The 69,703-nt window shown below is 54.5% G+C and overlaps 1 protein-coding gene across 1 annotated transcript; it reads left to right on the forward strand.

The window, feature by feature from the left end:
• The first annotated feature begins 14,193 nt into the window (after window positions 1–14,193).
• Window positions 14,194–59,119, forward strand: ACSS1 (acyl-CoA synthetase short chain family member 1). The gene is made up of 14 exons (XM_004593370.3): window positions 14,194–14,530; window positions 24,357–24,453; window positions 41,230–41,429; window positions 45,099–45,274; window positions 45,644–45,796; window positions 48,654–48,801; window positions 50,078–50,215; window positions 52,002–52,094; window positions 52,916–53,028; window positions 53,233–53,359; window positions 53,721–53,848; window positions 53,975–54,038; window positions 57,397–57,515; window positions 58,405–59,119. Exons 1-14 carry the CDS (start codon window positions 14,236–14,238, stop codon window positions 58,585–58,587), a joined length of 2,034 nt encoding a protein of 677 aa, XP_004593427.2. The 5' UTR covers window positions 14,194–14,235; the 3' UTR covers window positions 58,588–59,119.
• Window positions 59,120–69,703: the final 10,584 nt, after the last annotated feature.

The following is a 69,703-nucleotide window of genomic DNA, read 5'->3' on the forward strand; positions in this document are numbered from 1 at the left end:
ACTCCCCTCTCCCTCCACATCGCAGGAATCAATACTAGAAGAGCTGATGGGCATCTGGAAGCAATGGCCTCTTAAAATGTATGTTTGAAAGCACTTTGGTGACTTGGGGTTCATATATATTTCTGTTTGTGTATTTCCGTTGCTGATTACTTATTATTTAAAAATAAGCTTTCTATGGGGTGTCTCTCCCCAGCCACACCTCTGTCATGCTCTGCTCAACCCCACTGTTGCTGGCCCATTGGCAGCCTCTCTTTTCCTATCCGCTTTTTCTTCTTAAATTTTATGGCAGAGAGAGTTAGACTAAGTTCCCGTCCCTGCTGGTCAGGAACTGAGCACTCCATTCGGGTGTCCCACATGGGGTGTACAGATAAGACAGCCATCACCTGCCACTGCCCAGGGGATGCATTTAACAGGAAGCTGACATCGGAGCCGGGCCAGGACTCAAACCCAGGCACTCTGGAAGCTGGCATCAGAGCCGGGCCAGGACTCAAGCCCAGGCACCCTGGGCTATGGTGTCTCAACCAGCAGCTGAGCTGCCCTGCCCCATGCTTGGCCCACTCAGTGTTTTTCCACCGAAGCCATCATTCTTTAGCCTGTGGCATGTACCAGGTGATCCTTCACAAGCTCCTATGGACCACGAGCTGAATCCATGTCTGGTTCACCTTCGGGAGTTCAGAGCCCGGGGGCGGGGGGGGGGGGGGGAGGAAGAGGCAGAGAGAGAGAGAGAGAGAAGCCCTGTCACCTTTTCTCTAAGGATCTTGGATGACACATGAAACCCCTCTCATCTTAGATTTCCACAGTAACACGGGGATAATAATTCAACTCGTTTTTCTGAAGATTAAGCAGCATGACAAGAATTTTGCATTTGGCTCAGTTTCTGACATCACAGGCAAACAGCAAACCTAACTTGGTTTTTATTTTTATTTATTTTTTAGATTTTATTTTTGATGATGTTTACACAGTTGAGAAGGGTGCGTGCCCATGTGGACCACTCATTAACTTCAGAAGGATCCAGGAACAGCAGAACATGGATGAGAACAGTTTCCAATTTTCTTTTTTTTCTTGCTGTATCTGAAGCAAGGGGGGACTGAGGGGGAGAAGCTGCACCCAGCTGGCTAACTGCATCAGTACCCGGGGATGGGAAACAGCCATGCCACGTCATCCCAGGGTCCCTGGATGTGAAGCATGTTCCGAGGGTTCTGCTCAAGTGCTTTTGATAGTTCTGAGATGCTGTCCATCTCACTGATCCAAGGATGAGGCAATCCTGCCAAGTCCATTGGCTGACATAGTCCATCCGAGTCTCCATTCACCCAGATACCTGCTGTCAAAGCTTGCTTGGGAGAGTTGTATAATTTGTTCTGCCCTCCACCCTCTGCTGTGGTACAAGATGTCCTCTGCAGACCCAATGGACTTCCACACCCTCCCACATGTGTCTGGGCATGCTGCCCACTGCACTGTCTTCAGCAACTGAGGCGGCCCAGTTCTGACACATGCACTACGTGGTCAGAGCACCGATCCTGCGATTCTCATGGTTGGAGTTCTGAGTCCAGGGGTCCCCAAAGAAGACCCCAGAATTGACTCTGTGTGCCAGCCAGTGTGGGGTCTGGTTTAGTTCATCACCCACATCAGGTGGTTGAAGTTGCTGGGTCAGTTCTATCTCCAGCCCCATCTCTCATGCAAACCAGTGGCTGCTGCACCACAGCCTAACCCTGCCCACCACACACACAGCCCTCATTCACACCAGTGGGAACTGCAACATAGTGGGAGCAACCCCCAGTAATCCCCACCAGGCCCACCCCCAGCCCTGCTATGTGGTGTGTGCAGCAAACTGGTCCAGTCTCACTTGCCATTTGGATTTTTTTTTTTTGAAAAGATTTATTTATTTTTATTGGAAAGGCAGAGTTTACGGGGAGGAGAGGCAAAGATCTTCCATTTGCTGATTCAGTCCTCAAGTGGCCGCAATGGCTGGAGCTGAGCTGATCCAATGCCAGGAGCCAGGAATTTCTTTCAGGTCTCCCACACATATACAGAGTCCCAAAGCTTTGGGCCATCCTCTACTGGCTTTCCCAGGCCACGAGCAAGAAGCTGGATGGGAAGTGGGGCAGCTGGGACATGAACCGGTGCCCATATGGGATCCTGGCGCCTGCAAGGCGAGGACTTTAGCCACTATGTTACCATGTCAGGCCCCTCATTTGGGTTTTTTATACATCAATGGGTGCTGCAGCTTAGCTCAGCCTATCTGACCCCACCATCCAGCCCACACTCATGCTGGCAGGTGCTACTGCCTGTCCAACCAGGTTCATCCCAGTCCTGGTTCTCATGCACTAGTGGGAGCTGCTGCCCATCAGAGGGGTGCCACAGTTTCCCTACTAGACCCATTCTCAGCCCCAGATCTTGCACTTTTCAGGTGGCTCTGCAGTCAAGCTTGACAGGACTATTCCCCAAGTCCAACACTTGCCAGTTGATGCTGTGGCAAAGCCAGACCAGAGTGCACTCACTCTGGCTCATGCCTGCACCAATGGATTCAGTCTTAGCGCAGCCTGGCTCTCTCCCCAAACCAGCTCACATGCAGGCCTTGTAGCCTTGCCCAGCCTGGTCTGCCCTTTGTCCCATTCTCACACTCACCAGCGGGAGCAGTGGCCCAGCATGGGATTCCTGCCTTTCTCTCTATTCAGCCCAGTCTGCCACCCTCATTCTGTCCCTCACGCTCACCAGTGGGAACAACAACCCAGCCAGGCTATCCCCTTAGCTCTCCAACCAGGCCTGTTCCCAGCCACAGATCTTGCACGTGCCAGTGGTTGCTCTGACCCAGCCCAGCATAGCCCATCCCCTGTCTTGGCCTTTGCCGTTGGATGCTGCAGCCTGGCCTGGCCCAGTCTGCTTCCGCTCTCACTGGTGGGTGTTACAGCCTAGTCCTGCCCAGTCTGCCTCCATTTCTGGTTTTTATGCAAACAGGGAGGTCTGATAACCTAGCCCAGCATAGCCCGCACTCCATCTTGGCTCCTGCACATGCCAGGGTCCTAAGGTTTGGCCCAGCCCTTCCCGGCCTTGCCCCACCAGAACCGACCCACACACTTGCTGACAAGAGGAGCTGCCTTGCCCGGCCTGACAACACCCTGCCCTGAATCCACACTCACCAGTGGGAGCTACAGCCCACTAGAGGAGCCCACTCCCAGACCCAGATGTCACATGTTCAAGTGGGTTCCAGGCCCTTCTCCAGCACAGTTTGCCCCCTCTGTCTTGGCTTTTGTGTGAGTTGGTAGATGTTGCAGCCTGGCCTGCCCCACACCCTATTCTTGGGTATGCCTATAGGTGCTACAGCCTGGACCAGCCTGTTTCCAACCCCAGTACCCATGAGTTTTGGAGGGGTTTCATGGTCAAGCCTAGCTCAGCCTGTCTCTACCCCCAGCTCTTGAGCAAACCAGAAAATATGGTAGTTCTTTTGGGGTGAACCCACATATCCACCACAGAATCTGCCTGCACACCTGGTTCTGTCATGTATGGTTAGTAGTGTCATGGTCCAGTCTGACATTACCCGTCCGCTGTTCCAGCCCTGCCAGATAGGCCACACTGGTGGGTGGTGGTTGATGTTAACTAACCTGGTCCTGGTCTCCCGTGTGGGCAAGTGCATTGGTCTGACCCAGAAAGGTCCTCCAGCTTCCCTCCTCCAAACCATTTGGCCTCAGGCCCTTTGCTTACCTGCAAGTTCAGTGGCCTAGTTGGTGGAAACCCCCCAGAAGTCATTCCTCACCTGCAACATACTCCCTCGGTGGTTCTCCCTCCTCCACATCCTGTACCCCTTCCCTCAGTACTCCCTAGTCCCTACACCTGGGAGCACATGGTTTGCCAGCCTGGTCTTCCCAAGCCGATCTTCCAGCAGGCTGGCATGCTGGCCCGGAGCTCTGCGCACCCACCACAGACCCAAGCTCCTGCATGTATGCTGGCCTGGGACCCCACCCCTCAGCCCACTCAAGTTCTAAGCATGTTCACAGTTCTCCAAGCCCGGTCCACCAGCACACCATGCCAGCATGCTAACCTAACGCTCTCCTCCCACCCCACCCTCTATCAAGCAGGTGCAGAAATTCCCAGACTTGCTCTGCCTACATGGGCACAAGCCCCCAGGTCTCCGCACACCCCCCAGCACCATCCCCTAGGCCCCTTACAAGCTTACACGTCCAGGCTCTCATGAGCCCGCCCATGCCAGTGGACAAACATAAGTATTAATTTAGTATTCCAGCTACCATTGGCTTGTGTGTTACTGTCAAAACTCAAGGGAGTTGCTTGTTATCTTCACTATCCGACAGTTTGGGATCAGCTTTATGCAATGGCAGAATGACAATTTTTTGGCAAGTTCTATAAGCACATTCCAAAGGAACACACGGAGACAGCAAAGTGGCATTTTTATGCCAGTGTCGGGGCAGGCGTGAAACCGTGTAGCTAAGGTGCTGGTTCAGACAGCTGCATCCCAGCTCGGATCACGTGGATTTGAAGCCCAGCTCCTTCCCAGACTCCAGCTGTCTGCTAACACATACCCTGGGAGGCAGGCGATGAAGATTGAAGGACCTGAGGCCCTGTACCATGCAGAAGCCCGAAAGAAGCTCCTGGCTCCTGGCTCCAGCCTTGCCCTGCCCTGCCCTGGCCTGCCCTGCCCTGCCCTGGCCCTCCCCTGCCCTGCCCTGCCCTGGCCCTCCCCTGCCCTGCCCTGCCCTGCCCTCCCCTCCCTTCCTCTCCCCTCCCTTGTCCTGCCCTGCCCTGCCCTGCCCTGCCCTCCCCTCCCTTCCTCTCCCCTCCCTTGTCCTGCCCTGCCCTGCCCTGCCCCTCCCCTCCCCTCCCTTCCTCTCCCCTCCCCTCCCCTCCCCTCCCCTGCCCTGCCCTGCCCTGCCCTGCCCTCCCCTCCCTTCCTCTCCCCTCCCCTCCCCTGCCCTGCCCTGCCCTGGCTCTTGCAGCCATTTGGGAGGTGAACCAGTGATGGATGCGCTCTCTCTCTCTCTCTCTCTCTCTCTCCAGCCCCCTCCTCCTCTTCTCCATCCTCCTTCCCTTTAGCCATGGTCTGTCTCTCTGTTACTCTTTCATACACACACAATCTTAAATAAGTCTGCCAATATCACTAGAAAAAGATAAAGATCCCTTAAAATAGTCGTTGCATCTATGCCCTGGCTACTTTTTCTCTTTTATATTTTCTAGGTTTCTGAAAATGGTATCTCAAATTTGATACTGTTTTCTCCATTCGAGGGACAAACCACTTAAAAAGAGATTTATTTCTTTTTATTGGAAAAGCAGATTTATGCAAAGAAAGAGAAACAAGAGATTTTTTCATCTGCTGGTTCATTCCTCGAGTGACCACAATGGCCAGAGCTGAGCTGATCCAAAGCTAGGAGCCAGGAGCTTCTTCCGGGTGCAGGGTCCCAAGGCCTTGGGTCATCCTCGACTGCTTTCCCAGGCCACAAGCAGGGAGCTGGAGGGGCAATGGAGCAGCTGGCACATGAACCTGAACCCATATGGGATGCTGGCACCAAATGGGTGGAGGTTTAGCCTACTATGCTGCGGCACCAGGCGCTACCCCTTTATATCTTAATAAAGTACGTATTTCCTGAGAATTAAGATGTTTTTCTTAAATAACCTGAAGAGTTATCAAGTTCATAAAATACGTGTAGTATTTTGAATTTGAAAACAGCGTTGCAGATATAAGCAGAACACATATTCTCAACCTAAACAGCGTTCCTTTCTATAATGCACTTCCAAGTACAATATCTAACACTGCCTTCGAAGTGGTGTTCTGGTCCCAGTGCAATGCTGCATTAATTACAGCATCCGAAATCTGACACCCATGTCCAGGTTTGGCCAGCTGACTTGTCCCCAGCTTTGTTTTCGCCGCGTAGGCTCCCGTCTGGAGCCAGGCATTCCGTTCAAGGCCCTGTTCTTCAGTCTGGACCAGTTCTCTGCGAGTAAAGCCCAGGTTAGCACAGCTGCAGAAAGCGACTGACTCCGAAGCACCTGTCCTTCCACCGCGCCGTGGGGGACCCACGACTTCGGCTACCCGGCCATACAAGGTCACCTGCTGCCGCCGGCCCCCACTGCTTCCCATCGCGGATAACCGGCGCGCTGGCGCTCCCTGCTGGCATCCGCGGCTGTTAGCCAAGGCACCTGCAGCAACACCCCTGCAGATCCAGTCTATTACAGGCGCCTCCTGCCCGCCCGCAAATGATGTTATAAATATCTGTATGGCCCTGGGTGCCGCAAGGTTTCTCCACCCCTGAAACTTCCAGTGTAACATCTGTGTGGAGACGAATTTCTATTCTGTTCCTTCCGCGAGGCTCTAGCTCCCTCCTGAAACCAGCAGCTGTGGCCACCTCCTGCAAGCCCCAGCACAGCCAAGGTGTTTGTGCGTCTTGGTTCGCGTGGCAGCGTTGTGCCCCATCCTCTGCGCCGCTGCGGGGTCGCTCAGGCTCACCCGGGGACTTTCCGCCAAGATCTTTTGAAACTCCCCACACCTGTTTGTTTCCACGTTTCGTGAGTGTCCCACATTCCACATTTTGCTTCTCCCTTTGCCAGAATTTCTATACCTCTGACTCTGGTAATTTCTACCTGGTGGGGGATTTAACCCACAGTTGGCACAGAGGGGACTTGGCCGTGCGTTTCCTGGTTCACGCTGTCTACTTGTCCCTCCCCCGCACACTCCAGTCGCTGTTGCTCCCCCCCCTTTTTTTTGAACATGTTAAAAAATTGTTCACAAATTGTATTTGAAATCAGAGAGACAGAGAGGAGGACACACATCTTCCATCTGCTTGTTCCCCAAATGTCCCCAACACTTACAGCTGAGCCAGGTCAAAACCAAGAGCCAGGGACTCCGTCCGGGTCTCCCGTCTGAAGTGCAGGGGCCCAACACCCTGCCTTCCCGGGTGCATCAGCAGGGAGCTGGAAGGGAAGAGGAGCAGCCAGGATGTCAACTGGTGCTCTGACATGGGACGCCAGCACTGCAGGAGGCAACTTGGCTCATCACATCACAAGGATAGGCTTTGGTCGCAATTCTCCCAGTAGTGGCTCGGAGCGCTTTCTAGTTTGTGAAGAATCACGCACCAACTTTAACCCTGTGTGAGCCCACGTCTCTCTCTGCGTCTGGACTTCGTGCCGTGTTTTCACCTTGCTCCGTACAGAACGGAGCTTCCACACAGCTTCACTTCCCTCCGTCTGCTGCCCCCAGCCCCAGACCAGGGGCTCCCGGTATCGGGGATTGTTCTAGATGGCTTTAGTCATAGGTGCGACCAATTCATTAGAGTCATCACATTTTTAAGGAAATACTCCTGGGTTTCCTTTGACAAGATTTCAAGTGTGAGTTCTAGTTGACCTGTCCTGTGGAAGATTTGCAACCATAGGATTGCTCAGGCAGGCAGCAGGCAACGTTGTGTGTTTATTTACGTGAAAGGTAGAGAGGGCATTTGGATCAGTGTGTTCACTCTCTTACTCTCCTGCAAAGCCCAGGCTCCAGCTGCTCTCCCACATGGGTAACAGGAGCCCACGTGCTAGGGAGCCCTCCCTGCCTCCCAGGGTCTGCATGAACAGGGAGCTGGAGTCTGGAGCCCGGAAAGGAACTCAGATTACTTGCACGTGGAGACCTCCAGTCAGCTCCAGGACTGCTTTCAAGGTGAAGGCAGACTGCCACCACCAGGTGGCAGTGTTGGACATTTGTGCAATATTTGATGGTCGCTGTTGGTTTCAGATTCATCTCTCTCTCTCTCTCTCTCTCTCTCTCTCTCTCTCTCTCTTCTCTCTTCTCTCTTCTCTCTTCTCTCTTCTCTCTCTGTCTCTCCTTTCTTGCTCTCCCCTCTGGCCCAGATGAAGTTTTTCAGTGTGGACACCATCTTTTCTCTGCCCTTGGACCCTGGTGCATGTAGTACAAGTCTAGTGCCTGGGCTTGCAGCTGAGCCTCTGGGACACCTGAAGGAGAAGTCCCCAGGGCTGTGGGCAGAGATGGGCAGCAGGTGCAGCTGCTTTTGCCATCTCGGGCAGGGCTAAGGGGCTGATGGCTCAGATCCACCCCAAGGCTGTTCCTGACCCTCTATCCCTCGATCTCATTGCCCCCATATCATGAAGGAACCCCGGGGCAGCAGGGTGCCTGCAGCAAAAACAAGTGTGTGAGTGACAGAGGAAACTTGAAGAAGGTCAGGAAAATGCATATTGCGAAAAAGCTATGCGTGAATGTCAACCTGTTGTGCAACCAGAAAGGGATTCAAGTCCAGATAAGACTAAGGCCCCTCAAACCCCCCTAACCCAGTGAGAACGGGCCCTGAGGCATGTGAGGCCCTGGCGAGTGGGCTCATCTGTGCTGCTCAGTCAATGCTGCTTAACAGCAAACCAGCCAAGGAAAGGACACTGCCGTCCACGTCCCCGTTGTGACAGCTCGGGTCTGTCGGGCTGCCAGCAGCAGGAGCAGCCCTGGGTCTCCGATGGAGCCTGCACATTCAGGGCAGGTCCCCTGTCCTGCTTCCCTTGTCTGTCCAGCTGTCCAGGTGCCTGAAAAGCAGAGCAGGCATTTCCTGGAGGCCAATCTCCCTGGGCTCCCAACATACGTCTTCATTTTTCACATCCTTGCTGTCGCGACTGATGCAGAAAAACAAATGGAAGCCACACTTCTCCCCTCCCTGAGCTTTTCGTAGGACTTACGCTCATGCCGCTCTGTGGGAACAAGGCAGACTGTGTTAACTGGATTGCTGGGGTGTGTGGGCACTGTGGTGCAGCCAGCCAAACCAAAGTTCGGGACACTGGCGTCCTTTAACCCTGGTGTCTGTCTTGAGTCTAGCTTCCGGCTAACATGCCTGGGAGGCGGTGGCTGGTGGCCGAGTGCTCCCCAGATGGAGCTCCCGACTTGAGCCTGGCACAGCTCTCACTGTTGCAGGCATTTGGGAAGGGAACCAGCTGACAGCTGCCCTTCAAAGAAACACATCTTAGAAAGAGAGGGCCCAGCGGCATAGCCTAGCAGTTAAAGTCCTTGCCTTGAATGCGCCCTGGGATCCCATATGGGCGCCGGTTCTAATCCCGGCAGCTCCACTTCCCATCCAGCTCCCTGTTTGTGGCCTGGGAAAGCAGTCGAGGACGGCCAATGCCTTGGGACCCTGCACCCATGTGGGAGATCTGGAAGAGGTTCCTGGTTCCCGGCTTCGGATCGGCGCAGCACCGGCCGTTGTGGTCACTTGGGGAGTGAATCATCGAACGGAAGATCTTCCTCTCTGTCTCTCCTCCTCTCTGTATATCTGACTTTGTAATAAAAATAAATGAATCTTGAAAAAAAAAAAAAAAGAAAGAGAAACCATGAAGTGGATTGTAGAAGTCATGTCCTTTAAACTTAGGGGTATCCCAGCCTCCCGAAAGCTTGAGCGATGTGGAGGGTGAGGGACCACCAGAGGAGGACCGTGGCCTCAAAGCCACCGAGCCAAATGGCAGACAGGCATGGTTCCGTTTTCCTCCAATTGGCTGTCTTCCATGCTTGTCCTCAAACATGAACGTGACTGTGCAGGTAGCCGGCAGGGCAGCCATGGCCATTTACCACACGTGCCAGCAGAGATGGTCCTGAGAGGGAAATAAGCCAGTCCGCCCCTGCCTCCTCATGCACCTGCCCACCCACGCTGGGTCTGCTGACCTTCTGGAAGTCCCCCAAGGCCCAGCCCTCAGCACCGGAGGGTCCAGGCTTCACTCCCTGCTAACTGTTCAGATGGCCTATAGCTCTCTAAGAAGTGCCCCACCTCCCAGGAAGCAGCTGTGTGGGCACGCGACTGGGGAAGAGGAGGGTTGGGTTCAACCTTCCTGTTCTGGGAGAGCTGAGGGCAGGCTGCCAGTCGCAGCTGCAGGGACAGCCTTGGCCTTGGGCTGTGACACTGGCAGGAGAGTCACCCCACAGCCTCTCTAAGTCGGGCAGTGGGAAGCACAGTCCTTTCCCGAATGGCTGGCTCGGAGACGTTCTGTGTCAATGTCATCACTTAAAAAGGGGCACGGCCACTTGGCCGGACAACAGGATGGAGCCTGTGTACGTGGTCCCAGCCATGGTATGGACGCTTAAAAGTTGAAAGTCGTGGGAGCGCTTCATCCTTGCAGCCACCACCCCCCATGCCGCTGAGCATGGCTCTGCAGAGCAGGCGGAGGGGGCTGGGGACAGAACCACAAGTGGTCTGCCCCGAGTAACCTGCCCTACAGAGCTCCATGCTTACAGGAGGAGAGGCAAGATGGACTCAGCTAATACGGAATGTGGGATCTCTGTAATGGAAACAATGTCAGATCTGGGGGTATCTGCACTAGATAAGGAGGGGTTGAGTAACTTCACGTGAGTGACAGAGAACTCCGGGAGAGGAAGAGGGCCATCTCATGGGGTCATCTCCAGGGAACTCCGGGAGGGGAAGACAGCCATCTCATGGGGTCATCTCCAGGGAACTCCGGGAGGGGAAGAGAGCCATCTCATGGGGTCATCTCTGGCCAGGCCCTCCAGGCTGATGGCATGTGCCAAGGTCTCGTGGCAGCAATGTGATGGCTGCAGGGCCAGGAGGCCGGTGCGGCTGGAACCTGAGGGCAGGGGAAAGGCCCGCCCAGCGAGGGCAGTACTTGTCACACTTGCAGTGTTGGGTATAGTTGGTTAAGACGTGACCTGCAACGCTGGCATCACACGGCAGCACAGGCTCCAGTCCTGGCGACTGTAGTTCCAATCCAGCTCCTTGCTAATGTGCACGGGAAGTCCTGAAGAGAGGCCCAAGTGCTTGGAACCTGCAGCTGTATGGGAGAGCCAGATGGAGTTGCAGATTCCTGGCCCAGCCACGGCCATCACTGCCATGTGGGGAGTGAGCTAGAAGGTGGAAGATCTCCTTATCTCCCCCCTCTTCTCTTTGTCTTTCAAATAAATACAGTAAATCTTTGTTTGTTTTTAACTAACTGCATCTGACTTTCATTTTAAAGGAATTCTGGCTGCTGATAAGGCCGTCCTGGGTGTGGTTCCCACTGGGGAGATGGGAGGGGGGTAGGGCTGTGAGCTGCACGCTGGCCTGGCCAGCAGGTACAAAATGTGGGCAACTCCAGGGAACCTGTCCAGACTGCGAGGCCCGAGACAGGAACCGCAGAGCCCCACCAACACACGCACCTGCCCCCACTTTGCTGACCGCTTGGCAAACCCATCTGGTGCCACCATGAAGATTGTGACTTTTCATTTAAGGAGATGTTTAGTAGCTGTGTAATGGAGATGCTCATATCTAGTAACATGTTATTTCACTTCATGCCATTGTAAAATTCTATTTTCCTTCCTCTTGTTGATTTTGTATTGTGGCTTTTTCATTTATGAGGATGTACAGTAACTGTGTCATGGAGACTGTCAGATCCAGATGTGAGGATACAATGCAGTGTGTATCTCTACTTTCAGATCAAAGATGGACTGGCAATGAAACTGTTCACTATATCTTGACAATAGGATTCTGGACTCTGCCATTGTCCATGCCCGCAATGATGGACATATGACTGTGTACGAAGAACTGTACTATAGTAATGATATAGGGGAACACAGTGGAGGGAAGGGAATTTAGGGAGGGGGTAAGAGAAATCCCAGGGCCTATGGAACTGTATCATAAAATGATAATAATAATAATAAAAATCCAAACTCCCAGGTTTTCTGATAAGGTTGGTGAGAATGGCGAGCAGGGTGCCTGAGGGATGAAAGCCTTGGATCTTTAGGTAAAGCTGTTGCAACACCAGCTTATCCCCCTTTCCCGCCCCCTCCTCACTTACCCTAATTGGGGAGAGACCCTGGCTGCAGCTCCCAGCCAGGGCACCACCCGCCAGGGCTGTAGCCTTGGGCAAGCTTCCCCCACATGCTCAGTGCTTCATCCATGAGGTTCCTCCTGCGGTAGTTGGGGTTCCTTCTTGTTTCGGGGAGCCCACTGTGCTTGTTCGGCCAGAAAGATCTCACTTCCGGTCACCGATAGCAGTGAGCCACCAACCCCTGCCTGTTCAAGAAGTTAATCAGACATGGGAAGACAAGACTGAAAGCTCTGGGCTAGAGACTCGTGGCAGCAGCAATCTGGCCGCTCCAAAGGAGAGCTTTGAGGGCAGGCTGGGGGAAGAAAGAGAGTTGGCGGCACACTCAAACCATCCCTCAAGGCAGGGGCGTAACCCAACAATGTCAGCTCTCAATGCCACTGCGGTGTGTGAGGCCAACAAGTGGGGTGGCCTCTGGGAGGGGGACTGGGGCAGCCACGTCCCCTCGGTGCCAGGAAGCAGGAGCCACAGGCTGTCAGGGCCCGTACTGGGAGCTCTGAGCATCGCTCCTGCCACGCCGCTGGGTCCAAAGCAGAGAGGGTGGCCCTGCAAGCTCCCCGTGCCCTCCTCACCAGAGAGGGCTGCCAGCTCTGGGGATCCGCTACCGCAGCTGGGGGACTCTCTCTCTTGCTACGAGGGTTAAAAAAAAAAAAAAAAAGACTTGTGGAAAAGGGAGTGAAAGCTTCAAGTTGATTTTAGTATATAAATAAAAATCGAAATCCATTCATATGAATCCATTCACATAAATCCATTCATATGAAGGAGTCAAGAAAAGTTCAGGAACAAAAGTGGACCTTCTGAAAAGGCTGTTGGAGGTCAACCATTTGGGCACCAACATAAGCCTTTCTCCTTCCCAGGAACTTTCGGAACCACCCTTGTAGATTCAATGTCAAAAGAAGGGAGGGGGATTTCGGGCCGTGTGGGAGCAGCTGGGGCGCCCACTGGCTGCTCCTCTTCCTTGTCTGAGTGCTCTGTTTGGCTGGTTCTTTATTTGTGGTGCTAGGGAGCTGGCGGGGGGTGGAGCTGCCAACTCCAGATAACTCTGAGGCTCACGGAAAATTCAGGGCAGGTGCCTGGCAGGGAGCAGGTGCATGCATGGTGCCAGCAGCTGCCACCCCTGTTCCCAGCACACACCCCCTTTTTCCTGGCCAGGCTGCCTCCTTCCCTCGCCAAGGTACCAAAGCTACCAGGAAGGAATCATTCTAAGCCCAAGAACTCCACGGACCGGTTCTTCCAACCCGTCTTCCCTCCCCACCCCTTCTGCTCCACCCCCACCCGCCCCGCACCATGTCTTGGCCCCCATTCACTCCTTCGATGTTGAAATATTTAAAAACTAGTAGCCAGGAGTTTCCTTTTATCTTCACTGGCTCCTGGGCAAGAACGCCATCTCCACTGTGTGGCCCGTTGGGTCAGACAAGTTAGGATAGGCATCTTAGAGTCATTATCTAATCTCTCTCTCTGTGAGTGTATCTTTCATGTTATTTGAAAGGCACATCTTCCATCGGCGGGTTCACACCCTAAAAGCAGATGGAAGTCACAATGCCGGTCGCCCATGCGGCTGGTAGGAACTCAAGTCCTCCAGCTGTCATCAGCTGCAACTTCCCAAGGAAAGCGCAGCTAGGGCTCTGCCCCAGCACTCCAAGTGCCTGCCAGAGCCCAGCCCCCCGCGCCTCCCAGCTGCAGCAAAGCAGAAAGTCTCAGAGCAGCTAAGGGGCTTGTCCAAGGCCACGGAGGTACAAGCGGCAGGGTCTGAAGCCAGGCCACGGTGCAAGTCCCCTTGGCAGCCAACCTACCCAGAAAAGTGACTGTCGCCGGGGCTCAGCCACAGGCTAGTAACAAGCGGTCTTCCTCCCAGGCCCCGCGGGCCGTTAAGGGAGGCTGAAGAGATGGCGGGGCTTGTGGAGAGCGCAGACTGGCTCCACCGGAGACCGGGTTGGTTCTCAGGGGAGCACTGCCCAAGCTTTGGTCCTGGGACGTGCCTGTGCGCTCTGTCATTTCTCTCCCACTCCCTTGGGTCCAGGACCGTCTCCGTCCCGTCCCTCAAGGACCCCCGCACCCCAGCCCAAAGCTGCGTTCTACAAACGCACCTGCCTCCGCCTTGGCCCGCGTGGAGGAGCTGTTGGGGCTCCAAGACTAACGCACAAACTGAAACCAAAACGAGCGGCGCCGAGGAGCGCCAGGGCGCGAGTGCAGCCCGGCCTGGGCCTGAGACCCCCCTCCGCCCCGCCCCGCACCCCTCGCCCACTCTGCCCCCCAGCTCCTTCGCTGGCTCGGGGCTAGCAGGAGAAGGAGAGGAGGCGGGGGTCTCGGACCGCCTCCAGGAAACCGCTCCCGGCTTGGAAGGGCCCCCAAGGAGTGGGTGGTGGCCGGAGGGCGGGGCGGGGGCGGGGCCTGCCAAGTCTCCAAGGGGCTCCCCCCGCTTGCGGCACCGGTCTCGGGGCGTCGGGCGAGATGGCGGCGCGCAGCCTGGGCCGCGGCGTCGGGCGGCTGCTGGGCAGCTTGCTGGTGCGCTCGGGGCAGCCGCTGCGGTCGCTGCGCTGGGTGAGCGCGCCGCGCGGGGCAGACGCCCCGCCGCCTGGCTCGTACCCGGTGCTGAGCGCGCAGGCGGCCCGGGAGCCCGCCGCCTTCTGGGGGCCGCTGGCGCGGGAGGTGCTGGTGTGGGACACCCCCTACCACACAGTGTGGGACTGCGACTTCAGCCGCGGCAAGATCGGCTGGTTCCTGGGAGGCCGGCTGAACGTGTCCGGTGAGTGGGGGCTGCGAGGCTGCGAGGCTGCGGGGGAGGCCGGGGCACGCCCGGACCCGCGCGTCCCATGGGAACTCCAGGAGCTGCTAGCCCCGGCCTGGGAGGACGGCAACGGGCGCCCCCTCCCCCTTCTGCAACCGCCACGTCAACCCGCGCTGCATCCCACCCGGCTTCGGGGGTTTAGCCCCCTGCCTCGAGACTCTGCACCTTGCGTCCGAGTCCGCCTTGTCAGCCCCCGGCAGCCGTTTGGGAGGAGATTTGGGGCGCTGTGTGTGTGTGTGTGTGTGTGTGTGCTTGCCCGCGCGCTAAGCGCTCTGCCGGGCCGTCTCCAAAGTTGTGTTTTGGTTACCCGTGGCGCGGCGGAGAGCCTGCGACTCTGGGGAACTGTGGACCGGCCCGGGAGCCCCCAGAATAGCCGGAGCTTCACCGCTCCTGTCTCAGAGCCTCAGGGAGAAGCAGAAAGCTGCTAGCGGCCGTCTCCGCTAGCTGCTTGGCGGCAACTCGCCGAGGGACAGACACAGCCTTGGGAAATAAGTCGTGGCCGCCAGGAGGAGAAACTCCTGGCCGCGGATCTCACTCCGGGGTGTGTGGGCTGGAAGGAAGCAGCCGCGAGCGCAGCTCCGGGTCCCCGCCCGGAAGACCCACGGCCCCGCAGCGGACCTGCTGGGGCCGACGCGCCCGCACCGGTTTTCTCCTAAGCCCAAGCCGGCTGTGGTACCAGAGTTTGAGGCCCGAGGCTGGGGACCAATAGCTGCATCGCTTCTCTGGCTGACTCTTCGCTTGCACTCGTGGTCCCGCTGCTTGTCAAGTCTCAATCCTCCCGGCTGAGAAATAGGGTCGTGGATGCTGCTGGTTACACCCGCAGGGAGGTAGGGGCTTCCTCCTCGCCCCCCCCCCCCCCCCCGCTCACCCCATCCAAAACTTACTGGTGATGAGCCATAAGCAGAGCAAACTTGATTTAGAAATGCCGGTGAAAGGGTCGGAAGTTACCTTGTAGCTATCATTCAAATTAAAAAAAAAAAAAAAAGGCTGAAACAAGAACTTTGGACTAGCATTCTTCTTCGCACCTCTACCCCGCACATTGTATAATTACTTTGTTGGATTAATCAAAATGAGTCACTTAGTAGATAAGTGTTTTTCCCCAGCAAGTGTCCTTGAATGAGAGAGAGAAACCCATAGGTTGGTGCCCAGAGGTGGTGGAATGAGCGGGGGGGAGAGGAGCGCGGGATTCCGCAGTTGGTGGAATGTGCCCTTGATGGGCAAGCAACCTGCTGCTGGCACTGTCTCTGCACTTGAGTGGCCCGGGCCACCCTCACAGCTCCTGCACGGTTGCAGAGAAGGCATGGGTGCAGGCCCCACAGGGCAGCCTAGCAAGCACCTGCAAGTCTGCTTGGTCAGGGAGGGGGTGAGGGCAGCCAGCATGACCTCTGTCCCCTTCTCCCTCCTGCTGCACCTGCAGCCTGCAGGACCTGCTCAGCTGGCTCCGAGCTTCAGAGCTGGGTCTTGTTGGAAGGCAGCATCAGTGTGCTTGCCCACCCACTCGTCTGGTCTGCAGTATCCCTGTGTTCCTGGCTGGCTGGGTGTGTGACAGCTGCAGAGCTGCAGTGGGGAAAAGCAGGCCCGCCCTGGGAGGCACCTGGAGTGGTGGAGTAGGTGGGGCTCCTTTGACCTGAGCTGTCTGTCCTGCAAGATAAAGACTCGCCTGTTCCAAAGCAAGTGTCCTCTGGACAAGTTCATTGCCCTTCAGCATGGTCTACACCCGCTGTTCTGGGGTGAGCCCTGGGCCGGCAGCAGCAGTATTACCCAGGGACTTTAGCTGTCTGCATGCATAAAAGGTCTGTTCCTTCATGTTTGTCTTCTTGAGAGGCAGAGTGATGGAGGAGAAGATTGAGAGAGATTTTTCCAAGCATATGTTTACTCCCCTAGTTCCTGCAACAGCCAGAGCTGGGCAGGCTGAAGGCAGAGCCTGGAACATCATCGGGGTCTCCCCTGTGACAGTTGGCCGACCCCTTGGGCTGTCCCATGCCACCTCCCAGGGTACGGTAGCAGGAATCTGAATGGGAAGCCCAGCTGCCAAGGCTTGAATCTTCACTCAGTACATTGTGTGGGTGTTCAGCTGTACCCCAGTGCTTGTCCCTGGGGGAAAGTGTTCTAGAAATACAATTCCAGGACCCACTGTCGACCTCCAGGGTCAGGAGCCTTGGGGTGCCTGGGCACCTGGCGGCCCCCCAAGGAACTGAGGGTACACTGAGGAACCTGAGTGGGCAAAGCCCCTGCTGAAGAAGGCAGATCCAGGGGTTGAGTGCTGCAAACGGCTGTATGACAGTGAGTGGCTTTGTCAGCCCTGGGTGTCCGTGGGGGACTGGCTTGAGGGCCAGGGATGTTGAGGGACTGAATGGCGTAGTATTTGCCTGGAATCTGCACAGTCACCTTTCCATATACTTTAACCTCATGTACTTTAAACAGTCTTCCGACCTCGGACAAGGTAGACACTATGTAAATTGATGTTGTGTTGTTTAGGGAATAATGATAAGGACACCAGCCAGCCTAGGCCTTTCACATGATAAACTTCAGGCTCAGTGTGGAACGGCACTAGGGGCCAAGCACAGGCGGGTGGTTCTAGAAGCATCTCTGACTTCACACTTGACCTTTGCTGTTCCCTGCACAGTGTGCAACCAAATTGCTGCTCCGACTGTGGCTCTGCCTTGGAGCCCACTATGCTCGGCCACCACTGCTGTGTTGCCTTCATTGATTCTGCGTGTCAGGACTTTGGACAGGGCCCGAGGGGGGTGGCTGGGCACTGCTCCCTCAGACTTGGGGTTGAAGACATTGCCTGCTTCTTGCTCCCGAGTCTGGGGGACTCAGGGGATTGGAAGTCCATGTCAGTCTGGGATTGGAATGACTCAGCTGCGGCCCAGAGCACCTATCTAGGCTTTCTATGGCACAGAGGCTGGCCCTGCAGAATGCCCTGTGGCCAGCTTCTGTCCTGGGCAACCTGAGGACCATTACCAGGGGCTGTTAGGATCAAGCAAGATAAGGCTTGCACAGGCCTTGCTCTGTTTGTAGCTCCTTATGCCCCAAGCACTGGCAGGGTGTTAATTATTAATGGAGCATTTGGGGCGGCTGTGACCTTGAGTGTGGCCTTGAGCCTTGTTACTGAGAACTTGACTGCCACCTGGATGGGACCGCGTGGGTCTGAGTCGGATCTGTGTGGAATGGGTGGAAAGCAGGTGTCTGGAATGCCTCTTCAAGCATCACCCAGAACTGGCTGGCATTAGGTGATGGTGTTGATGTGAAACCACTGGGCTGCGGGTTCTGCAGCTCTGTTACCCACCCAAACGTCTGGCCGGCTTTGTAGAGCTCCACAGGCAGCTTTCCCTGGGGGCTTATAACCTGCACCAGTCAGGGATCTGCACAGCAGAACTGGAAGACAGGAATGTGTGCTGTTTCAGAAACCCCACTTGAAAGGTTTTTTTTTTTTTTTTTTAAAGAATGTGTGCTCTGAAGAAGGTAAAGAAACTATTTTTAATTCCACACCGAGCACCCAGAGAGTTCTTCAGCGCTCTTTTGGAGCAAGGATTGCAACAAGAGCGCTGTTCTCTGGAGCTCTCCTCTCTGCGCCTGCCATTGCTCAGAAAGCAGGTTGGCCCAAGGCAGCAAGATGCTACACGCTGGATCGTGTTTGTCCGCGATTCAAACAGCCTCTCGTTTTTCTTATTTGTTTATTTGAGAGGCAGGCAGGCAGAGGCAAATAGAGATGGATAGATAGAGAGAGAGAGCTCCCAGCTGCTGGTTCACTCACCAAATACCCACGTAACCCCGGGCTGGACTGGGCAGCAGTCAGGAGCTGGGAACCCAAGGCAGGTCTCCTGTGTGGGTGGCCGAGCCGGAGCCAACACTGCCACCTTCTGGGGGGCGGGGGTGTCTGTCTGCACTGGCTGGGAGCTGGGGTCGGCAGCTGAGCAAACCAGGTATGGAACCCAGGTTCTCCAATGGAGCCATGGGGTATGTTAAGCTCTAGGTCAATGCCTGTCCTGCCCCTTGGGAAGTTTTCCGGGTCCTCAAAAGAGGAAAATGCAGCCTGGGTCTTAGCAGGAAGGCCCTCTCGAAGCATCTCGGGATTCTTCTGAGTCCTCAGCAATACTGACTTACTTTAAATAGCACTCGGTTCTGGAAAGTTGGCAACTCCAGCTTCTTGGACTGATGCAATATCTTAGCATGTGCCAGAGAACCAGGCTATTTAAAGAGAACCCATTGTGAGTGTTTCAGTAAATATTAACCCTCCTGGTTCCTTCTGCTGTGGCATGGACTTCCGTCTGCTCAGTTAGAGTGGTGCGGGTATCTCCTTTGGAAAGAGATGTGTTGGGAGAGCTGCTAGGAAGTCTGGAACAGTTGTGAGTGTGTGTGGCCTTTTAAAACTTTTTTTTTTTTTTAAGATTTTTTTTTAATTTTTATTACAAAGTCAGATATACAGAGAGGAGGAGAGACAGAGAGGAAGATCTTCCATCCGATGGTTCACTCCCCAAGTGAGCCGCAACGGACCGGTACACGCCGATCCGAAGCCGGAAACCTGGAACCTCTTCCGGGTCTCCCACACAGGTGCAGTGTCCCAATGCACTGGGCCGTCCTTGACTGCTTTCCCAGGCCACAAGCAGGGAGCTGGATGGGAAGTGGAGCTGCCGGGATTAGAACCGGCGCCCATATGGGATCCCGGGGCGTTCAAGGCGAGGACTTTAGCCGCTAGGCCACGGCGCAGGGCCCAAAACTTCTTTTTTTTTTTTTTTTTTAATTTATTTTATTGTATTTTTGTTGACAATGGTTACACAGTTAATTACGGTTAAAAAAAAAAAGGTTCGGGGGGGGTATAGGGAAGTGGGTAATACTATTATGTCCATATTGTTTCCATCATGTATCTGAGGTAAAGGGGGATATTGAGGGAGACGTCCCACCCGGTTTCCCGCCCACCCCAAGTCCCGGATGTGGGGCATGCTCTGAAATATTTGCTCAAGTGGTTTTAATAGTTCTCCAGTTATGAATCGCTGCCAGCCAAAACTTTTTTTTTTAAGGTTTGTTAATTTAGGGCCCAGTGGTGTGGCCTAGCAGCTAAAGTCCTTGCCTTGAATGCGCCCCAATCCCATACGGGCACCGGCTCTGATCCCGGCAGCTCCACTTCCCATCCAGCTCCCTGCTTGTGGCCTGGGAAAGCAGTCGAGAACGGCCCAATGCATTTGGATCCTGCACCTGCGTGGGAGACCTGGAAGAGGTTCCTAGTTCCCGGCTTCGGATCAGCGCAGCACTGGGGAGTGAATCATTGGACGGAAGATCTTCCTCTCTGTCTCTCCTCCTCTCTGTATATCTGGCTTTGTAATAAAAATAAATAAATCTTTAAAGAAAAAAGATGGTTAATTTATTTTAACTTGAAATGCAGATTTACAGAGAGACAGACAGAGAATCTTCCATGTGCTGGTTCATTCCCCAAATGGCTGCAATGGCCGGAACTGAGCCAATCTGAAGCCAGGAGCCAGGAGCCTCTTCTGGGTCTCCTGTGCAGGTGCAGGGTCCCAAGACTTTGGGCCTTTCTCCGTGTCAGACTCTGAGCTCTGCTTGTGCAGCAATCCCATGAACAGCATAGGTTCCCACTGTCAGTGTGTCCAACTGTGATTTGATTTCTAGTCCAGTCCGTGTTCTTCAGCATTGAGCTGTGCCCACTGGGATTTGTATGTGCCACAGCAGGGAACTCGCAGCTGCCGCGGGGAGAGCTGTGGTGGGATCCCCATACCCTTGCTGTGAGCCGTGTCCCCACCTCCCCACCCGGGCAGAGTGAGGAGTGGGCAGTAGGGTGGGAAAGCGTGCCGTGTGCTGGGGCAATTTGGAAGGGCTGGCAATAGCACACAGGGTTGGGGTCCGCCAAGCTGCCCTGGATCCTAGCCCAGCTCTTCTTGAAGTCCTTGGGAATGGGATTGTCCTGTCCCACTGCCCTCTCTTCCTCCTCCCTCTTCCCTTCCTTCCTCCCTTCCCTCTTCCCTCCCCTCCCTCCTTCCTTGCCCCGTCTCTCGCTTCCTCCCTCTCTCTTCCTCTCTCGTTCCTCCTTTCCCGCCGTCCCTCCCATCCATCTCTTCCTCTCAACTGCCTCTCCTTTCCTTCCTTCTTCCCCTCCTCATCAGTTGCAGCCAGCATCCGTCAGTGTGCGGGCCCTGGTGCCCGTGGCGGTCTCAGGGTCCCTGTGCCCGCAGACTCCACACTGTACTTTCTCTGTCCTTGTGTCTTCTGAGTGTCACCCACAGAGACTGTGAACAAAGATGAAATTGTCGTGTGTGTGTTTCCCCTGGGAATGCCGTGACTCTGTCTGACCCTGGAGCAGGAAGTGATTCCAGTGGCACCTCGTTCTTGCAGTCACACCCAGATTCAAGGGTTGCTGCACCCACCCTGAGGCATTACGTAACAGGTGCACTGACTGTGGTTGGAGAGTGGTTCGTTGTTGAGGCTGCCTCGAAACCCTTGGTTTTCAGCTGTGGTGCCCAGCTGCCAGCCCATGGGGAAGCGGCCGGCAAATGTGGCTGATTGTTCTGGGCTTCTGTGTCCATACAGGGAGCAGATTGTGTCTGCCACATGTGAGCCAGGGTCACCAGGTTCTGTTTCAAGGCCGAAGCCCAGCCTCACCCTGTGCCACTCAGCTCAGGGTTGAGGGGTAAGGTGATTCTGGGGCCTCTGAGGTTGAGTAGCCGATGAAGGTCCAAGAGGGCCTTGGGCAGGGCTTGGCTGGGCTGCCTGTGTTGGGATGTGAACAGGACGCTGTCCCACCGCTGCCTGCACACAGGCAGCTGGCAGCAAACTTATCTCAGATTGAGTTGGAGGGAGGCTGGGGGTCCAGGGTAGCAAATCTGCGGTGTGCAGCCAGCAGGGAGAGGCGAGCCTTCCAGGCTGTGGGTGCGCTGTCCTCAGGGCTCTGTTGGCTGCAGCATCTCTCGGCCCTGGGAAGAGACTGGCTGCACCCCACGCTGTCCTCCATGCCACCTCCCTGTTCCATGAACATCCTAGGGCTTCAGTTGGGTGGGCCCTGGCTGCTGGAGCCAGCAGGAGGCATGGTTTGGGGTTTCCTGGCTGGGTCTGGGGCAGGTCACTGGACCACCACCACGATGGATCACCGCAGAGGCCATTTCCTGAGTTGCATGTGGGTGGCCTGTGTGCAGGTCCAGTTGGCTGTGTGTCCCCTGCTCCCAGGTGGTGGCTGGAGCATCCAGGAGCCTAAAGAGGCCCACGTCTCATTTGTGTGGTGTCCGGAGCCCTGCGTCTTGTGTCTGGCTCTCCTCTGAGGCTTTATGCAGAGTCCAGGCTAGCTGCTTCCTGCCCAGGCTCAGGGTGACCTCCTGCTGAGGAGTGGCATCCCCAGTGAATATTCAGAAGCTGCACACCTGTGGGCTGAGTGGGGAAATGTGATTGGTTTGGCACACGCGTGCACACACACACACTTAGCAAAGCAGGCCCTCCATAGGTGGCTCACTGATCTCTCCACTTAACAGCCTTGCGTCTTCTGTCTCTTCTCCTCAGCTGGCCATAGCCTCACCTGACCCCTGTCTCCCCTGTCTGTCTCCTCCTCCACCCTTCCCCCCCACCCCCGACCTGGTGCTTGTTGCATTGTGACGGCTGGTCCCGGAGGGTGGGGTGACCTGGTAGGCTGGAGCTTGTTTGCCTGTGTGACCTTGAGCTGGCTACTTGGCCACTGGAAGGGGAAATTTTTGGTTCCTGCTGCTGGTCATCCTCTGCTGCTTTCGCAGTCACATCAGCAGGGGGCTGGATTGGAAGTGGAGCGGCTGGGACTTGAACCCGAGCCCAGATGGAATGCTGGCCTTACCCTCTACGCCACAGCACTAGCCCTGAGTTTTCTTACATTTGTCACCTGCATGCGTGCTCTGGGCTGAGTCTTTGCCTCTCTTGAGCCCCTTGGCTCGGAGCCCTGGTTAGAGTCAGTGCCCAGGAGCCAGGGCATTAGGGGTGCAGCAGGTTCAATTGGTGCTCACCTTCTTTGAGACTTCTGCATCTCGTGTCTGGGAGCATTCCCGCACCGCTACTTCAGATCTGAGCCACCTGCTCACTTGTCCTGGGGAGCAGCCAATGATGATGATGATGGTAATGGCTCCAGTGCCTGGTAGGAGATGGGTCCTGGCTTCCATCTGGTTCAGTCCTGGACGTTGTGGGTGAACCAGCATTTGGAAGAGCTCTCTTTCTCCGTCTTTCAAATTGGTGAAAATAAATTTAAAAATTAGAATTGGTGTCCAGGATTTGGGTTGGATTAAATGATTTCTGGTTTATGTGCCCCCTCCTCCCATCCCTCAGAAGAGCATTTTGGAAAGGGCAGGGGGAAGGTTTCCAGGGGGTGGAACGGAAATTCTGGAGTCAGTCATGCTCAAAAACCATTGCATACTGAAACAGTGGCTGCCTGGAGCCTACCTGGCACTGGGCTCGCACATTGTTGCCATAAATAATCCCAAAGGACTCTCCCCCTACTGTTCCCCGCCTGCCTCTCGTGGGCTCAGCACTCTCACTGGTGTGACTGAGTGGATGGAGGTGCACACACAGATAGTGAATTGGGATGCAAATCCTGACCGGCTCCCGTGCCCTTCTGCAACATGTCTTCCTGCTTTCTCCCCTTTGAGGTTTCTGCTACTTCCTGCCACCCAGGGCAGTAGTTGGCAGTTTCAGCAATTGCCCCTGAAGTCCTTGTTAGGTGTACTGGATGTAGCGGGGGAGCACTCAGTGACCCTGGAGGCCAGGTGGACAGCTGGCTGCTGCTCCAACGGCTGTGTGTAGAGCTACAGTTCAGCCAGCCTAGCGGCTGAGATGACTGAAGCCCAATATCAGCCTGGCTTAAAGTCCTGGGGCTTCTGACACCTGTTAACCATGCAGGCTGGGAGACAGCTGGTAGGGATGATTCAAGAAACTGGGTTTCTGCCTCCTGAGTGGAAGACCTGGGTTGAGTTCCTGCTTGCCCCCACTTCTGGGGAGCCCAGCCCAGAGCCCAGTTGTTGTTAGCATTTGGGGAGTGAACCAACAGCTGTTTTATGGTGCTCATGTGCCCCAAGCCTGGAGCCCACTGATGGAGCAGGCAGGACTGGAGGGAAGGGATTGTGTGTTAACCAGTGAATCCTGTTCACCTTGGAGATCAGATGACTGGTGAACAGGATGTTGGCTGAAGAAAGGGCTCCACTAATCCTCAGCGGTGGTAAACCACAACAAGTGACCTTGCTTTTGCAGGCGAGTCACGGGATGTGAGCTTAGGTAATAGAGGGGGAGGGGACAGAGCCTTCCGGAACACCAGGTTGGCATTCCCTCTCCTCCATGGTTGTTCTTGGAGCACACGTGGTGCACTTTTGCCTGGTGGGGCCCAGTCAGCAGTGGATGGAGTTGAGCTCAGACACAGGGGCCCCGCCCAGCTGAGTGTTCTTCCCCATGGGGCTGAGTCCCCATATGCATGTGGGGGAGCTTTGAGAACCACAAGGTCAAATGCAGCCGGGCCCTCCAGGGGGCGGCCTGGTGCTGCCAGCTTGCACCCAGGGTTGGGACTCTGGTTGGCATGAAGCAGGTACCTCAGAGCATTCGGCAGATCACCTTGCACCTGCCCTCTCATCATTACCCTTTCCTGCCAGGAGACGGGAGCTAAGGACATCTCCCTCCTCCTACTACCACCTCCCTCCTTGCACCTCCCTCCTCTCACCTCCCTACTCCTCCTCCCACCCTCCCTCCTTCCCCTCCCATCCCCCTTCTCCTGCTTACTCTCAACGCAAAATGCATGCAAAAATGTCTGAATACTCTTATTTGTTTTTCCCAGTCTGTTGCTTGGATCAGCACGTGCAGAAATCCCCCGAGAGTGTCGCTTTGATCTGGGAGCGTGATGAGCCTGGGACGGAAGTGAGGATCACCTACAGGTACAGTGCGTGTCCTGATGGGTCTGGGCCCAGGCTCAGTGCCAGGCCAGCTGGGTCTTCCTGTGGGCTTGCAGGGGGGAAAGGCTGGGCCAGCACAACTCCCGGGACTCCTGCAGATGATGCAGCTCAGCTCGCCATGGGCTGTGGCCTTGACTCTGCCCAGATTCCCAGGAGCTGGCCAGGGTCTTCTGAAACAAATGTTACAACTGTTTGTCCTTATCCCAGGAAGCTTGCTCAGGTCTCTGGGCCAGCCATGATTGTCTGGGGATCAGGCAGTATGTTTCAGTGTTGCAAATGCTCTTCCACTCAGGCTAGCCAGCAGGAGTGTTATCTGTAGGCAGTGCCTGCTGGAGTCCTGGCAGCGGAGGTACTCCTGGAGCTGCTAGGAGACCAGGATGCTAACTGTTTTCATCTGGTTGCTTGAGTGGAGGTTTTGCACATTCTGTGTGTCTCCAGGCGGGGAGGCTGTGCCTTGGGAAGCTGCTTCTTCCATGGATTGCCTTGCTCTATAGCTTTGAGTTGGGGTTTAGGGCTCAATGTAGCTTTGCATCATGCCCTAGGGCGCATGCCCTCTGTCCTCACGTGTCTGGACCCCCCTGCAAGCTATCAAGTATCAGAGTCAGCTTTGTGCTGCAGGAACGGAATGCAGCAAGCTGAGGAGCTCAGAGGGAAAAGAGGCTGTTCTATCAGGGTACTGCAAGCTGGACGTCGCTGCCGGGTCCCATCCAATGGCAGAAGATCAGCGCTAGAGGGAGAGATGGAGAAGGCTCAGGTCACTTCTGTGATAACCAACTCTGGGCTGTCCGAAGCTGAGAACCAGGAGCTTCTTCCTAGCTTCCCATGTGGGTGCAGGAACCCTGATATTTGGGCCATTCTCTGCTGCTTTCCTAGGTGCATGAACAGGGAACAGAATGGAAGTGGTGCAGCTGGGACACAAGGGCCCATATGGGATACTGGCTTGACAAGCGGCAGCTTTGCGTGCTGTGCCACAATGCCGGTCCTCTTAATCACCTCTCAGTGGACCCACTTTCCCGTTGATGACCTGAGTTCTGCAGGTAGCGATCATAAGGAGCATCCAGTGCGCATGCTCCTCTAAAGGCAGCTGTGGACTTCTTTTTCCCTGTCATCCACCACGACTCCATCGAACACCTCTGTTCTGATTGGGAAGGTTAGGGGTGTGCTTTAGTACACACACCCTCCGAGTGGGCAAGGAGGGCTTCTCTGAGGAGGTGACGTTGAGATTTGATGGCAAAGGCATGAGCCAGGCCCCCAGCAAGGATCCAGGGAGGTGCCCCAGGAGCAGCTGCACGGCCTGCAGGGGTGACAGGCATCAGAGGGAGGAGGATGCGGAAAAGCAGGTCCACACAGAGCTGGAGCATGGCAGCACACCTGCCGCTCTGTGCCTTGGTGCCCACCGGACAGCACTCATTTCCTGTTGCTTCAAGTCCGGTTTTATCACAGGTCACGTTTACCAAGCCTGGTAGTACAGGGTTCAAGTGGACTTGGGTGTCTGTTTAATACTTTTAAATTCAATAACTTGTACAACTTGGGCTGGCATTGTGGTGTAACGGGTTACGCACACGGGTTATGTATACCTACAATGCTGTCATCCCGTAAGAGCACTGGTTGGAGTCTTGGCCGTTCTAGTTCCCATTCAGCTCCATGCTGATGTTCATGGGAAAGCAGTGAGGATGGCCCAAGTACCTGGACCCCTGAACTCAGGTGGGAGACCTAGATGAAGCTCCTGGCTTCTAGCTTCAGCCTGATCTAGCCCTGGCTGTTGTGGCCATTTGGAGAGTGAACCAGTGAATGGAAGATCTCCCCCCTGCCCAATTGTCCCTTTCAAATAAGATAAATTGAAACAAATTTTTACAACTTTACGACATTGTATTTATTTATTTTATGTATTTGAAAGGCAGAGGAAGATAGGAGATTAGACGGGTGTTCCATCTTCTGGTTCAAACCCCAGATGCCAAGGACAGCCATGATTGAATCAGACCCAAACCAGGAACCCAGAAGTAGGTTCTGGCCTCCCACAAGGCAGCAGAGACTTGAGTCGTGTAGTTGGGATCAGCTGTCTCCGTTAAGCAAAGGAGTGCTCTGGCGTGGGGGCCAGAGCCAGGGTTGAGCTCAAGTTCTCTGGAGCCGGGGTGTAGGCGTGCCAGGTAGTGTGCTCTCCACAGCGCCCAGAGCCTGACCCAGGCTGACCTGTGGCTGTGTAGGGTTATGATCGGTCATCTGCTGCACTCTCACTGCCCTCAGGCCTGGCATGGTTCTGTATTATGTTGTGAACTTGAACTCAGGGTCCCTGGTTGCCGAAGCCCTATGGCCTGCAGGCCCGCACCCCAGCGCAGCCAGACCCACTACAGCAGCTCTGCAGGCAGCACCTGGGGGCCAGGGATTCGGAAAATGCTGCTGCCGTAGCTGGAGATGCCTGAAACAGATCTGGCTTAGCCACCGGCCCCGCCAGCTCCACTTGCGTGGGAACGAAACTCCTCTGCAGGCTCTTGGGGCAGCTGCTCCTTCAGCACAAGGTGGAAACCACATGCTGGGGTCGCGGGTAGGCGGCTGAGGCCCTGGAGCTCCCTGCAGGGCCGTTTCCTTCCCTGTCTATGTCTGGTGTACCACGGCCCCGCACCCCGTGAACCCGTGCGCTGGAGGCTGCTGACTTGTACATGGGGGCTGTGTGTGCATTTGTGTGTGTCTGGATTGAGCTGCCTGGGCGGCCGGCTGAGATGGGTAGTTAAATGTAAACCACACAGGAATGTTCAGGACTGCAGCCAGCAATTCCCAAGTTGCTTTGCACCCAAGCAGCCCAGGGCCTGAGCCAGGTTTATGAGTACGAACAGAGTATTTATGATTCTGTCTTGTCTGCCAACGAACGGCCCTTCGCCAGTCTCACCAGCCCGTGCCCATTTCTGCTTCCTGCTTGGGTGAGAAGTGGTGGCCTTGCAGGTGGCATGTGAAGGACTCGGGTTAATTTTTACCTGGTTGCTTGAGGTTTGGGATGTGACTTTTTCCCACACATGGGTACCGTGGCATCAGACATCCGTGGTCTCCACCATGCCTGAGAAGGCCCCTGTCCTTGTGGGGTCAGGGAGAAGGCTTGAGGAACCGTGGTTCCCAGAAGTTGGGTGCTGGGTACCCAGAGGCTGCATCTGCTGGTTAGCAAGGGCCCCCGGTGTGTGGGGGGGTCACAGGGGACCCTGGGGACCTCATGAGCAGCAGGTGACCCAGCAGCCCGAGTTCCCCTTGGTCCTCGTGGAGTGCTGGGTCAGCAGGGTGAGGCACAGTCTGGTCCGCTCTGGATTGGTCTGGTTCGGGCCCGTCCTCTGCTGGCTGGTGACCTTGTGAAGCTGTGGCACCTGCCAGGACTCAGTGTTTCCATCTGAAATGGGAGTGGTGGTCACTGCTGGAGCAACTGCAAGGTCGTGGTGGACGCCATGGCTTCCGCTGAGCAGAAACTGTATAGGTATGCTGGTGGTTGGCTGTTTCCTGAGCATCTAGCTAGGCTGCAGCCCTGCCCAAGGCTTAGGGACTTTGTGTCAAGATGGAGAGGTGTTGATTGTCTTGTCCAACATCTCACTCTGAATACTTGGGTTTGGTGCGTGAGCTGTGGGAGCCGCTGCCTAGCTCTGCAGTGCCTGTGTTGTTACCTGCGATCTGGCTCTCTGTCCCTGCATCTGCCATGTCGGATGTGTTCCGAGGGAAGTAGCAGACACAGTGAATCCTCCCAGGCCCTGCAGCGTGCCCTTGACGGACCAGAGGCCAAAAGAGAGATCTTCCATCTGCCGATTCACTTTCCCAAAGGCCACAGTGGCTGGAACTGGGCCTGTTTGAAGCCAGGAACCTGGAGATTCTTCCAGGTCTCTCACATAGGTGCAGAGTCCCAAGGACTTGGGCCATCCTCTGCTGCTTTCCCAGGTGCCTCAGCAGGGAGCTGGATCTGAAGTGGAACAGCTGGGACCTGAACTGGTGCCCATATGAGATGTGGGATCCCTAGCCCCCCACAGAAAAACAGTGGTCTGATGTTTCTCCTTGGGATACTTTTAAATCAAACCTTACAGATTAGCAGACTGAGGGTCAGAGAGGGGGAGTGATTTGTGTAAGGCGTGATTGTTGTGGGAGGAGAAACAGTGGCTTCATCTGCCTTCTGTAAGTTCAGAGCCATGCACCTGCATCGTCACACGCCCCAGGCCCGGTGAGCAGACACCAGAGGCCTGCTGGTTCCCAGGGTGAAGCCCTTCCAAAGGGGGCCATTGTCAGCCCCCTCTACCCCTGTAGGTCACTGGGATGGTCCTTCCTCAGATGCTCACCACTGCCTCATCCTCCTGAGCCTGCTGCAATATTGCCGTCAAGCGTCTTGGATGAGAAACCAATATCTCCTGCCCAAGAAGAGGAGGGCTCAGTTCTTAATTACACCTCCATCGCGTTACAGGAGTTGCCACTAATGCAGGAATGTGTGTGTAGACAACATGCACACATACAGGAACACACATTCACGGACAGATACACAGATGAACACATGCGCTCGAACACACTTACATGCACATAGGTGCACACACGTGTAAGCAAAGGTCACGCGTATGTGCACACACAGGAACACACATCCATGAATGCATGTACACATGAACACACACGAACACATGTGCTTGAACACACTTGCATGCACACAGGCGTACACTTGCATGAGCAAAGGTCTCTCTCTCACACACACACACTTTGAATCGCTCCTTGCAGGTGTAGCTCTGCATCACCCCACAGTGACTGAGCCCGTGTGTGCAGGTGGGTGTTCATGCTGCCCTTGGGTGTTTACTGTCCTGGCGTCCACATGCCACTTGGGCACTGTCCTTTCTGCTGGGCATGGGTGCAAGCGCCAGCAGGACCTGCCTCAGGGACCTTGGGGAGCTGGTTCCCACTCTGTGAAAGGACTCCTTTGCTTTGTGGAGGTCAGCTCAGAGCCATTGAGCAGCAGCAGGTGGAGCCAGGTCTCTGTGTGCTGGCCAGACAGCTTTGTGAGGAGGGGGTGCCTTGGGCAGCGCAAGGGGCCTCACTCTGGGTGGCAGACATGCTGTGCTCTGGCAAGTTACTCACTGTTAACAGCACTGCGCTCACTTCAGGAGACCACTGTGTGGCCCATGGGCAGCCTGGCTTGGTCCATGCTGCAAGAGTCCATTGTGGCTGGAGGCCAGGGCTGGCCCTTCCCTGCCTTCCCTCTGACAGGAGCCACCTGAGGTCATTGCTCTTTTGTAGGGACCCAGCAGGCTGGCATCCCCCACGGGTAAGCTTGGGGTTGCTGGGGCCCCTCTGGAGCAGGGTGTAGCTAATCAGCCTGCCCCCCACCCCCCCCAGGGCTGTGGGTCCAGATAGACAACTGCTCCTGTGCTGTGAGATAGTCCTGGTCTGGGTTCAAGCAGGCACAGTCCAGAGACTCGCAGAATGCTTGTTGGTCAGCTGTGGGTGTCGGGCAGGTGCATGAGTCGGGGCCAGAGGCTTCCAGATGTGTGTGTGTTGTGGGGGAGGACATAGGCACTGCGGTTGACCTCCCTTCTGCCACTCCTTCCCTGGGATGGAAGAGAGCGGCTCATGGTGCCAAGGCCAAGTGCCTGCCAAAGCTCGGCCTGAGACACCTCAGTTGGTCAGGACTTGACATCGCCCCGATGCACAAGACTGCAGGCATAAGCGAAGCTTTTTCTCTGGCTGTCGGGGAGGGGCTCCTCGCCAGCAGTCACAGCAAAACTGGGAGGGCCCTCAGTGGGGTCTGTGGGTGCCTATGTTGAACCTTTCTGATGGGCAGAGGATGGTAGGACACCCCCCCCCCCTTTCCCCAAACCCTGCTCTTTCCGTGGATGCCAAGAGGGTGGCTCTCCTGTTGTGGGCGGGCTCAGCCAGGGGCATTATTGAGAATCCACACGTGAGTGCTGTCATTACAGTGACAGAGGTTAATCGAGCACCTGCAGCAGCAGCAGCAGCATCCTGCCTGGCAGCTGGTTGGCATTCCCGGCACCTCCCCTTGCAATCTGGCTCCCTGCTATTGCACCTGAAAAGCAAACAGTTAATAGTGAAAAAATAGAGCATCCACGTGGTTGTTGTCTGCTGTGCAGGCTCCCAGGGGAGGAGGACAGGACTGGGCCCAGCTGGGGGTGGGGCCCCTTTATCTGTGACAGACGGGCTGTTACGCCCTTATATTGTCAAGAGGGTGGGCAGCAAAAGGTTTGTTTCTGTCCAGGCCCTGGGTGTGGCAGGAAGGCCAGCCCGTGGGGGCATGGAAAACAGGAAGTCGAGGCATAGACCACAGCTGTTGACTGAAGGTTTTGTGCAGAGGCTGAGAGGGGGGCGTGAGGGGCAGGAACAGTGAGTAGGCCAGGGTGCAAGCCAGATCTCAGTATAAGCTGGAGGCCCGTGTTCCACACATGCCCTGTACCCTGGCTGTGGTGATCCAAGTTAGCTAATCATATCACTAGCCTCTCTGGCCCTCGGTGTTCCCATCTGCGCAGTGGGCTCACACTTGTCTGCCAGGTCGAGGGTCCCTGCTGGCTGCAGGTGGGGACTGTGGAGGATTCGGGTCAGGCCTGGAAGCCTTGTGGCTGCTTGGGATGAGAGTGGGTACCGTGAGGACACAGAGAAGGACTTCAGCCCCTGAGGAGAGTAGCCGGTCAGCTGAGAGCTAGCCATCAGGTGACAAGCGTTCCCCGAGGCCTCCCTGCCCCACGTGCCTGACCCTTCCTGCTCCCAAATTAACCACCTGAGTGAACACACTCCTTCCCTAGGATCTCAGGGAGCTGGGGAGCCTGGGAGTGAGACAGCCCTGCCACCAGGGAGGACAGCCAGGGTCCGCCATCTTTGGGGTAGAGGTCCCAGCTGTGGATGGACTCTGGGGCTCAGGTGGCTCCCAGGCATTGTCGCCGTCGCTCCTGGGAACAGGCTGGCTTCCGTGACGTTGGCTCTGGATGTTGGAGCTGGGAGAGGGCTTGGATCTCGCTCTGTGTGAGCCCTTCCTGCTGATGTCACTCCTTTGGGAGCTCGTCTCCAGCCGGAGCGTGGGACTTGGGCTGGGAGAGGTTGTTACTGCTTGAAGGGACACCGAGGGTTTTCCTGGGCAGAGTGGGTCCCAGGTCTCCTGAGAAGCAGGTGCTGGCCTCAGAGCTGCTCCCCACCCTCGTGTGCCCCTTCCGCCTGCAGTGCCAGCCCATGGGAGTGGGGGGAGTGCAGCCTCAATGAAGTGGAAGGGGTATAGGTGGGGAGAGGTGTGGACTCGGCATGCCCCTGTGGTCCTGTTTTGTCTTTCCTTCCTGGTTCAGCAGGCTCTAGGCTTGAAGCCAATCCGATATTAAACATTTATTTTGTTTATTTGAAGGGCAGAGATACAGAGAGAAGTGGGGGAAGAGACACACTGAGAGATCTTCCCTCTGCTGGTTCACTCTCTAGATGGTTGGCCTAGGGCTGAAGCCAGGAGCCAAGAGCTTCACCTGGGTCTCCCATGGGGGGCGGTGCGGAAATGGCTCAAGGACCTGGGCCATCTTCTACGTTTTCTTCCAGGTGCATTAGCAGGGAACTAGATTGGAAGTGGAACAGCCAGGTCTTGAACCTGGGCTTTGCTGTGGGGTGCCGCTGTCACAGGAAGTGACCTAATGTGCTGTGTCACAAGTGTTCTGTCCCTAGCGGAACAGTGCAGCTAGCACAGAGGGCCATGGGTTGAACCTTCTCACGTGTCCAGAGGTGTGCCTGGTACCCCACTTAGCTCCCTGTCATCTCCCCACAGGCCACATCTTCCCCTGTGCCTGCCCGCTTCCCCCACTGTCGGACGCCAGAGCACAGGTGTGACCATGAAGTGGTGGCTGCCGATGGGTTGAAGATCCAAGCCTCAACCTGAAGCCAGGGCGCCCCTACTGGCCCTGAGGCCAGGGATGGGGTCCCTGCGCAGTCGTCCCGAAGTCACTTGGTAGCTGTGCTGTATCCCTCCACCCACTGCTGAGCCCACATGTTGCAGTTTGTGGTCGCGGTGACTTCTGTTTTCAAAGGTCAGGACCACTGGGGACACTGGCTTGCCACACGAGCACCTTTGTGTGTCCTGGTTGTTCCACTTGTAATCCAGCTTCTCATTACTGCCCCTGGGAAAGCAGCGGAGGACGGTGCCAGTGGTAGGGCTCCTGCCCCCACATGGGTACCTTGTGGAGTTCCAGGCTCCTGTCTACTGTGCCCATTTTGGAGTAAGACAGTGGATGTAAGATTTGTTTCTGGGGCCTGGTGTGATGGCCTAGTGGCTAAAGTCCTCACCTTGAATGTGCTGGGATCCCATATGGGCACCAGTTCTAATTCCAGTGGCCCCGCTTCCCATCCAGCTCCCTGCTTGTGGCCTGGGAAAGCAATCAAGGATGGCCCAATGCTTTGGGACCCTGCAGCCACATGGGTGACCTGAAAGAATCTCCTGGCTCCCGGCTTCGGATTGGCTCAACTCCAGCCATTGCGGTCACTTGAGGAGTGAATCATCGGACGAAAGATTTTCCTCTCTGTCTCTCCTCCTCTCTGCATATCTGATTTTCCAATAAAAATAAGTAGATCTTTAAAAAAAGAAAGATTTGTCTCTGTTTCTCACTCTGCCTTTCCAATACATAAATATTTTTAAAGATTTGTTTATTTTTTATTGGAGAAGCAAATTTATAAAGAGAAGGAGAGTTCGAAAGAAAGATTTTCTGTATACTGGTTCATTCTCTTGTGGTCCCAAAGGCCAGAGCTGAGCCGGTCCAAAGCCAGGAGCCAGGAGTTTCTTCCGGGTCACCCACACGGGTATAGGCTTGCATGGCTTTGGACCATCTTTTACTGCTTTCCCAGGCCACAAGCAGGGAGCTGGATGGGAAGTGGAGCAGCTGGGACACAGACTGGTGCTCGTATAGGATCTTGGTGCATGCAAGGCCAAGATTTTAGTGCTTGAGCCACTGCACTGGGCCCATAAATAAATGTTTTTTTTTCACAAAAGAAGTGCAAGAGCCCAACTGCCAAGACTGTGTTGTGACTCTATGTCTTGGCTCTGGTTGCTGTCCCAAGGACTGGTCCCTGCCAGGGGAGAAGGTGAAGGTACAGTGAGAACTCTGTCTCTGGCTAGGCTGGCGGAGCGGTGGGGTGGGGAAGGGAGCACTTTTGCACCTGCTGTTACCTCTCCACAAACAAGAACAGCTCATTAGCAGCTACCACTCCGGGTGGGATTACCTGCCTGGGACCCATCCTTCTCCATTCCTTCCCCTGGCGCCCCCCTGGCTGGCCTAACCCCATCTGTATTTGGCACCAGGATGGACGAGTGGCCAGAGGGCTTGGCATAGCCATAAAGCCAGCAAGTTCCCTCAGAGAGGCTAGCAGAGAGCTGCCTGAATCCCTGCAGGTAGCGTGTAGGATTCGTTTGCTCTGTGGGTCACACAGCCCTGTTGTCTTTGCTGGCTCTGTCTGGTTGAGGGTCCTGGTGGGTAAAACCCTACACTCCGGCACAATAGGAAAAGCCAACGACTGTGGGCCAGTGATCTGGCATAGTAGGTAAAACTCCTTCCAGCATCCCATGTAGGCATCGGTTTGCTTGCTACAAGCTGGTTTAGCTCCAGCCCAGGGTGCAGGGCGTCTCGGGGGAGGCTGGACTGGGGTCCCAGTGAGAAGGTGCTGTCAAGTGACAGGTTAGTGGAGAAGAAGCTGTAGCTTCCTGGGCCCCAACCAGCTGTTGGGGCCTTGGTGATCCTCCTGGGGCAGGGACCAGACCAGACCTCTGCTTCACTCCTGATGCACAGGGCCTTGGGCCAGCCAGGAGCCAGGAGCACCATGTGGCTCTCCTACGTGGGTGCTGGAGCTCAAGCACTTGGGCCATCTTCTGTTGCTTTCCCAGGCACATTAGCAGGGAGCTGAACTGAAAATGGAGCAGCTGGGGCACAAATCGGCAAACTGGCGCTCATGTGAGGTACTGGTGTCACAAGTGGCGGCTTGACCTGCTCCACCACAGTGCTGGCTGCCCTAATGCCGCCTTAAACGTGGGGTCAGAGGGACTATAACTAAGACAGGGATAGAGTGCTTCCCCTTCCCCCTAAATTAAGTTGTGAGTGAACTTTGAGGGCATCCCTAAGGAGGGAGAGGTAGCTGCTGGAAGGGAGGAGAGGGTGTGCCTGGGACGAGGTAGGTGTGGTTGGTGGCACCACAGGCTCCTCGTGACGTGGGTGCTAGGGGCGGGGCAGGCCCTTGCCATGCACTGAGACAAAGATATAGGTGCTGGCGTATAGAAGGTAAATTTTACTCAGAGGGCAAGATAGCAAACACACGCGCACGCATGCACACATGCACATACCCAGGTACACATGAGCACAACAGAACACACATGTTCGGACATGTGTGTATAGCCAGAGACACACACACACACGCCCATGCACACAGGCGCATAGGTTGCCCCACACAGAGAAAACACCCTTCGCGAGTGGGCGAGAGTCCAGAGGATTTGCACAGGACGAGGGGTGGGAGGAAAGGCAGACAGGCCATGGTCCCCGTGGAAGGGAGGCTCCCCGACTAGTTGAAGCGGACGCACGCTGGGAGAGGCGCTTGGGCTGATGCGTTAGAGGACAGTTGGGAGCAGGCTTGTGTCTGGCCCACCCTGCTCGCACTGCAGGCTTGGAAGCTTGACTTCAGCTGTGGGGGAAGTAGCACCATGTTAACTGGCACAAACGGGGCTCCCCCTGCCCGCTCAGGAAGCTGCTCACCATTTGTCAGGCTGGGGTCCTGAGCCACGGTGTTTAATGCAGGGGCACTTGGCCTCTCTTGCCCTCCGTGTTCGCACCCACCTGGCATACGTCTGGCTGCTTGCCTCAGGGTACTGATTTACCAAGTAAATCAAGTCTGAATCTCTCTGTGCTAGCTCAGCCTCCCTCCCTTGCAGCCACAGGGAGCTGCACTTGAGCTGAGCGTGCCTCAGGCCAGTGAGGAACCCCCACCCAGGGCTTTGAAGGATTCCTTAACCACAGGGAAGGCGAAAGCTTGCAGCAAATTGAAACCTAGGATAATACATCCCTTCTTCCCAGTCCCACTGCGAAAAAGGCCTTCTATGACGTTCCTGCAGGCCGACTGGCAGGTGGGTGTTCTGCCAGGGCCCCAGCTGTTTCGGGGCCAGTGCCCAGGACGGGAGCCTGGCAGTGCACCCTCGTGCCCCGGGGGGCTGGCAGCCCACAGCAGCCTCTGTAGTTCTGAGGACGTTGGCACGGTCTCCTCCGTGCTGGGAGCTGGGCTTTGTGTCTCAGAGGGAGAAAACTTCTTTTCCGGAGACAAGTCTCAGGCTCCAGGCCAAGGGCTCAGATCCAGGGGGAAAGCCAGGCATAAAGCGGGACAGAGCTTTTCTCCAGGCCAATCCCGTGAGGCTTTCTTTTCAAGCTGCTGAGATCTGCTGTGGAGCAGGTGGTCTCGGGTTCAAGGGCAGCAGCCCCGCCCCCCAGCCTGAACTTTCCATTCTTCCATTCTGATTGCAGGAGGCAGGGGCCCACTCCACTCCCCCACCAGCGAATGGCTTAGCATTTTGAACTCGCTAATTCCTTTTTGCAGAGTCGAGGACCCCTGGTTCACAGATGTGTTTGGAATAAAAAAGATGCCAAGCAAAAAAAAAAAAATGTTGTGTAAGTCACAGTGGGCAGGTCCCCCCTTGTCAAAGCTTAGGGACTCCTACAATAGGGAGTGAGCAGTTCTGATGCTGGGAGCTGAGAAGGGGGCCTGGCTGAGGTTGACGCCTCAGTGCTGGGCCTGGTGTGACTCCTGCCCTGATGGTCCTGAGAGATTGGCCTGGCTCCTGTGTGCCCAATGTTGCCTGGTGTGGAGGGTGGGCGCTGAGAGCTCAGAGCCCATGGGCTGTTGGTGAGAGTTCACTGGGTTCCTCTGAGCAGCCCTGGGCACAGGGCTGTTGCTGTTCCCTGGGAAGGAAGTGGGAGTTGGGAAAGAAGGAAGGGAGGCAGTGCCCCCTCCCTCCAGGGGTTGAGGAGGTAGGAGGTGTGGGCCTGTGGTTCCCTGTGTTCCTGTGCCAGGTGGACATGGCTGCAGGGGCGGGGCTAGCAGGTGGCGAGTGCTGGGTCTGCCTTCCCACTGGCCTCTCAGGGCTGGCAGCTGCAACTGTGGGTGGCCTCGTGTCCTTGTCAGATCCACACCGGCCCCGTCAGCAGCCACCGCCCTCTGCCGGGGCATGGAGCCCAGAGCATGTATGGTGGGCAGGTGAATGCCCCAGGCAGGGTGTTCACACACACACACTCGCCACTCATATTTTTCCTGAGCCCTGGCCAAGGATACTGCGACCTCTGCTAAGCTGGCCACCCTCGGCTTCCTTTCTTCCGGGCTGGGAGGCACTGAAGGTGAACCACTCTACTTCAAAAAAGTCTGTGGAAGATGGGATTAAAAGTTTATTTTTGGTGCAGAGCAAAACAAAACAAATTAAATCCCATGCAGAGTTCTTCATTGCGCACATTTTTCCATGGTCTTTTTGGAGACCTGGCTAATCTGTGGATTTCATGTCACTCCTGACAGGGAACCCTGCGCCTTCCTAGGGCAGACAGCCAGCCAGTGGGGGTTCTGCGGATAGAGTGGCCGCTGAGGGCATGAAATCAAATGACGATGGTGGGTTAACACTTGGTTTATTGCACTTCTGGGTGGGAGGAGGCTGGCTGAGCACGTGGGTGTCCTCACCATTAAGTCATTTAGTGGCCACATAATGTGTGAGCTCAGAAGCGTCTGCCAGGAGGGAATTCGCTGTGCAGGTCTGCTTTAGGGATGCGATCTGGGAGTCGTCCACACTCTCCTGTCTCCTGAATACTAGGAGGGTCTGTCCATCTGCCTCCCCGACTCGGAGTCCATTCCTTTCCACCTGCTTGTCCTGTCCTCCGGTTAGCAAATGTTTGGGACAGCAGTGTGGAGAGCGCTTCAGTCTCTGCCCCTGCCCCTTGGAGTCGCCTCTGATGGCAGCAGAGAGGCGATGGTGCCTGTCTGTCGCAGGCCTTCACCCTTGGGCTTCCTGTTGGCTGGTTGAGCAGAATGGACGGGCCTTCCTGTCTGCGTCTTGGGGGATCGGGCTCTCTGCATGTCGTGAGATGTTGGGGGAAGTGGCCAGCTTGCCCCTCCCAACCTTCCCGTCAGGTGCAGTTCTGTGTAACCTGAGCAAGGACTCTAGTCACCTGTGTCTGCCAGCCTTGCCTGCTGTGCCCCTACTCGACAAATATTTGTCAAATGACTTTTTTTATGAGCTAGGCTTAGATGGCCACACGCTGGGAGGAGGGCAATAGCTGGAGCTCAGCTCTCCGCCCAAGTACAAGACCATAAAGATGTCTTGAGCTGCTGTTTGTCTCCATCTCAGTCTTGGGGAGAGCTGGAGTAATTGTGGCGATGTGTAAATCCTGCATTTGTGTATTTATTAGACACTGCCTCACAGCTGGAGCACTTAGCTTCCTTCCCTGAGCTCTCATCAGGAAATGCCCAGAGAGGGACACTTGCAACTAGCCCACAAAGTAGGGACTTTTATTGGAAGATGGATGCGCAGAGAAGTAGCAGGGAGTTCTTGTTCCAGCTGTTTCCTGTTTGGGAGGAACAGACGCTGAGTCTGGTTTGGGTGGGGGTTAGAGACAAGGCATTCATCTGTGCGGTCACAGTTTGCACGGGTGCTGCAGCTCATTGCGGGAGGCTGTCGCTACCATTGCGTGGGAATCATTCCCAGCTGGCGTTGCACTGGCTGAAGAGGGTCCTTTCTGCCTCCCTCAGTCCAGTGAGCAACATTTCACTGATGCTAAGCTCCAGGAACGAAAGGCACAAATTGTACCTGTATACGTATCGTTTGCGAATGCCCACACCGAAAGCTGGGCCTCTAGGAGCCTTCACTGCAGGTGGACTTAATGTATCCAAAGAGCCGGCGTTCCTTCCCCTTCTCCTTTGCACTTGCCAACTGGCGTGAGATCATTTCTCACAATCCTTCGGCACTGGAATGCCCCGCTAGTGGGCTGAATGAGAAAAGCCTGAGCTAGGGCCCAAAGAGTTCCCCCATTGAGTGGTGCTGTCTGCCATGGAAATAGCAGTGCTTTGAGGAGCCACCAACATCCCAGAACAAGCTTTTTGAATAGCTCTCCAGAGCTTCTGGAGAGACAGACTTTTCTGAACATTTATTTTTCAATTACAGGAAGTCCCAGGTTTGCTGAGCAGATTGTCCAGTGGGATGGGGCTGGAGGAGACTGGGGAACAGGAAAAGCGTACAGTGGAAAATGTGGGACTGGTGTTGTGGCACGGTGCTGGTGTCCTGTAGTGGAGTGCTTCTTCTTGTCTTGGCTGCTCTGCTTCCTGTCCAGCTCCCTGCTGATATGCCTGGGACGGCAACAGAGGGTGGTCCGAGTGTTTGGGCTGCTGCACCTACGTGGGAGACCTGGGTGGAGATCCTGGTTTGTGGCTTTGGCCTGCTCCAGGTCTAGCTGTCATGGTCACTTGGAGAATGAACAGTGGATGGAAATCTCATTCTTGCTATCTTTCTTCCCTTTGCTGTTCTTTTTCCAATGAATGAATGGATAGGAAATTGGGCAATGGGTGTAGTTCTGTGCAGTGGGCGATGTCACCACTTGGGATCGACATCCCATGGCAGTGTCTGAGTCCTGCTAATGTGCCTGAGAGGTGGGGAACAGTGACCCAAGCACTTGGATTCCTGCTCTCCACATGGACCACCAAGATGGGGCTGCTGACTCCTGGCTTGTGCCTGACTTAGCCTCAGCTGTTGCCGGCATCTGGAGAATGAAGCAATGGATGGTAGATATCTTTCTCTCTGTTTCATTTTTTTCAAACATATGCATCTTAAATAAAAAAAAGTTTAAATGATGTGCTATGTAGAAAGTTGAGTAGAAGCTGAGATAGGTAAGAACAAATGGAAATTCTACTTAAAAAAAAAAGAAAGCCAGACTTCTGTAATCGGAGAAGCCTTTATCAGGGAGAAGGTGTTGTGTGTGCTGGGAGTGCAGGGGTGAGGGTGAGTGGCTTTGTGTCGAATCTGAGCCATCTTCATTAGTGTCAGCCATTGAACAGTAATGCATGCTAATTAACTAGCGTATAGTATAGCATCGGAGTTGAGACCCAGAGTCTGGGAATCTGTCTTCTCTGGGCCAACATTGTGGGAGAAGTGGTCCAGATAGTCAGAGGGCTCACAGATGACTGGATGAAAGAACTGGGTGAGAGTAGGCTCTGGGGAGAGTGAGGGGTGGGGGATTTAGGGATTTGAAGGGCTGTTGCTGAATAACTTGGGTTGATCTTTGGCTTTTGCAACTTGAAAGCACTAAGCTAGACTAAGAGGATGGCGTGTAAAGACCTGTGTTTCTTCGTCAATTTTAGCTAGACTGTGCACCTGTTGGAGTGACAAATACAGAAGCGGCCCCATGAGGTGACCTCTGGTGGTACGATGTTGCGACAGATGCTGGACTAACAGGACCTCGCCTGGTCCCACTCCTGTCCAGGTTCATGGCTCTGGCAGAGACGACAGGATGCGTACTGGGCTCTGGGATGGACCAGAGTCAAATCGTTTGTCTGAAGCTTATCCTCCGTGTGTAGCATGCGGGATTCCAACCAACCCTGCCAGCTCCTGGGGGCGTGTGGAGGCCCTCAGTCCTCCAGGCCACTGTGGTCAGCCTTGGTCTCACCTTCAGTCTCTCCCCCAGGTCAGCATGCCAGCTCTCACGGCTCCGCTCCTATAGGCAAAACACACCGGTTCCTTTCTGCTGTAATCCTCTTCTTGTAGCAACCTGTCCAGGAAGCTCTCGGCTGCTCTCAGCCTCTGTTCCGCCACAGGACTGTCTGGAGGACACACCCCTGCTCATTTCTTCTGTCTAAAGCCAATACTCTCATTTCTGGGGTGCTTAAAGTCACATTGACTCATTTATTTGAAAGACTAGGGAGGAGGGAACATCTTTAATTAGCTGGTTCGCTCCCCAGCTGGCAGCAGCAGCCAGGGATGGGCCAGGCTGAAGCCAGACACCAGGCACTCGATCCGAGTCTCCCAAATGGGAGCCCAAGCACTTGGACTGTCACCTGTTGCCTTCCAGGTGCATTCAAAGGAGGGGTGCAATGCTTGTTAGTTATTTTTAATCATTATTATTGCAAAGAATCAAAAGTGAGGAGAAATGATGGTTTGTTGGAATTGTCCTGTCTGGGTTGACTGGGGGTGCTATTAGGAGTTGGAACAGTCTCTCTTCCATTCCCAGCTTCATGTATTTCCACCTCCCGTGAATGTACAGCTCTCTGGGAATTCCGGGTTTTCCCTTTCAGTGGTGTTGCCGTGGCCTCTGATTGGCCAGCACTGGGTCAAGTGTCAGTCTGGAGCCAATCAGCTCGTCTGCAGAGATGCTGTGCTCTGAATGACCAGCGGGGCTTTGCATCAAGCCCTGGTTTGGAGGAAGGGGTGGGACATTCTCTCCATGTGGATGCCATGTGTAGTAGTCTGATGCTGGTGGCCAGGGGCTGCCTTCCCTCCTGGCTTGGTGGAGGCCGGTGTGCCTGGCTGGGCTCATGTGTTGCTTTCCCTGGCCTGGGGCCTTCCTGCCATGTTGATCTTGTCTTGGGATGGAAACCTTTTCAGAGGCCTCAGGATTGGGACTAGTGCCTCAGACAGGAAGCAGTAACTTGCCAGGTGGCCAGTATTGGGGCCTGCTGACCTCCTGGCTCCGGCGGGTGCTAGCTCTCCACCAGCTATCCCACCTCTAAGTGTTTCTGTGCCTTGGCCTTTCCCCTACCACTGACGGCTCTGTCTGACCTTCCTGCGTGCAGGGAGCTGCTGGAGACCACGTGCCGCCTGGCCAACACACTGAAGCGGTATGGAGTCCATCGAGGGGACCGCGTGGCCATCTACATGCCTGTGTCCCCCATGGCTGTGGCAGCCATGCTGGCCTGTGCCAGGATCGGAGCCATCCACAACGTCGTGTTTGCTGGCTTCAGTGCCGAGTCTTTGGCTGGGAGGATCAATGACGGTAAGCAAGGTGGTGAGTGTGTGTGTGTGTGTGTGTGTTGAGCCAAGTGCAGTGCAATGCAGGTCACGTGGTGGTAGAGGGAAGGAGGAAGCCTGCAGGGGCTGGGGACAGCACCCCTGGTCAACAGCTGCAAGTGAGGGTCAGAATCTTCCCAGCAGGGTAGGACCGTCACCTCTGCTTGGCTTTGGCTACGGCTACTGTTGGCGGGTCAAGTGTCCACGTGGTGGCCCAGGTCCGCGTCTTCTGACCTCTGCTGTCTCCTGCTGGCTCCCAGTGGAAGGTGCTAGACCTGGAGAAGATTGTGTTTCTGTGTGTCAAGGAAGACCTGTCTGCTTGAGGGGGACAAACTCATGGCTGTCCTCTTTAAACAAGATTGGAAGTCTTTTCAAGTTTCTCCCCCACTCTCCAGGGCATGCACTCCCGTGTCTCCTTCTTGGCCCCTCTGTAGACCTCCGTAGCACCTGCTGTGCAAGGCACCCTAGTGAGCACTTCGTAAACCTCATCTCCCTTGATCTAACTCACTCAATATTCACATGTTAGACTGGACTCGTGCTGTTTTCCCCTCCTGCTATAAAAAATATGTGCCAGCCATCTTGAGATGTACAGTTTGGTGGTATGAACTTTGTTCACAGTCCAGTACAGCCATCATTGCTCTCTAGCTCCAGAACTTTCCATCACTCTGCAGGGACAGCCCATCCCCACTGAGGGGCCTTTCCTCTCTGCCCAGTGCCTGGAAAGCACGGGTGTGCTTTTCTGTTCCTGCAGTGAGTTCTGTAAATGAACTCACACAGTACGTGGCTTTTCACGTTTGTCTTTTTTCCGTGCTCTTCAAGGCAGGTGCGTGTTATGGCATGCGCTGTTTCTTTTGGACGTTGAGTAACGCACCACGCTTTGTTCACGCAGCCATCAGCTGATGGGCCTTGAGCTGTCTCCACTTTGGGGCTGTTGGAAACGATGCTGTTATGGATGCACAAGGACAATTTGCCAGGTTTCAGTTGTTTTTTGGTTCCTAAGTAGGAGTGGAATTGCTGGACCCTGTGGGAGGTTCATGATGGACTTATAGAAGGAACTGCGCTGTCTTAGTAGCGCTAACAGCAGTGTGTCAGGACTTCCAGTTGGTGGCTCTGCTTGTTGAATCCCATGAAGTCTTTCTACAATGCAAGGATTCAGCCTTTATCCTCTATGTAATTTGCTAGTATTTTGTCCCGTTCGGGGGACGGGGAGAGCCTTTTTATCACCTCCAAAGTTTTTAATTTTGATGAACGCTAGTTCATCTGATTTTTTTTTTGGACGCTTTTTTTTTTTAAAGATTTATTATTATTGGAAAGCCGGATATACAGAGAGGAGGAGAGACAGAGAGAAAGATCTTCCATCCGATGTTTCACTCCCCAGGTGAGCCACAACAGGCCGGTGCGCACCGATCCGATGCCGGGAACCAGGAACCTCTTCCAGGTCTCTCATGCAGGTGCAGGGTCCCAAAGCTTTGGGCCGTCCTCAACTGCTTTCCCAGGCCACAAGCAGGGAGCTGGATGGAAAGTAGAGCTGCCGGGATTAGAACCGGCGCCCATATGGGATCCTGGGGCGTTCAAGGCGAGGACTTTAGCCACTAGGCCACGGCGCCGGGCCCGCTAAAGGTTTTATAAGCTTTAACCTTGACATCTTCGATCCACATTGAGTTGATTGCCATCTAGGATGTGAGGTAAGGTCCATTCTCATTCTTTGCCCTGGCACCATGTTTTTGGTCCTGGCACCATTTTTTTTTTTTTGAGAGTTCCCTTTCATGGAATGGTCTTGGGACCCTTGCTGAAAATAATTTGTGAGGAACGTTTTCTGGAGTACGTATTTCTTCCACTAACCTGTGTGCCCAGCCTCACCTCAGGACCAAATTGTTTCGGTAATGCAACTTTATATTAAGTTTTGAAACAAGGACATGTAAATCTTCTAGCTTTGTCTCTTTTCCAGGATTGTGTTTGGCTATTCTGAATTCTTCGTTTTTGGCTGATTTAGGATCAACTGCTCCATTTCCACACACAAAAAAAATGCTGTTGAGATTTTGATAGGGATTGTACTGAATTGAAATTGGGAGTATTGTGGAATTAATGACAGTAATCCATGAACATAGGATATTTTTCCATTCCCTTTTTTTTTTAAGATTTATTTTTTACTAGAAATTTAGATATACAGAGAGGAGGAGAGTCAGAGAGGAAGATTTTCTGTCCACTGATTCACTCGTCAACCAGCCGCAATGGTTGGAGCTGCGCTGATCTGAAGCCAGGAGCCTGGAGCCTCCTCCACATCTCCCACATGGGTGCAGGGTCCCAAGGCTTTGGGCCGTCCTCGACTGCTTTCCCAGGCCACAAGCAGAGAGCTGGATGGGAAGTGGGGCTTCTGGGATTAGAACTGGTGCCCATATGGGATTCCGGCATATGCAAGGTGAGGACTTTAGCCACTAGGCTATCGCATTGGGCCCTGCCATTCTTTTTAGTGTTTTTAATAAAATAATTTCTCTATTTATTTGAAAGACAGAATGACAAATTGAGAGAGAGAAAGAGAGAGAGAGAGAGAGAGAGAGAGAGAGATCTTTCATTGCTATTCCATGCCCCCTAGTTGGGCTGTCTTCTGCTGCCTTCTGGGTGTGTTAGTAGGGAGCTGTACTGAAAATGCAAAGTAGCCAGGACTCAAATCAAGCTCTCTGATATGGGCGACCTACCAGGCTGCCTAACCAGTTATACCACAATGCCTGTTCCGGGTCTTTAAAAATTTCTTTTAGTGGGGTTTTGCAGTATTGGGTGTAGAATTATTGCATCTGTTATGTAGAATTTTTTCCAAGATATTTTATTCTTTTGAAATGTTGGAAAACGGATTTTTTTTTTTACTCATTTCCATTACAGAGTATACACTGCTACTCTAGAACTGTAATTGTAAACTCCCTGCTTTCCTTATAAGCTCTGATAATCCCTTTGTGGATTCCTTAGGGTTTTGTCCACACCGGATTACATCCTGTGTTGAATAGAGATGGCTTTATTTCTTCCTTTCCAACCTGGATGCCTTTGATTTATTATTCCTGCCCACTCCCTCTGGCTGGAATTTTGGTTACAGTGTGGATTTGCACAGTTAAAAAGCATGCAATCCTTGTCGTGTCTCTGATCCAAGAGGGAAGAGTCGGCCAAGCATGACGCTAGTGGGGATTTTCATGGATACCCTGTCCCAGATTTAGGAAGGGCCTTTCCATTTCTGGTTTATTAGGTGTCGTTATCATGAACAAATGTCATTTGGCATGGGAGCCATGGCACCTGGTCCAGGCTGGGGAGGCGCAGGTAGACCCTCTCCGACCAGCGGTGATACGGGTGCTGCCTGTTCCGGTGCTGTCGCTCACACAGTGGCTGCCCCCCACACCTTGGGGAGCTGAGCATGCTGAATGCCCCTGAGGGTCGTTCAGGCAGGGATGTCCTGGACAAGGGATTGCCAAGGCGGTGGGGGTAAGGGGGGTGGTGCTCCCTTGCTGTGGTCCTGAGCCCTGGTGTGTGTCCATCTTTCATCCCCACCCTTGGTCTCAGCCTTGGTGGCCATGGAAACTCAAGTGTCCTAATTTGGCTGCGTCACAGGGGAGTAGGTGTGGAGCCCAGGGGGAAGGGGACTGATCTGACATGCCTGCATTGTGTCCTATAGCCAAATGCAAGGTGGTCATCACCTACAACCAAGGACTCCGTGGAGGGCGCGTGACAGAGCTCAAGAAAATCGTGGATGAAGCCGTGAAGCAGTGCCCAACTATCCAGCATGTCCTGGTGGCCCACAGGACAGATGCCAAGGTCAACATGGGGCCCCTCGACGTCCACCTGGAGCAGGTGAGTTGACCTCTCATTGTGCAGCTTACGTCTGTTATTGGGTTAATTGGGTCTGGGGTAGGGGAAGGTGGCTGATTGTATTGTGGTTCTCAGTCTGGCTTCCTGGAAGTCTTCAGGGGTCCCCATGGTATCTCACAGGCTTGTGTCCTAGTCGAAGACAGATTTGAAATCCTACAATCATATGGGAACACTGAGCACAGTGGGAACGATTGGACCCATTCTTTTATTTTATGTGCTCTCTGTGTTGGAGTTCAACTTGGGGAAGCTGGAGAAGGCAGATCACAGCAGCTGAGCAGCTGCGTTCTCAGAAAGGTTAAGTGGAGGGAAGAGACCAAGTGCCCTGGACTAGCTGTTTCTTCCTCTGTGCAGGAAATGGCCAACGAGGTCCCTGTGTGTGCTCCCGAGATCATGGGCAGTGAGGACATGCTGTTCATGTTGTACACCTCAGGCAGTACCGGCAAGCCCAAGGGGCTCGTCCACACCCAGGCAGGCTACCTGCTGTACGCCGCAGTGACACACAAGGTAGGGGGCTGGACCTTGTGCGGGGCTGGGAGGGGCTGTGGTTGTTGGCAGGGCTTCCTGCTGCCCTAGGAGTCCTCCCACAGGGATGCACAGCCAGGGTTTCCTGCCTGTGGCCTGTGGATTTCGGGTCCCAGCCAGCTCTGACATCCTAGCTTCTGAAGCTGACCCACAGACTGCACGCTTCAGGCCCTGGAGACGTGGCACTTCTGACTCTGTGGTCTCTTATTCCACCACGATCAGAATATCGTCTTCTCCAGCTGTGTAGAGCTGGAGACACAGCTTGTGGTCTGGGTCATCTTAAAAGGTAGACTCCATGTCAGCTCTGCTGACTTGGGTACAGGGGTGGGGTGGGATGGCGGGTGACCTGGGGGCCCGGACACTGGGGAGCTGGGCTGGGATGCTGTCTTGGCCGGTAGCATCTCCTCCTGCTCTTCTCAACTGCACAGAGCAGCTCCCACCCAGGCTTCTGCACTTTAGCTGGGCTGAAGCAGGAGTGCAGAAAGTCTTGGTAGCATCTGCAAGCGGTTCCAAGTACTGTGGTCAAGGGATGCTTCACCAGTCTGGGTCCCATGGGAGGTGAGAGTGAGGAGAGAGAGTGAGGCAATGTGGCTCTCCAGAGGGAGAAGCAGGGGGGCTGGTGTCCACACTCAATTCACAACCTGTAAGTGGCACTGAGCCTGGCTTGCCAATCTCCATCCACATGTTGACAGGCCAGTTGACTGTGCCTCACAATGCACACACGGTTGCCACTGGCACTGTGGCCTTGAGCAAGTCATGAGCCTTCTGTATCCCAGTCTTACAACCTGGAAAATCCCATTCCTCCCATCCCGGCTGTTGGCAAAGATCAGTGGGTTGAGTAAGGAAAAACACTTTGGAAAATATCACCATTGGCTTCAAGCACCAGGGGAACCACAGTGCTCTGGTAGCTCAGGTGAGGGCTTGGTGCAGTGGGTTGTCCGGGCTCTGCGCTCAGTGTGTGCGTGCGTGTTCCCATGCAGGCACGTCTTTATGTGTTTTGCCTGTGGGAGAGGCAGGAACGCTCAGTCACTGGAATCTTCTTGGTGGTGTGTGTGTGTGTGTGCACTCTCGCACAGGTGCATCTCTATGTGTTTTGCCCGTGGATGTGTGTGTGTGCCTGGGGGTGCACCCAGTCACTTTGCTTCTGGTGGTCACACATAGTTGTGTCTTGTGAGTGTGTGCATGTGTCTGCCTGGGTGCACATCCATGTGTCTGTGTGCCCACGATGAGGGTCCTCTGTTGGTTGGCTCTGGGGTTCGGCACTCCTGTACCCTTTGGGGATTGGCCCCAGGCCACAGCTTGCACTTCCAGAATTGCAAAGGGAAGACTCGTAGCCTGGGTCCAGGTGGTTTGAAGGTCCTGCCAGCTTCCATGGACTTTGGGGTTCTGGGATGTGGGTGCTTCTGACTTGCCAGCAGAGAGCTAAGTGTGGTCTTCCCAGAGATAAGTCCTGCTCACCTCCAACCCTGGCTCTGCAGTTACTGGCCTGCTCACCACTGCTTCACTATTCTGCCTGGAAACCCCTGTGGAGTCTGGCTGCCTGGGTGTACAGCTGCTGGGCTCTGGAGGTCACTGCCAAGGGTCCAGAGAGCATGGACACCCAGAGAAACACCTAGCTTAGACGTGTGCCATGATGAATTATTAGAAGGTGAAGGCCACTTTGAGACGCAGATTGTCCCCAGCATCGCAGAAGCCCCCTCCATAGCCGTCTGACCACAGCCCTCTTGCCCACATGTTGTCATGGCCATGTGTCCTTTTCATAGTTTTGTCATCCAGCAGTGCAGCTCTGGACACTAGAGTCTACCCCTGTTAAAATGAACCTTTTGGGAGTTAGCATTGTGGCAGAGCAGGTTAGGCAGCTGTGCAGTGCCAGCATCCCATCTGGACACTAGAGTGTCTTGGTTACTTCACTTATCACCCAGATTCCTGATAACACACCTTGGAAAGCAACAGAAGTTGGCCTAAGTGTTGTGTCCCTGCCATCCATGTATGGGCCCAGAAGAAGCTCCTGCCTTTGGTATGGTCATTTGGTCATATAAAAGGTGTGCCAGTGGATGGAAATCTCTCTCTCTCTCTTCTTTTCTCTCTGTAACTCTGACTTTCAAACAAATAAACACATTTTATAAAAAACAAAATAAAATGAAAAATGTGCTATGTGTCTTAAGCCTAAGAACCTGTGAGTTCTCCCTTGGCCCTTTGTTTTCACTGGACTTTGTTGTGGCTTATGCTGTTTGTCCCCGGTGTCCTGTGGTCCAGCTTGTGCCACATGTCCCTCATCTTCTGTGTTTCCCGGAAAGAGCAGTTGGATCTTGGGATTGGATCAGGCTGCAAGTGGAGTCTTTGATAAGAATGACAGAGATGGTGACGGGTGTGTGTGGGGTGTCCTTACAGCTTGAGGGTGCCCTTTGGCTTCTAGTTTTGGTAGTTTTTGATTGTGGCATAGGGCAGTAGAGGTAGGTGCTCGTGTCTCAGCCATACCAGGAGACAAAGCTTTGCTTCTGGGACCTGTATGAGGATGCAGCTCGTCCACAGCCCCAAGGGCAGTCTGCTGGTCTAGACCAGCTCTCTTAGGGGTTGAGGCTCCCTGCGGGAATCGCTTTTGGGGCACACTATTGTACTCATTTGTGGCCTCTTTGAATCCTGCCTGTGAGGCTCCTGCCATTGCTGTGTGTACCAGGTGTCACTCTGCCTGCTGCTGCTGGTGACCCGAGCAGCTGTCTCATGGTCAAAAACCCTGAGCCTGCCCAGCGTATCCTGGCGACTTGGGACAACGTGATGTGTGTATGTGTGCGTGCGTGTTAGGGCACAAGCCCCTGACTGCCCTCTCCTATTTCTGCAGCTCGTGTTTGATTACCAGCCAGGGGACGTCTTTGGCTGCGTGGCCGACATTGGCTGGATCACTGGACACAGCTATGTGGTATACGGGCCGCTTTGCAATGGTGCCACCAGCGTCCTTTTCGAGAGCACTCCGGTTTACCCTGACGCCGGTGAGTACACGGAGCAAGGGGGCTCGGAGACTGTGATCCTTGTAGTCCTGGATAGCCAGATGGACACTCTCCCAGGTTCCATGTCTGTAGAAGGCTTGGACGAGGGAGAGATGGGAGTCTGATTTGGAGCTCGAAGGACGTCTCTAGGCTGTAGTGTCTCAGTCCCCTGCACTTACACTGCCTGCCTCAGGCCATCCCCTTTGCATTGTCCACCACATCTCTAACCACCTGACCAGAGCCAGGCCTCTGCTGAAGCCCTGGCTGCCTGCCTGCCTCCCCGGCCCTGTGCTAGAGCCCTCAGGGCTGTATGTGTGACTGCATTGCACCTGCATGAATTAGACCGCAATCACCTGGAAGACAGTGGCTGTGTCTTGCTCCTTAGGGTGACCTCCACAATGTCCTTTCCACACACTGGCCATTGCACGTGGACATATGTCTCAGCGTACCCTGCTGGTCTCGGTCCCAGTGGCACCGGATGTACTCCGGGAAGAAGGAGTGGGGCCAGGCTTGTGATTGAGGGCCTGGCCCAGGTGTGATCTTAGGTGCTTCACCCCAGTCCCTGGAGGCCCAGGGTCCTTGGAGGGAATGGTGTGAGATGCAGAGGGTTGTGTGAGTCAGGGGTGTGGATTCTGAGTTCGTGGCCCTGCCCCCATTGTTCCCAGAGAAAGTACCAGCCATCCCTTTAGAAACCATTTATGTACAACCGAGCCAGAATTTTATATCACGGTAAACTTTTGTGATGGGACCAGGCAGCTTATCCTCTGGCTATGGTGTCTATATCCCACACTTGGTTTGCTCGCTCCTGACTCCGGCCTTCTACAGGTGCAGACCTGGGAGGTGACAGCGGTGGCTCAGGTGGTTGGGTTCCGACCGTTTGTGCAGACCCAGGTTGAGTTCCTGGCCCAACGCTTCTCTTGTGGATGTTTAGCGAGAGGCTCAGTGAACGGGAACTGCCTCGGTTAATCTCTTTGTCCCTCTCTGCCTCTCAGCATAAAGAAATATTTTTTTTTGGAACCAACAGCGATATTTCTTTTGAACTCACTCTCTGCTGGGTCATGTGGGATTCGCTGTGTGACGTGACTGTCCAAGGCCGATACCCTCTGTTCTCACATGTCCCGGGGACCCAGAGTCCTGGGAGCAGGTGTCCGCAGGACTTCATCCCCACAGGGCACCCTACTGTTCATCGAGGACAGCGTGCACCCGTCTCGTGACGGCTTGTCCCTGTGGCCAGCGTGGTGGGCACTGCTGCTGATGGTGCGCTTGGGCCTGTCTGCAGGTCGGTACTGGGAGACAGTGCAGAGGTTAAAGATCAATCAGTTCTATGGTGCCCCGACGGCTGTACGGCTGCTGCTGAAGCAGGGTGATGCCTGGGTGAAGAAATACGACCGCTCTTCCCTGCGCACCCTGGGGTCAGGTGAGTCCGACTGTCAGGATGTGCGAGAGCCGGGCAGCAGTGGGCAGGACCTCTCAGCCCTGTGTAGGCTCATTACCAAGGCAGAAGACCCCGAAGGAACTGCGTCTAAGGGTCCTGAGGCACATGTGCACAGCACAGGGTTCAGCTGCAACAGCATTTCTGTGCGTGTATGTGTGTGTGTGTGTGCAAGGGCACCTCAAGGGGCCAGCACTGAGGGAAGTGGTTTAAGCTGCCACCTGCAGCACTGGCATCTCACATCCTTTGGATGCGTGTGGTCGAATCGCACTTGCTCCGTTGCCCATCCAGCTCCCTGGTGATGCTCCTGGGAGATCTGGATGGAGTTCCAGGATCCTAGTTCTGGTCCAGCCCCAGCTGTTGTGACCATTTGGGGAGTGAGTCAGCAGGTCTCTCTCTCTCTCTTTTTTTCCCCGTCACTCTTTCAAATAAATAAAAATGTATTTTTTTTTTAAAAAAGGATACTTTAGAAATTCATGGAAACATGGAATTCAAAGGCTAAACTGATTTTGTTGCCAAAATGTTTTTGAAATTCATGCGTAGTTTTTTTAATTTTATGAGATATTTATTTTGTTTTTATTGGAAAGTCAGACATACAGAGAGGAGGAGAGACAGAGAGGACAATCTTCCATCTGCTGATTCACTCCCCAAGTGGCTGCAATGGCTGGAGCTGTGCCAGGAGCCCGGAGTTTCTTCCAGGTCTCTCATGCAGGTGCAGGGTCCCAAGGCCTTGGGCCGTCCTCTGTTGCTTTCCCAGGCCACAAGCAGGGAGCTGGATGGGAAGCAGGGTTGCTGGGATTAGAACCAGTGCCCATATGGAATCCTGGTGCGTGCAAGGCAAGGACTAGGCTGTTGCACTGGGCCCTGCACTTTTAAATGTTAAGAGAGATGCTGTGGAGTTGGCATTGAGGGGCAGCAGGCAAGCACCACTGCCTGCAACACCACCATCCCATAAAAGCTCCAGCTGAAGTCTCGGCTGCTCTGCTTCCCATCCAGCTCCCTGCTAATGGCCTGCGAAAAGCAGTGGGAGATGATCCAGGTGCTTGGGCTCCAGTCACCCTTGGGAGACCCGGAGGAAGCTCCTGGCTCCTCCCTGGCCCCAGGCTGTCTGCTGCAGCCATCTGGGAAGTGAACCAGCAGATGAGAAATCTCTCTCTTTCTCTCTCATTCTAGAATTCTGACTTTCCAAATAAATACATCTTTAAAAAAAGATGTCCAAATTGCTTCCCCAAATTAATTATACTCTTCCCACATACGGGATGCCTGTTTTCTCCCGAAATTCTTGTCAACATTAAATTTTGAGTTTTTTTTTTTATAAAGATTTATCTATTTTACCATAAAGTCAGATATACAGAGAGGAGGAGAGACAGAGACAGAGACGAAGATCTTCCGTCCGATGATTCACTCCCCAAGTGAGCCGCAATGGTCGGTGCGCGCCGATCCAAAGCCGGGAATGAGGAACCTCTTCCGGGTCTCCCCCATGGGCGCAGGGTCCCAAGCAGGGAGCTGGATGGGAAGTGGAGCTGCCGGGATTAGAACTGGCGCCCATATGGGATCCCAGCACGTTCAAGGCGAGGACTTTAGCCGCTAGGCCACGCCGCTGGGCCCAAATTTTGAATTTTTAATGATGAAAATACCTGTGTGCAATTTGTGTCTCTTTGATGGTGACCATAAAGACGAAGTATCTCATTGCTTTTTTGGGATCTCCTTAAACACTGCTATTTCTCCAACTCATGGATTATCAATCCTTTTCTCTCGCCCGTGGTTTCAGTGGGAGAACCCATCAACAACGAGGCCTGGGACTGGCTGCACAAGGTGGTGGGGGACAGCAGGTGTACGCTGGTAGACACCTGGTGGCAAACAGGTGAGTGCTGGCCAGGAGGGGGAGGGGAAGGGGAAGAGGAGGTGGGGAAGGGGGAGGGAAGGAGACAGAGGAGGGAAGAGGGGGAGGAGGATGAGGGGGAGGAAGGGAAGGGGCAAGGGGAGGAGAGGGAGGAGGTAGAGGCTGTCTCTGCTCAAAGTGTGGGGTTGGCACTGAGCTCTGAGCTCTAAGATGTGAATACCAGGTGTGAGAGTGCAGAGTGGGCCTGCCTCCTGTTTCCTTCCTTGAAGATGAGAAGGGACGGACTTCTGAGCCTTGCTGTCTTCGTCTTTGTGATGCAATGATACAGTCAAGGCTTGTGGCCCGAGGCCTGTGCTGCACTTTTCTGGGGACGGTGGGGGGCAATGGGGCAAGGCCCCTTTCTGGACCCAAGTGCATCTGATGAAGGGACCATGAATCTGCCTTTCAGCTGGAGTGGGAGAGGGAGTTTTCCCCATAGGCGATTGTTTCAGCTTGGTCCCTAGCATGTGTGGCTGGCAGGAGCTCCCTGTGTAGGACTCAGCGACACAGCTGTGCGAGGTCTCTTGCACTCATGGGCTGTTCCCACGCAGGCTGCTGGAGGCTAGTGCCAGAGTAGTTGCATGAGGACATGGGGGCCTCTCTTTTCATGGTTGGGTCTGTGTTGTGCGGGCCCTGGCGCAGAAGCGGTTCCTTTCCTCCGCCTTCCTGTGTAAGTAGGTGGGCTCTGCCCTCTTGCGCCGTGTGTCCCATGCCCTCAGACAACGGCTCCTCGCAGACACACATGGGTGCTGCTCCCCTGGCTCAATCCCGGCTTTGCTCTCTCCTCCCACCCGCTCCTGCAGAGACGGGCGGCATCTGCATTGCACCACGGCCCTCCGAGGAAGGCGCTGAGATCCTGCCTGGCATGGCTATGAGGCCCTTCTTTGGCATCCTCCCTGTTCTCTTGGATGAGAAGGTTTGCGAGGCCCCCGGGGACTGTCCCCTCACCCTGTCCAGTGGCCCTGGCTCCTCCTCAGCTCCTCCTGCCCCCCGAGGCCTGCCTCACTGCTGTCCAGCCCTGCCCAAGTTCTGTCCATGCACTGGACCAGCCCCGGGACCCTCCCCACAGTTTCCTGTCCTCCCTGCCATTCTCTCACTCGCATGGATCTCGGATCTGCAGGGGAACGTCGTAGAAGGCGGTGACGTCACGGGGGCACTGTGCATCGCTCAGGCCTGGCCGGGCATGGCCAGGACCATTTATGGCGACCACAACAGATTCATAGATTCCTACTTCAGGACATTTCCAGGTGAGCAGGCGGCAGGGTGCAGCACACACAGGAGTCTGCTTCCCACTTACGGGGCTCCCGGCTCCCTGCCTCCTGAGAAGTCGTTGCTTTTCACTCTTGGGCTTGTAAGCGAGGCCCCCCCACCACGTCCCCCTCCCATTTTCCAGAAGCTTCTTGCGTATATTGCTAACCAGTTTGAACACCATCTGTAGCCTGTGTTCTCAGGGTCCACCTGCCCATCTAATATTGCAGAGTGGTGAAGCAGGCCGTCCTAGGTGTGTCTCCTGGAGCAGGCAGGCCAGCGTGTGGGCTCCCACCCTGTCCTCACACAAGGCAGGGTCTGCTGGCACGTGGCCAGCCCTGAGTCCCTGGTTCTGTGCAGGCTACTACTTCACTGGAGACGGGGCCTACAGAACCGAGAGTGGCTACTACCAGATCACTGGGCGCATGGACGACGTCATCAATATCAGTGGCCACCGGTTGGGCACCGCCGAGATTGAGGACGCCATAGTAAGCTCAGGCCACGCCTTCTCTGCTGCCCTGGCAGCTCCCACGTGCCTCGGGGCTGGGTGGGAGTCTGTGCCCTGGGTCTGCCCCGTACTCTGGAGCTTCCTGACTTGTTCTGTGTATGCGCAGGCTGAACACCCCGCAGTGCCAGAAACCGCTGTTGTCAGCTTCCCCCACGACATAAAGGGAGAAGGTGAGAGCCAAGGCTGGGAGGTGCTCCTCGACTTCCCAACCCTCACATGCAACCTGGGAGAAGAGAACTGACCCCAGAGGACAGGGCTCGTACAAGGTGCTCTGGCAGGTGGAGATGTGCCGAGCAGCACAAGGAGGCCCCGGTTTCACTGCCCTTCAGGGACACTCAGCTGCAAGGTGCCATGACCTATTTGGCTCCGGCTAAGCCCAGGGCGTTTGCTGTGGGACTCTGTTCTATGTACTGTTGTACAGAGATTGTAGCAAAATGTGTAGCCACATGCTCTCTTTCTCTGGCTCTCTCTCTCGCTCGCGCGCTCTCTCTCTCTCTCACACACACACACACCCTCACTGGCCGCTCAGCAGTGGCATTGCCTGGGCATCAGGCTGGCCCTGCATTGGCTGCCATGGGACTGGAGGGAAGTGTGATTTGCCTGTGGGAGAGGGCAGCATAGGGCATCGGAATGGCCCCCTTCACCAGGACACGGTTGATTCCAGGCTAATGCAGCTGGGCCTGGAAAGAGGCAGAAGTGCCTATGTGTTGTAATGCTACGGCCACAGTAGCTCCATTGGCCTGGCCTGGCCTGGCCTAGCCTGGCATGACCCTGACGCATACAGGCTCTGTGCCAGGGCTCAGTTGGGCAGACTGACTTTTGGTGGCCTGGGGCTAGGTGTTTTCCTCCCAGGAGGGCTGTCCTGTCTTGACCCGCTCCCCACCACAGAATTGATTTGAGTCCAGCTGCCCTGAAGGGGGTGTGTCCACGAGGCGACTGCCCCCTTGTCAGTGGCTGGCTCGTATGTGAGAGGGGCTGTTGCCTGGATGCCTTGGAATGGAGTGTCTGCTCACACTTGACTCGTGTGGCTGGCTCCTTGCACTTGTGGGGGTCTCTGTGTCCCACGTCTCTGGCCTAATTGCCACAGGCTTTGAGTACAGAGTGTGTGTTCGAGTCCCCACGGGTCAGGTGCAGCCACCCTAGGGCTAGTCCCTCTGCTCTGGGCACCTCTCCAGCCCCCTGATGAACCCTAAAAAGTACGTGCTAGATCAGGATGGCAGACTGATGTGAGTTAGACAGACTGCGAGGGGTTGGAGCAAGGCAAGGGCAGCTTCGTCTTCAGATGGCGGACGGGGGGCGCTTGGTTGGGCTCAGGGGTTTCTGCTGTGAATGCCCCCGGTCTCAGAGGCCCAGGCTGGCTGCAGCCGGGCTGCTTCCAGGGTCTGTTGCTAACTCTTAGCAGCTCTTCCTGCCTCTAGACAAGCCTGGTGGTGCCAGTGACTCTTGAGAGTTCCTTGACGGCCAGCGAGCACCTGTGGAGCAGGGATCTGACACTGGCATGTCTCTATGGCTTGGAACTCATCGCCAGTTTCCTGAGGCCGTCTCTGGACCATGCTATATTTTTGTCCTGGATCCCTTATGGTTCATTTGGCAGTCCCTTGGTCTACTTTAAAAAAAAAAATTATTTTGGGCCTGAAGTCGTGGCCTAGTGGCTAAAGTCCTCGCCTTGAACGTGCCGGGATTCCATGTGGGCGCCGGTTCTAATCCCGGCTGCTCCACTTCCCATCCAGCTCCCTGCTTGTGGCCTGGGAAAGCAGTGGAGGACGGCCCAGTGCTTTGGGACCCTGCACCCGTGTGGGAGACCCGGAAGAGGTTGCTGGTTCCTGGCTTTGGACTGACACAGGACTGGCCGTTGCGGTCACTTGGGGAGTCAATCATCAGACGGAAGATCTTCCTCTCTGTCTCTCTTCCTCTCTGTATATCTGCCTTTGTAATAAAAATAAATAAATCTTTAAAAAAAATATTTGGAAAGCAGAGTTATAGAGAGAGAGATCTTCCATGTGCTGGTTCACTCCCCAAATGGCCACAGTGACTAGAGCAGGTCAGCTATAAGCCAGGAGCCAGGAGCTTCCGGTCTTCCACCTGAGGACAGGGTCCAAGCACTTGGTTCGTCCTCCTCTGCTTTCCAGGGAGTGTTAGCGGGTGGCTGAATAGAAAGCAGATATGTTGGGACTCAAATTGATGCTCATAATATGGGATCCCAGTGTTGCAAGTAGCAAAGTAGCAGTTTTATCTGCTATGCCTCAGCACCACTCAATCTCCCTACCCTCTCGTTCTACTTTAATTAGGACCTGGACTCTGCCAACTCTGGCACCTCTGGCCAGGCTCATGTCTCTCTTTTCTCCCTCCCCTGATCCTGGGTCTTGCTGGCTGCCTCTTGGCCTTCATCAGCAACTCCTCCAGCAGAGATGGGTCTCTCCCTCCATATCTGCTTTCAGAAGTCAACAGTTCGCTCTCAGCTACTGGGGTAGGGGGTGAACAGCTGCGGTTCTTTTTCTCAGGGATCGCTTATCCACCCTCATGAAGTAGGGGCAGTGGGTGCCCACAGAGAGAGTGTCACCACACAGTCAGGGTCATCGGCAGAGCCCAGGAGACTGCACAGGTGGCTGGACTGGGTCTCCAGGAATGAGGAGGAAGTTTGCCAGGCGGCGATGGGCAGTGGCTCTTCAGGCAAAGGCTCTTGGGAAAATAGTCATTCCTTGAAGCACTTGAACAAGCATCGGCTGAGGGCCTGCCATGCCCCAGGCGTGCTTCTAGGTGCTGGCGACATGGAGTTTTCTGCTTCCTGGAGAGAAAGAGGAGAGGGCGCGGGTGACGGACAACAGGGAGCATTGGTAAGGCCTCCACAACCTGCCTTTCCTGGATGCACCAGAGGAGAACAGGTTAGAAAGGAGGGAACTGGTCCAGGAGTAAACAAACAAATGAAAGTCAGGAGGGCTGACATAAATAGAAAGTTTGTGCATGTGGGAAGGCATGTGGCAGGTTGGGGGGCCAGGGCAGGCTGGCACTGGTGCCAGAGGCCACTTCTTTAGAGGACAATGAAGTCAGATTTTGCGTCCCAGTGGGATCTGCTGGAATCCTTTAGGAATACAGAGGGACGCGGAAGGGCTGGTGTTTTTGCCAGGATACCCGCCTGCTACCCACCAGTGCTTCTGCGCAAGTGACTGCTATGTTCTTCATTTGTTGTCACAGCCCACTGGCCGTGTGTACACCGGCTTGTGTCAGGGCACAGGGAAGGGAACAGAGCTCCAGTGCTGTGTCGCAGGTCACCCCAACAGCCTGTGTGTGTGAGTTGTGAAGCAGAGCTCTGGGCACACATACACAACACACTGTGAGCGCTTCAGGTTGTTTGTCACTCTGTGTGAAACCAATGTGCAGCTTTAGAGCCACTGGGAAAGATGCCAGGCAGTCCCGGTGCTGCCAACCAACAGCCCCCAAACCCCTTGGCCCTTGTGGTGATCTGTGTGACATGCTGTGCCCTGGGGGTCCTGTGTGATCTACCAGCCCAAACCTCCGCTCTCCCCGCAGTCCCCTTTGCCTTCATCGTGTTGAAAGATGATGCCAGTGACACAGAATCGGTGATGAAAGAAGTGAAGTCGTCAGTGGCCGCCAGGATCGCCAAATACGCTGTGCCCGATCAGATTCTGGTGAGGGACTCCTGCTTCGGGTTGAGTGGCACTGCTCTTCGCAAGTCCCCCTTGACCATGACTGTGAACTCCGATGCACCTGTTGCTGCTTTCTGACCAACATCAGGGTAGCCCCTGGCGTTTCCCTGGGAGGAGCCGTGGTCTTCAGAGTGTTCACAAGTCCCACTTGAGACAGAATCTGGGGCAGGATTACATGTGTTTCGGCAGTATGCTGGTTACAGGAATAGGAATAGAGACGGGGAAAGTACGGGAGTTCTCCAGCCCCAAGACTTGAATCTGCAAGGCTGATCCTTCAGAGCCCATCCCAGGCGGTCATTGGCCGGGAAAGAGCCAGGTCACCGCTGTAGCTTTTCCCATTCCTCTACATCTTGTTGTCTAGGAAGCAGGCGGCCCAGCTTCACTTGGCACTAGAAGAGTTTTTAGGTGAATGGACAGAGGGAGCCTGGACAGTCCATGGTCCCACACATGGCTCTTCCAATGTCACTGTCCCTATCAAATGCGCCGAGATGGTCTGACAATGCAGCTAAGTGGCTGCATTCAGATCCACTCTGTTTTAAGACAGCTTTTCTTGTAACTAACATTCCCTTCAGTGAAGTCTCAGGCCAGGGGATGGAGAGGAGGGACCTGCAGGTGCTTCGCTGTGCTGCTGCCTCAGCCAGCAGGTGTCTCTGTGTGAGGCACAGGGGTAGGGGCAGGCCTGCCTGGGGAGGGCTGTAGCAATCCCTGCCACCTGCTGCCCTGTCTCGGGGCTGACTTCAGCCTCAGCCCGGTGCTCCCCCCTGCCAGCGTCTAGCTCCTCCTGTTGGCACAGGTCCATGCTGGTGTGGGAGCCCAGGCACCAGCACCCCCGCATCCTCCCACGCACCAATGCTGCACCTGTTCTTTCTAGGTGGTGAAACGTCTTCCAAAAACCCGATCCGGCAAAGTCATGCGGCGATTGCTGAGGAAGATTGTCATGGGTACAGTCCAGGATCTGGGGGACACCACCACCCTGGAGGACCCAAACGTCATTGTAGAGATCATGAACACGTACCAGAAACACAAGGACAGGCAGGCAGCGACCACCAAGTGAAGGCGTGCAGCGCAGGTGGCTCCTGGGGTCGGGGCCAGACCCGAGCCCTCCCTGCCCTCCAGTTGGAGCCCCCATGTGGCCACTCTACCCTAATGTGAAGCCAGGCTGAGTTCCTTTTTCCTCCCAGGGAGAGGCAGGCTTTGTCCCTTGGCCCTGAATTTAGTTTTTTTGGAGGTTTCGGTTCCCAGTCCCCTCCTTCCCAAGCCCTCTCGTGGCAGCACGGGGGCGTGGGAAGCCTGGTTGAGGCGTGTCTGTTCACACAGCTTAGGATCGAAGCAACCACATTTCACTGTATGTTTGTAAGTGTGTAAGACAGACTTGATTTTTTTTTCTATTTTTCTATGTTAGAAGGGTGATATGCATTAGCCTGTGCACACTCTGGGTGACAATGAGCGTGGGGAATCTCCTTGCTTTGTCCCCACTCGTGGGGGAATGTGAGTGGCTGGGAGTACACTTCCACAGATCTGAAGGGGAGATGTCTGCACCCCTCCCCTTGCCAACCCCTCAGCTGTTGTCTGAGCCCGCGTCCCACTGTGAGCCTCCCAGTTGCTGTTGGGATGGGGTGGTGACACCCCGCCCCCCCGCTCACCTCCAGCTCCACCTGGTCATCCCGTGTCTCTAAGCTGTGATCTGCAGAGAGATCCCTTCCTCTCGTTGCCTCTTGGCCGGAGGTGGGCATGCACTCAGTCTGGGCAGGGTTGCTCAGGGAAGACTTCAGGGTCTCGTGAGGGCACTGCTCAAGCCGGAAGCGGGCTCCCTCGAGACCTGCCTGCCCTTTCTCCTGCAGTTGGAGCTCCAATCGGTTGAGTCCCCTCACTGTGCCTTAAATCCTCTGAACGAGAGCACAATTGTGTAAATCTTGAGATCCATCAGTGCCTACAGTGGTGACAGGTGGAGGTGGCCCGGTGAGCCGGGTCCTGGAGGGCAGGGAAAACTCCACCCCCACCCCACGTTTAGCTGTGCTCCGCACTGCCTGGCAGCTGGGTCAGTGTTCACGGGGTGTCGGGTGCTGGACACCTCCTCTGGGCCAGCAGCTGGGGTGGGCAGGTGGGGAAGCCTTGGGCGACCAAGCCGTGGCACTGGCTGCGAAACGCACACACACTGAACTGTGGTCTCTTTAGCATTAGCAACAGAGAGCTGTGCACCAAGCCTGGTGGAGCGTGGCTGTGGTGCTATGTATGAGATGGTTTGGTTTTCCACATTGTAGACAGTGTACAGGTCTGGGGATGGCCTGCTGAGGAGCCTAAATAAAACTTTATTTTATTCACCCTCTGTGTGTGGTGGTGCCATTTGAGACACAGAAAACAGATAAGCACACAGAGAGGGCATCTGCCTCTGGTCCAACCCCAAGTGCCGACAGTGGGCGAAGCCAGGAGGCAGAGACTCAGTCTAGGTCTCCTGTGTGCTGAGCAGGAACCCAATCACTCGAGCCATCACCACTGCCACTTACATTAGCAGGGAGTCGGATCAGAAGTGGAGCAGCTGGGACTCGAACCAAACCAGGGCTTATCTGGGATGCTGGCATGGCAGGCAGTTGCTTAATCTGATACACAATATGGGCCCCAGCATCCACCTTCCTGTGGGAAGAAAGAAATGCCCAGAACTCACCTCTTACTGTATTACAGCCTACCTTAGCACATGTGCCATTGTGTTACATTCTTCCTTGGTACATGTACCTGTCTCGCTATTGCACAGCCAATGTGCGAGCCACTTAGCTGAAATGAAAGGAAGTAACAGTTCGGTTCCTGGTGACAGTGGCCACATTTCAAACACAATCCAGGAGTCATATTAGCAGCATGGCTAAGAGCCTTCCCATCACAGCTGAGAGGCCTAGCAGATGGATGTGAGGAGGCGATTAGATTCTGAGCAGCACACAAGAGACAGAGGCTGCAGCGCAGGTGACCTGGAACCTGATGGGAGCACCTGAATGGATTGTGACATGAGAGGCAGACTCAGACAGGCGGGAATCAGTCCTTACAAGGCCAACTCTGGGTTCAGTTGGGCATGGGGGATGAGGAGAGGGAAGGCCAGGAGGACATTCCTGCCCAGTGCCCACGTTGGGTGGATTCCAAATGCCTGGAAGGAGAGACTTTCACCCTTCTGGATCCCCTGGGAGTCCTGTAATCAGATCTGCTGTTAGAGGAGAAGTGTGTAGCCATACGCCCTGCCACAGTCTGGGTCACCAAGAGGCTAGGCATCACGTACAACTTGAATGAAGCTCCAGTTGTCCTGATCCCTGCTAGGGACCCTGACCTCTCCCACGTTGCCTCCACTGCACATTTGTGTGACTCTTTCCCAGCATTCCAGGGTCAGGCCTGACCATGTGAAATTGTCAAGGCCACTCAGAGATACACAAGGACACATCTGCCCAGCTATCTGTGGACCAAAACAGGTTTTGGTGGTTACAGGGAAGGATCAGGACCCTGGGGAAGATGAGTTGAGGCTCAGCCAGCTGCTCTGGGACTTGGCTTCCTGTTTCCAGTTCTCTGTTCTGATTGAATGTCCTGACCAGGACCTCCAAGTCTTTAGCACTGAGATGCGCAGAGACATGGGCTGGCAGCCAAAGGAAAGGCACAGATGATGCACCTGCAGGTGTGGAGCTCTCAGTGGGATTCAAAGACAGTCTGAGCAGGAGGCACCTCTCCCAGCCAGTGTGAGGGATCGGAGAGCAGCAGGAGGTACCTTCCGCGAGTGCTTCCGTGGGAAGTGGATGTTCCCCAGAGGAAACTCAACTTCTCAACACATTCTGCCACATACTACACAATACAAAAAGGAATTGGTGCTGGCATTGATGACGTCACTGCCACGCTCAGCTTGCGTCTCATCAGGAGGTGAGGTTTGGTGCTCCATCTCTCGCGGCTTGCCTGCAAGTAGCTAAGTTGAAGAAAATGAGGTATTGAGAATCTTCCACCAGCTTGCTGGCTGTGGAACATGTGGGTGTGAGCTCGAGGTGTAGGCCCCTGTAGACAACTGCTCTCACAGTGCCCTGCCAACACACTGAATCATAGCCCCACCTGCCGCCATGCTCAAGGGGGTCCCTGTGGCAGGTCCCTGCTTGTGCGGCTGTCTCACCTTCAGGCTGTCTCCTCAGGTAGATGCTATCCCACAGTCCCCCAAAGATCCAGGTTTGCACCGAGCATGTCAAGTGACCCCAAGGCTGCAACTTTGCCATGTTCAAGGCGTGCCTGACCCCTTCCTGGGGGACAGTTGCTGTGGGACTGCTGACAGCTCCCTGGATATCTCCCTTTAAGGTACTTTGAGTAGTTCCCAGGTATCGGAGGCCTTGGGGAGGGGGCACGGGCAGCCTAAGTGTAGACAGAGAGGGAATCTCTCTCACTGGGATTGGGTTACACAGTCACCGTCTGTGGATCTGGCGATACCATCAGGCACAGGTGAAACAGCTTTTGCTCTGGACTCAGTGCTTGGGTCCCTCGGCTCCTGCCCAGCTGCCTGTGTTGAAATCCTGCGTTATCCTGAGGTTATGAAGTGGTGGCTTCATGCATGGGATTACTGCCCTTGTACAAGATCACTCTCTCCCGAGCAGCTTGCTCTTTCTCCCTGCTCCCTGTGTGTGTGTGTGTGTGTGTGTGTGTGGGTGTGTGTGTGTGTGCAGGCGCACTAGAGAGTGGCCATGACGGAGTGGAAAGCAATCCCTCACTGGGCCGAGTGTAACCCTGTCTCCTCTAGGCTCAAGCCCACACAACCTGTGGGAAACACACATTGTTTAAGCCCCAAGGCGGTGGGTGATTTGTAAAAGCAGCACGGACTCACTTTCCTGCCTCATCATATACAAAGCTGGAAGACAAAGGAAGCCCCCGCCCCTCCTGAACTGCCCCAGGAGCCCAGGACAAAAACTTTCTCTCCAACTACAGATGTGAAGAGAGGAATGATCCCAAGGTCAAGGCCCTCCCACTGGTCTGGGGAACCGGGCCAGTGCTTCCTTAGTTACGGCAGAAATAGTGAACAAACAGAGCCGCCTTGGGGTTCCCAGGCCAGGCCTCCAGGATGCCTCCCTGTGCAGTGCGGAGCTGGTGCAAACCTCTGCGGCTGCTGCTCCATGGGGGATCCCTGTCCGGCAGATGGGCCAGCTGTCCAGCGGGCCCCCCTTTCATGCTGGCCTCTGAAGCCAGACATGGCTCACTGCATGCTCAGCCCGGGACTGTGTTGATTGCTAAGGTCCCATCTGAGGCGAGCAGGAAGGGTGAGTGGGTGTCGTGTTGTCTTCAGGCTGGCTGTGCTCATCCTGCCACTCACATAGGCATGTTTCCTTCTTTCCATCAGATTCCCTCGAGGCTCATCCGTTCCTAGGGAGCGTAACTTTTTAAAGAGGTGTCCCCCTCCTTCCCCCCCCCCCCCAATGAATGCACTCTTTTGCCCTTAAGCTGTGTTTTGGCTTCAACTCTTTGGGTGGAAAGCAAAGATTTCCAAGACGTCTAAAGGTGTAATAATGGCAGTTTTGAAAAATCAAAAAACAAAGCCTGTGGCTTGTCTGATATTAGTGTAGCTGCATTAAGCTTCTCTTTCTCATTGCCTTTCTTTCATGTTTGCTTAAATATTTACTTATTTTTATTACCAAGTCAGAAATACAGAGAGGAGGAGAGACAGAGAGGAAGATCTTCCGTCCGATGATTGACTCCCCAAGAGGCCGCAACGGCTGGAGCTGAGCCAATCTGAAGCCAGGAGCTTCTTCCAGGTCTGCTCCATCGGTGCAGGCTCCCGAGGCTTTGGGCCATCTTTTTACTGTTTCCCCAGGCTATAAGCTGGGAGCTGGCTGGGAAGTGGAATAGTCAGAATTTTGAAGTGGTGCTCATATAGGATCCCAGCAGAATCAACGCGAGGACTAACCACTAGGCTATTGTGCAGGGCCCTGCCTTTTACACATTTTAAGAAATCATTTGCAAGAGTGGGAGAGATGGAAAGAGAGTGTACACTTCCATCTGTTGGTTCTCTCACAAATGCCTGTGATGGCTGGGGCTGGGGGTGGCAGGATCTGGTCCCTTTAGCCATCCCTGTTGCTTCCAGGGTCCGCACTGGCATAATGTTGGAATCAGGAGTGGAGCTGGGTACTGAACCCAGGCATTTAACCGTAGAATGTGGAAGTCTTACCCTCCATGCTGATTAGAGCCTTGCTGGTTCTCTCTCTCTAAGATTCATTTTTATTGGAAAGGCAGATTTACAGAGAGAAGGAGACGTGGAGAGAAACATCTTCTGTCTGCCAGTTCACACCTCAAGTGGCTGCAACAGCCAGAGCTGATCTGAAGCCAGGCACCAGGAGCCTCTTCCAGGTCTCCCACACGGGAGCAGGGTCCCAAGGCCTTGCGCTGTCCTTGACTGCTTTCCCAGGCCACAGACAGGGAGCTGGAAGGGAAGTGGAGCAGCTGGGACACTAACCAGCGCCCACATGGGATCCCATCACAGGCAAGGCGAGGAGTCCAGCTACTAGGCTACCGCGTCGGGTCCATCACTGTCTCTCTGTTTTACTCAAATAAATTTAAAGGCATTTTTGAAAGCCCACCCTGAAATGACGTATTCTGACTCTCTGGGTGTCTTAACTCCACAGGTATTATGTTACTGTTCTATAGTGATAACGTGAGTTTAGATTTCCGCACATTTTGTCCTAGTCTTTCCGGATACCCGGCCCACATGTGGAATCGCTGACCTGCCTGGAAGCACCGCCCATGCCTCCGTCTCGCACTGCTCCACGCCTGCAGCGTACTTTCCCCAGGCTCATCGATCCAGCCTGCTCAGTGTGCTCTTAACGTGGTGTGAAGAGTTGTTCCCAGCAGCTCCACTTTCCCTTGCTCTGTTGGCAAGTCAGCTAGCTAGCAGTGGGAGCGGTGCCGAGGTGGTGACCTCTCCCCCCACGCTGCTTTTATTATTCTGCTTGTTCTTCCTTGCTGCAGCTTTAATCTTTGTTGACTTTTCAAACATGTATCCTTTTGGGCTCTGTAGAGCTTGTTGGATCTGGACCTTGACATCTGTTTTGCTTTTGGAGATCCCTCAAGGAAGGAAAAAAAAAAAAAAAAGAGGAAGAAAAAGCTCCACTGTTCTCTCCTTTTTTGAGGATTTTTTTCATCTTCTCTTTTTCTCCATCTCCTGTTGTAATACTCTGCATTGCCCTGAGAGTAGAACCCAGGATGAAGGCTCCCCCGTGGGCAACTCCCTTTGGATTGGGATTCCAGGAACAAAGACGCGCAGGCACGCAGGCTAAGGAGCAGGAGGAAGAGCCCCTGCCTGTGCTGCCAGCTGCTGGGGCTCAGCTTCTGCCAAAGCAGCTGCAACTGCAACTCCACGTTCACTTTCCAAGTTCACTTTCCCGAGCTCTCTTCCATCGTGGGTGTAAGTCTGGTCACGCTGGACCGTTTTCAGACTCTGTTTTGCTCAATGTCCGCCCCCCCTCCCCGTGCCCACTCAACTTTCTATTGGAGGTGTGAGCTTGAGTGTGTAATCGTACTGAATTCCACATTGTGCTTCACCCAAACCCTTCAGACGTGCTTTGTGGGCTGGTGCATATGCTGTGTGTGCGTGTCCTGGCCCTCAGGCACCACGACTGGTTCTCCTTCATGGTACACAGTCCCATCTTGTTCTTTTGAGTCAATGCATGTATATCGAGTATAAATATATATTTGAACATTACTGAACTGTTATTGAAGGACATTTAGGTGATTCCAATTTGTATCAAAAAGGACTGAAAGAACCACCTAAGTACATCTTCAACAAGGGATAAAAAAATGTATGCTTCACTTGTGGGGGGAAAAAAGTATATTTCACTGCGAAGCTGGACATGGTGTGGTTGTTTTGTGTGGCTATCATCCACATACAAACAAGCCTACACTTTCAGGACGTTAGGTAGCAAGGTGAGAAACGTGGCACAAACAGGAAGAACATTGTAACATAAATAATAACCTTGGTCCCACAGCCCAGATTGGGAATCACTGGAGGGGTGTGCTCTAAGACAGACAACCGCCGTGATAAAAAGGAATAGAATGACTCCCAAACCATGGCTTTTTACAGTCATCTCTTTCTGGAATATCATCTATGCTGTTGGATACAGATGTGTTTTTTCTAGAGTTCAGGGGCTGAAGACGACCCTGGTAAAAAAATGTGCTGTATTTTCTCTCAGAATTGGTTCTGAGGGGTAGAGTCTTTGGGTTCAAAGCCAGGGTGCCTCAGGTCTCTGATGTCCGTTACGTGTTGAAGCTGTGACTGCTTAGTGGCCACTAGGCAAGGTTTTTAACTGGATACCAGTGCCAGGCTCCGGAAATGCTGGTTCCTGGACTGGCCCCTGGAATCACTGGGGCTGAAGCTCAGAATGCTGAGGCCTGAGAATCTGCACTTGGAGCAGCTCCCTGGAGTTTTACGCAGCTGGCCAGGCCCAGGGAGCAGCCTTTGGGATGGCACCAGTCGAGTTCCAGTGTACTTTCTTCCTTTCAAGCTAGCTCAGAGTTTCATTGGACATTCTTTGGGAGTGAAATACAGCAAACTCACACAGCAACGTCTACTTGACATAAATGCACAGCTTAGCACCCTGATGTAGAACAAAGCCAAGATGATTATCATAAGCCTTCAGGTCCCCCCAGTGCCATGTGATGGTGGTGGCAATGTTAGGGACACCGAGTCACAGCCTTTGTCACTGTGGCTGGCACACCCACTGCTTGTCCCTTCTGTGTGATGCCTTTAAGCTTTGGATACTGTGAAGGCTCTGTGGCTACTGCTGGGGGCCCCAAGTACTGGGTAGGCCTAACGTCATGGCAGAATGCAAAGGAGGCAAATGGGCAGAGGAAGGTGCCCCTCACACAGTGTTGAGTCACGGGTGTGTGAATCGCCACACATGATGGGGCAGAATGGATTTAAGGAAAAACAGTTGAAAGTCAACTGACGAATTCATGAGACCTTCCTCTCTCTTGTTCACAAACATCTGGTGTCCCACACGCCTTCCCTACACAGACCTTGGGAGCTGTGGGTGCTTACTGGGCCGACCGTGAAGGCATCTGAAGCTTGGGCATGCAGCCTCACTCGCATCCATAATGCAGAAAACATCCCAGAACACATCCCTCCCCCCCGGAAATAGTGTTCCCAACCACATGCCACCAAGAGCCGAGTCCTGCCTGAGGACTCAGGTGGCTCAATAGCTAATGGCAGTGAACCCACTAAACGAGTTAGACCATGGCTCTTTCATCTTTAACACCTGTCCCAGTCCACATTCCACTGATATCACAGAATACTCAGGATTGGGTAATTTGTGATGAACAGAAACGCACTCGGTTGACTCTAATGGAGTGGTATCTGGTGAGGGTGTCTGCTTTCTCGTCCTGTGGTGGGAGCTGGTAGGGTAAGAGGGGGTTTGCCATCACTTTTTCTTTTCTTACATTTCATTTTCAATGTTGTTTATACAGTTGATTAGGATGGGAAGGGTCGAGGGTTAGGGAAGGCAGGTGAGGTCACTTTTTCCACACCTTCCCTCTCTTCTTCCTGTATCTGTGGCAAGGGGGGAGACAAGGGGAGAAGCCACACCCAGCCTCCCATCTGTCTCAGTCCTCAGGGATGGGGACTGGCTACGCAAGGTCTTCCCAGGGTCCCTGGTGTGGAGCATGTTGTGAGGGTTCTGTTCAAGTGGTTTCAATAGTTCTGACATGCGTCGATCTCACAGATCCAAAGATGAGGAAACCTTTCCAAGGTCCATTGGATGACATAGCTGACCTCAGAGTCTCCATTTGCCCGGAAATTTGCTGCCAAGCTTCGCTGGGTTAGTGGACTCATTTGTTCTGCTCTCCTTCCTCTGCTGTGGGACCAGATGTCCTCGGCAGGCTCCAATGGACTGCCAAAGCTTCCATGTGCGTCTGGGTATGCTATCCATACACTATCTTCAGTAACTGAGGAGGCCCTGTTCAGACACATGCACTCCACTGTCAGACCACAGGTCCTGCCACTCCCCATGGTTGGACTTCTGAGTTCAGCAGTTCAGTTGAGGGGATCCTCAAAGAAATCTTATCTGAGGTGATCCCAGACCTGACTCCTGCATGTATGTATGGGGTCTGTCCCACATCAGCCTCCCCCGCCACACACTGATAGTTGCAATCGCTAGCTCAGATCTATCACCAGCCCCATCTGTTATGCAAACCAGTGGGTGCTACAGCCCAGCCCAACCTTGCTCACTACATACTCACCCCTCACGTACACCATCAGGAACTGAAACCCAGTCAGAGTGATCCCCAATGACCCTCACTGGGCCACCCCCAGCCCTGGTTCCTGTGCCTGCTAGCATGTACAGTGGACTGGTCTGACCACATCCCATTAAGCTCTCTTATACATCATTGGGCACTGAAGCCTAACTCAACCCAACTGACTCCACCTTCCAGCCCACACTCATGCCTGTGTTTGCCACTACCTATCCAGCCAGGCCCGCCCCCAGTCCTGGTTTTCATGCTTACCAGTGGGAGCTGCAGTCCTTCAGATAGGTGTCCATGGTTTCCCTACTGGACCCCTCCCTACCCTGATCTTGCGCTCTCCAGGTGGTTCTGCAATTTAACTAGACAGGACTTGCCCACCAGTACCAGAACTTGTCAGCTGACACTGTGGCAAAGCTCAACCAGCCTGCCCTTTCTCTGGCTCATGCCTGTACCAATGGATATAGCCGGTTAGCTCAGCCTGGTTCTCCCCCTAACACAGTTCATATGTAGACCAACAGGTGTTATAGCCCTGCCTGGCCTGGTCTACCCCCAATCCCAGCTCTCACGCTCACCAGAGGAGCAGTGGCCCAGCAGAGGAGTTCCTGCATCTTCCTTACCAGGCTTGTACCCCTCTTCCCCCGGGTTTTGCATGTGCTGGTAGGTGTTGTGGCCCAGTCGGACATGGCCCGCCTCACCTCGGCATATGCTGGAGGGAGCTATAGCCTGGCCCAGCCCAGTCTGCCCCCATTCCAGCTTGCGCTGGTGGGTGCTTCTGGCCAGCCTGGCCCAGCCAGCTTCCAGTCCTGGTCCTAATGGGAACTGGCTGGTGCTGCGGCCTGACCTGGCCCGTTCGCAACCATCCTGGTTCTCAGATCTGCCAGTGCGTGTTTTGATCTGGTCCCACGCGTATTCTGGCAGGTACTGTAACTTGGCCTGATCTAGGTACTCCTTGTCTTGGTTCTTGTGCTCACCTGTAGGGATTGCCGCCACTTTCGTTGGAACTCCTGTGGTAATGATTGTAATCCATTTGCTAGGGCTGAGCGCCTCTGTTATCAAATCTGCACTGATGTTAAGAATCCTCCCAACAGGAATTCAAGATGTTTTCCCAGACAGTTTAGTTTCAAACCGTACTGCTGCCCTGGCCTGCTTCCCCTGGGGGCACTCATGCATTCCACCCACCGATCCTACCAGCAACACTCAGATCAACACTCAGATGTGCTCTGTATTGGTTCTGTGAGCCTAGGACTGTGTAGCTTGCTGGCAGGCTGGAAACATCCAAGAGACTCAATTTGGCTGATGTGGGACAGGTAGCATGCAGTGACAGGGAGAGATGGCTTATTATTCAAATTTGTAAAATTTAGTTCTATTTCAGACACATGGAGGGATGAAGGGAAGGGGTTGGGGAGGAGAGTGTGCCCTCTGCTGGTTCACTCTTCAAATGTTTGCAATGGCAGGGGCTTGGTCAAGCTGAAGCTGGCAGCTAGACTGAGTCCAGATCGCCTCTCTGGGTGGCATCATCTGCCCCCCTGAACCCCAGGGTCCTGCATGAGCAGGAAGCTGGGATCAGGAGCTGGAGCCAAGATTCAAACCCAGGGGCTCTGTATGTGAAGCGTGTTTCTTCACTAAATACCCACCCCAGAGCTGGCTCTCAGTCCATGTTTTTCTGCTCTGGGTGTGTTTAAGCAGAGATGCCAGCAGGTCTGACAGCAGGCTCTTGGGGTAGAGCAAGCTGCTCCTGGGGGCAAGTGGTCCACAGGTCAGCAGCTCCCTGGCACGTCTGAGCACCTGGACGTTTCCATGGACATGGTGACGTCCCACGGTCACAGATGCTGCTGTTTCTGCTCACATCAGGAGGCCTGATGGGGCTTTGTGTGCTTGGGGTCCACTCAGTATCCAGGGATCTGTGATGGCTCTGGCAACCGCATGATCTCTAAGATGCTTTTTTG

The sequence above is a fragment of the Ochotona princeps genome, chromosome 22 (assembly GCF_030435755.1).
Source record: "Ochotona princeps isolate mOchPri1 chromosome 22, mOchPri1.hap1, whole genome shotgun sequence".
Lineage (NCBI taxonomy): Eukaryota > Metazoa > Chordata > Mammalia > Lagomorpha > Ochotonidae > Ochotona > Ochotona princeps.

Excerpts from the sequence above, each read along its gene's own strand:
- ACSS1 (XM_004593370.3), top strand. The coding sequence starts at position 14,236 with ATGGCGGCGCGCAGCCTGGGCCGCGGCGTCGGGCGGCTGCTGGGCAGC. Across the intron at positions 52,095-52,915 it reads AGACACCTGGTGGCAAACAG|AGACGGGCGGCATCTGCATT; the intron begins GTGAGTGCTGGC and ends CCGCTCCTGCAG. Across the intron at positions 53,849-53,974 it reads CCGAGATTGAGGACGCCATA|GCTGAACACCCCGCAGTGCC; the intron begins GTAAGCTCAGGC and ends GTGTATGCGCAG.